Below are 72,089 nucleotides of genomic sequence, written 5' to 3' on the forward strand. Positions count from 1 at the left end.
TGCGGGTGGTCGGTCGTGGAATCGATCCCCTGCCGCGTCATACCAAAGACGTAAAAATGACACTAGTAGCGTCCTCGCTTGGCGCTCGGCATTAAGAGGATAGTGCTAGGACTGGTCAGGCCGGTGCCAGTATAATGTGACTGGGTTGGGTATCATGTCACGTGTCTACGGCGTGATATTCCAGTGAGACAGCACTATATAGATGGGCATTGTGCTCGTTGCAACAAGTATAAACCGTCGTTTATATGACAAATTGTTGAAAAAGACTTGACTTAAAACCCAAACACACACATTTAATAAGAAACACTATGAAAATATTATTGATTGTAATCGTTATGAGTTGGCATAACTGTTATGTCGAGTTGCTTGTGTGATAAACAGGGCAAATGAGGAATAACAAGCATTTCTATTGCGAATAGCGCTATTATAAAACTAGTACAAGAATCTCAAGATCAAGGTTATAGTTGACTTATGGTGTTTATAGTAAAGTTTGTTTATTAGAAAATACGTTAATCGGTTGAAGTGCAAAGGAAATCAAGCATACTTATCCATCAACCAGAATAAAACGATTCAGAGTTATAAATCCTTTTACAGAAAATCAAGGTGAGAAAACATTAATAAACAGGTGTTTTTTACGTCAGGCTTCTCTCCAGGTATCCATGGTTAAAAGTGTACATTCTGTTACAAGTAAATATTGTCACATTTTACTAAGCATAATAATCAAAATGTCTATGACTGAGTGCTGAAAAATGTCTCTGGTCTGCTTGATTCTACAGGTAAAATCGTAACACTAGCAGGTAATAATATGTATGTTAGGTACATATTAATGATCACCGGACCGCATGCATCACGCATAAATAGCTCGCTGTCAGGAAACATGGTTGCGAGAAAAGGCCATCATATGTCATGTTACTATTCGAATGTAGAAAAAATTTCACCAGGCATTTTACGAGAACTGTTTTCAAATTAATTGCAATATTCTAGTCCTTGAAAAAAAGATATTGATCATGGACTTTCGATAAGGTCCGTGATTACATCTTCAGCTTGATAAGGCAATCAATCTAAAGTCTAATCATGTCCAATATTCAGCACTTTTTCTTGTTGACACAGCACAGGATGACTTTAATAGAATAAAAGTGGCTAGGCACAAAAACGTGGTTTTATCCAAGTGCGTATAATCTTTAAAAATGTTAATGTAATTCATCAGCTGTTTTCACACAATTATCTATAAAAGTAGCAAATCGATATAATGTATGAAAGTCAAATGTAGTCTTATCGATTCTTGTAATCTCCATTATATCTTCAGAGAATGCAAACCATTCAGATGTTAAAACTAGAAATATCCGTTTCAACCATTTTTGAAACATCCGATGATTTTGCTATACGAAAGTAAATCGGTTAGCCTAAAATGTTGTCTGCTCGCATCAATTAACTTCTGACTTTACCAAGGCCAAGGTCAAATGTAAAATGCATTATGTTGCCACTGTCTTTTTTATTTCGTTTTCCATGATTGTAACTAGATTTCTTCTTAAAGGAACTACACAAAGTTGGAAACAGTGAAAGTCAATTGCAATGAGGATTTAAAGAAAATGACATGTTATGAATAAAGCATATCATATATATGCAAACACTGCGCTTACTTTTAATCAATTAATTCCTTCAAAACGTTCTATGCGATGAGGAAAAAAAACTGCAGTAAGCAGAACACAACCAAGCAAAGAGATAACCGGAGACTTCGTTTCATTGGACCTGTAGACTAAATATATAGTGGCAAAAACCCCATACGCATCATGGAACATTTACATTATAATAAAATCATGCTTATAGACTATGGTATTTATTTTGAAGACGGTATGTCAAACGATTTCTATTTCGAGCGGAAATAATTTTTAGTCTTGAGCTCACTGTAACTTTTGACATACTGGCAGCCGAAACAATAAAGATCATCTACTGGCCGAAGGCAATTTGAAACATGACTAAAGACCAAAGGGTTTAGTAGTTATTAAGTGAAACATTATCTTGAGTTTGAAACTAATTGTAACCTTGACCTGTGACCTACAAACATCGGAACTATAGGGTTCATCTTCTGACATTCTGGCAATCGTAGTTGTATAGAGTTTGACTATAGTAAATGTCGATCGAAGCAATTTCTAGTTATAATTCGGAAACCAAATGATCGTCAAACCTTCAAACAGACTGACAGTCCGACTGACCAAAAATGAGCAGAACAATATACCACAGGTCCATTAAAGTGTTAGCGAAAAAGCGATTTGCATACTTTTAACTGATTCTGCAATTAAATCTATCAGTTTAACATCGCTTTTAAAAAGTATTCTCATACGATACAAGACGCGATAATGTTTGTTTTCATGTATCTTAAAAGACTGAAATTGGAAACCAAGAGCCGGTGGCATTTTGAATTGTAAATAAAGACATGAACAAATAAACGACCGTGATTAAAACCTGCGATTCATGTATAAACTTGACATTGGTTTGTTTTGTTGTTCTGCATTACGTTCAAACGTCAATTTCAGAGCTTAAACATGTTTTTGTTTTCCAGCCGGTCACGCTTACGCATAAATATTTACCAAACATCAACGGTAAATCAAGGAATATGTTTCTGATAAAACCTAGAGCTTCATTAATCAATACATCAAAAAGATCTTTAGCTTTGACTGCTGTTATCACAGCGTATTCTGGCCTTACAAAAGAAAATAATGGATTATGGATTGGTGGAAGGAGTATGACAAATTTCAATAAATATGCTTCCGACAATAGGCTGTATATGTGATATAAAATTATGTAACCGTACAAATTATGTCCAATATAAAGCAATTCAAAAAGAGGATAAAATACACTGACTTACTAAAATACTTAACGATGCAAAGAATTTTATCAAGAAGTGTAAACCAGACATTTTACCATTTTTACGTGTAACAACAAAGTATATATATATATATATTGTCAGTGGTGTGAATATAAAGTACTTGCATGACACTTATGGTATACAGACACTGTGTACAACTTTATCACTTACCTCCTGATGACAACCCTTCATTGATGTGATTATTACATACTATATAGTTGATTATATGAATTGGCCTAGTTTTTTCTATCAATATAACCATGATATGGCCTGTAATGATAATAGTCAGCGCGTTACGAACAAGAAAGTAGCATTGTTGTTAGACATAAACAATCGGTTTCTGAAAAATATTAAAAAATGCAGACAATAATAACAAACTATGCATATTATTTAAACGACTCTTTAAACTTAATAAATCAAAGAAAATGAGGAAAACATAATACTTTTCCTATATCTACAGGTTTTACTGAAGTACTAACAGCAAAGAAATGAAGAAAGAAAACCACACAAATAATAGGTTTTACGCAAAACTAAAGGCTACATATTTAAGTAGTTAAAAGGATATTAAATTTTAGATATGTTATTCCTTGATATATTAATAAGCAAAGAGGCAGAAGAGCATACAAAAATAAACTTTATTAAGTATGCGGTACAAAAATTTATCTTTTATTCATATAAACATGTGAACTATCGTCAGATGACAGGAAATATAACTTCCAAATATATATAACCAGCTTCACTGCCTTCGTCATTAACACATACCGACAAGAATATTTTCATATTGTATTTAAAATCATAACGAATGTGTAAATCGTCAGAACTATAATACGTCTTTTCATAACGATATTCATTACGAATATGTAAATCGTCAGAACAATAATACGTCTTTTCTTCTGGAACGTTGTAAAATTGTTTGTACGAGGTAAACAAACATTATTATGTAGATGTGCTGTTATCAGTCCTATTTCAAAATGTATTTATCCTACTTTCTGATTCTTTTTGCGAACGTGTGTACTTTAATCCGTCATGTTTTCATCTGCACAATCATTTCTTACTTCCTTGCGAACTAAATTCAGTCCTTGTACGGCATCAACATTTATTTTATGCGTGCTCGTACGTTTAAAGCTTTAAGCAACTGTCTTCTGTTTTCTTGCCAGTCTGGTCATAAACCAGTTTAGTTTTACTCTGCCATTTTATGAGCGTAAGACGCAGTAAGTTAAATTATAGTTATATAATTATAGTTATATAATTTACTTAAATTCGAATAAGTGAACTGACCTTTCAAATTTCAACAGCGCCTTAACTTAACCATTACAACTGGCATCTTTGCAACGTGTGTGTATTCTATTGGGAAGTCTCGTCAGCAGTATAATACAGTCATGATATAAGAATATATTACAGAAGAAAGATGGAAATAGTCTAAAGGAACATACTAAAAATGAACAATTTGTGAGGCTAATCGATGATTGTATATGACCTGTTATTTTTATAGCCCTAAACAACTGCCGCGATTTCTTTGGCAAATTAAACTATTTTGCCGATACAAATCTGTTTCGGTTTTACTTAACATAAAGGAGCCAAAGTTATTCAGCTTACGAAGAACGGTTTATCTAATTTCCGGACCCTTGAAACCCAGTTCAGGGCTTAAATAAGTCATCTGGTTGCATCGTAGTTTAAACCTACATTTGTGAATAACATAGCGAGAAAAACGTTTAGTTTAAACGTAACATAACGTAAAGTTTAAATTAATTTATGAATATTTGTCTGGTGTCTTAACTCTTATAACTATTGATAAGAGCAGTTAGAGTAACAACAATCATTGCTGTAAGATAATAAGAAATATGAACATGTTTAAAAACATTAATGAAACACAAACCTTTCTTAACTTTACAATATAAGGCGATGGACGTCTCGGTTATAAATGCATCTGCATCGCAATGCTACGAGAAGGAAATTATACCAAAGCACTGTTTCAGAATATGCGTAATTAAGTCGTATAAAATCTAAGTAGCATAATTATTGTTTTAACTTGTCAAAATCAAACGGCTTCAGCACAATTAATCTAATTAAATATTCCTACGTATGTTGATGCAATAGATTTGTTTTTCAGCCAAAGTTTGGATAACTATGGTATCATTAAGAAGGAATAACAGGTACGAGCGTACAGCAATTTCAATACCAATGTTTATATCTTATTTCTCAATGTACGATATGACATATTTCAGGCACTTAAATATTCAAATATCTAATTGTTGTTTAACCCAAGATGACAAATAGTTTTAAGAAGAGTTGTTCGGTTGCTTACTTTGCTAACAGAAACAAAATAAACATTCATGAAAGTTTACATTTTTTAAAAAAGTGCGTCCGAACACAAAGTCAGTGTTGCGAACGTATAAAATACACATTTTGCAAGTCAATATCGTTATTACTTTGATTTGATTAATTGTGTTTAAGAATATTCAATTTGTTACTTCTTTAAAAGTTTGATATCAATCTGAATTTAAAGTTATTTTAGTATCATCTTTGTACAAAAATGTTTGGACATACATGCAGTGTAATCTACCAAGAGCTAACAAACACCTGGAAGGGCGGAAAAGACTTAATGTACAGAGACTGACGCTCTGTAAAGGTTAATGTACTAACTTAAAGAAACTTCCATAATTGGGAAACGAAATATATTGTTCTATATAACCATTTAATATATAACTCACATTTCTTTGCAACATTCATATTCCTATTAACCCCGTGATATATTCATTATAGTTAAATGTGTAGACGTTGTGGACAATATGCTTTTGATACATTGTAATTACATTTTGGTGGAATTTTTCCATAAGTTTCAAAGGCGTAGAAATGTCATAAAGAGTTTTTAATGAAAATACTAAAACCTTTGGCTTTCATTATTGATCCAGCAGATATACTTCTATCCTTTAGAATTAAAATCATTATTATAGAACTGTTTTCGTGTACAAACGGATATGTTCTACAAAAGGACAAAACTGAAATTGAAGAGTGTGTACGTATCATAACTTAGGATATATTACACCAGTCCAATTTGCTTGAATGTTGAAAGCGTAGAGAATTAAAATACAACGTCAGATTTCAAGTTTGTGAAATATTTTAACGCAATGCGCTGTGCTCATTTGAATGAGTGTTTGTTTAAACAAATCTCTGTCTCCTGAAGTCGCATGATCTGTTACATTGTGATTTAGTTCAACTTTACAGTCGTTAAACGTGTTACCTGAGTATTTTATTAATTTAGCGCCTCAATTTATTTTCTACATATTCAGTACAATGTAAGAACTAATGTTTAACTTCCAGTTATGATTGTAAAGTCATCCTATAAGTTCCATGCTGTAAAATTTTCCCGCAGCTTTACTGTTAAGTTAATTTTTTCTGGTTCTTTGGGACTATATCGGTCATTGTAACTTTTGTATAATAGAGTTCCGCTTAAGCCGGTGTTAAGGGTTCAGGGGATTGAACAGTTCATCCTATACGAATATATTAATAAAATACCAATTTTACAGCTGTAGAACGTCGTAATTTTGATATTACAGACGTAAAAGACCTGTAAGCAGGAAATGACCAGATATACAGTTGCAATTTACAGGTCGTCAACTTAGCGCAAAAAGTGAATAAGTCCTTCTTTAAGTCAATGGAGTTTTCCACTTTTTGCACTGAGGTGAAGAGGTGAAAAAATATTCAGCTAAAAAATACAGCTGCTGTAAAATTTTTACAGTCAATTGAAAATTACAGCTGTAAAATTGTCTTGTAAAGTTACAGCTGTAAACAATTTTGGAGGGAGACAAGATTATAACTGAACTTCAGAGAGACAACGCACTAATTACACGAACGTTTGTTAGAAAAGATAATAATCTACATGACATTGTGAAACGGGGTGATTCAATTAAATGCGCGGAGATAAGACAATTAACTGAAGGTTTATGAATGAAAAATTACAATTTGACTAAACACGTAAGAGAAACGATTTAATTTTCATTATCTTAAACTCATCGCATTATTCAACATGAGTATAATTCAGTTTCGTAATACATTCCTAATACAAAATAGAATTAAAATAGTTAGTAAATGGATATGTATCCTTTTGAATAGAAAACAAAACAAATTGAAGACATCTCCGTATTTATTCTCAAAGTGAATAATAATCTTAAAATTGAATGTCAGGTATTATTTAATACTGAAGCAAAAGATGGACAAGAGTTAAACATGCAAGAACTGAAAACGACAAATATTTCCTTTTATAGTGATAAAGACAAAAGCTTAAATAATAAACTTTCACATTTTGTATTATCAATAACACTCCAGTTGTTAGTTAAGAAAGCGAGTTACGGTGAATAGGTTTAGTTAGGAGAAATTCTTTTTGTAAGGAAGTACATCAACAGTATCTAGACAATATCAAACGTTATTTATACAGGATTGTAAAAACAGTGATATGCAACTGGATGATACCAGAATAAAATCTGTCATTTCTACATAGTCTCATCTAAAAAGGAACATTCATCTAAATTTGATCAGTGGCTTAAGATTTTTGCGATACTAAGACGGCTTATTCTTGTCTGATAAGTTTGTCATAAATGTTCCTAACGGCGCGATGGCAAATGGTCAAAATAAGACAAATTGTTCATTCGGTACATTTTTTCTGGATTTTGGTAGATGAAAAGTGGGAAAACAGTTGCCCAAATGGGAATGTTTTCATGTCTCTATCACAACCTATGAATTTTTGTTGGGTATAACATCACATCGACACAATCCGGCTTTGACGGTGGAGAAAGACCCAATGTGCCCCGCCGTGCATTATTTCATCACGGGCGGGTACCTGGGTAGAACCACTGACCTTCATGGCCTCCTCACATAAAGAATGCAACCACCCGAAAGAGGTTCAAACCCACATTGATTAGGGCAAGTGATTTGAAGTCAGTGTAAATTTCATTTAACTTACCTGTCGTGTAGATGCTGTAAACGTGGGCCAAGTTTTGATATTATTTTAGTCCTGTATGAGCATTAAGAAAACTCTTAACGGTTGTTGAATACCATTTCGCTTAGCCGGTAATTGTAGGGTAGTTATTGCATATTTCAACGGCCCAATGAACTACCTGGTATACTTTTCTTTACAAAGGATAATCTTACTGATTTGATAAACCTGCGCGACAGAAGTCGCAGTGTGTCGCACCGTATTAGAGTAAGTACTGTTTATCATTTTTGGTCCTTGAGTTCATTTGTTTGTTTATTGTTATCGTGTACTTGAGACCGGTTCTAGCCCGCCCGTTCAGCTTAATAGGGAGAGCGCAGGTGTACGGATCGCGTGGTTTTAAGTCCGATCCCCGGGCGAGGCGTATGTTCTCCGTGACGAATTGATGAAAGACATTGTGTCTGAAATCATTCGTCCTCCACCTCTGATTCATGTGGGGAAGTTTCTTGCAGAAAACAGAATCCAGGAACACTTGCTAGGTAAACTGCCAACCGTTACATAATTGAAATACTGTAAATACCGTTTAACTCTAAACAAACAAACAAACTGAGTCCGGTCCCGGTGGGCTTGAGATGTGTCATAGATTTCAAATACCTCCTCATGTACTGGGTCAGTAAAATGAATTCCGTACTTCTAAGATCTGATAAATGATCAAAATAGTTGTCTGTAAGATACAAACGAAAATGTCAGAAGCCTTCCGAAGTCATGGATGGCTATTCCCCTTGCTTTCTGTGCGAGCAATAGCAAATGCATAGGCAAGCTGAGAACTAGCTGTTGCAACATGTAAAACCACAGAGATTATTTCTAGGTTTGGATGGTTTTATATGAAGATATTCTACAAATTTTATGTGTGCTTGTTTCACATATCGTAAAGCATAAGGGTGAACAACTGAATATACTTTCTTGTAGATTAATGACATCGATCATTAATTAACGATCTTATCCATAACTGGATAAGTTATTGGAAAAGACAAAACAATGCCATAACAGCCTATATGCAACGAATTGACGTTATCCAAATCTGACTCATGCTCTCGTGACGCATGCTGGTCTTACTAGAAAAGTAAAATAAATTGGCTCAAACAGGTTCAATATACAATGTATCGATTTGCAAGGCTTCACGTGATATTGTAACTGAGCATGCGAAGTTATACAAAACAGATTTACTTTGTAACAACCCATGTTGTCATCAAAACGTAAGAAATACGATCATTCAATAGAAAGCAATAAGGTATATAAGTTGACTCAAAAACAAAAAAAGACAAAGATTGGAAGTGAAATTTTAAAAAATATCAGAATATCATATGAAACAGGGTAACCGTTTCAGAAATCCCATGTCAGGAGCCCGGGGGCAACCTGAAAATTCCGTCGGGCTACTTAAAATTTTCAGAGCGAGTCCGGTGGTCTACCGTAAAATTCCGTGTCTTGGAGTCCGGAAATCAATCATTTCATTGCAATACACAAATGGCATATACGCACGCGCCTTTCGGTCAAAAATAGAAACTCCGCCTACACGTCAATCATAACTTGAACCCGTTGAGCGTTTTGAAAGAGCGGTACTAATAGCTGGTTCTCTTTCACCGCTAAAATGCAATACACTGTGTAATCGGTAACCAGCAAGTGTGATTATTTCCTGTTTACATTAGATATTGAAAGTAAAATATTACTGATACGATTAACGGTAAATATAGCCACATTAAAGCCGGATAAATAGTCCTGTAAGCGTAATAAATCGTAAACAATATCCAGATTACGTTGTATGACTACATCTATTTGACAGTGAGCGAAACTCTGCAATTCGGATTAAAACAAGGTGAGTAATTTTTCTGTAGATCAAGTTTTTGTGTACATTTACAATCAGTCAGAAAACTTCTGTGAAATGGATAAGTTTGTTATAAAGTCACCTGCAACACCACAAAAACGAAAGGAACGCGATGAAAATGAATGTTCAACTCCAAAAAATCGAAATATAGTCACAAGGAATATGATAACAACCAGAGGATTAGAACATTTCAAGACAGTTGAAAAATTAGTTTTCCATGGGTTCAGCATGTTAGTGAAATGTTTTGTACAGTATGCAGGGCCACACCGGAACTTGCAGATAAGTCTTTCTTCGTTATACTCTGGCTGCTCTAACTTGAGGAAAGATCCGCTTAATAAACATAATTCTTTATCTGCACATATTAAATGTGCTGAAGTGGTGTTAGCAAATTAATGACAAACAAGATGTCACATTTAATCTCTGTACACTGTGTAGCTCATAAGTAGGAAATACAGTCATTCAATAGAATGCAATGAGGTATTGAAGTTGCCTAAAAAAGGACAAAGATTGGCAGTGATTTTTTTAAAAACATCAGAATATCGTATTAATTTTATTAAATAAGATCAAACAGCGTTGAAAAAAACTTTAATGTACAGTTTTAGAACTTTGCCACAGTTAATTTTGCTTATTACCGTATCCTTATCGTAGATTGTTGTGTTATGATAAGTCTTTAGAATACAATAAACCAGGAGCACGCAGATCTACAAATCGCGAGGTCGTGACTGATCTAATCCTCGGGGAGGCGTATGTTTTCCGTGACGATTTAATTATAGACATTTTCAAGAGTCATTTCGTCTTTCACCTCTACATCATGTGGAGAAATCAGCAGTTATCGGCGGAGAACAGATTGATATTGGTACAGTATTCTGAAACACTGGAAAATATAACTGACTACCGTTACACAACTGCAATACTGTTAAAAAGACACCCAAAAGAAATAAGCTACATGTATATCGCTTAAGCTATAGATGTAAAACATTGTTTTTAACCTAGTTTTCTAAAACAAACAAGATTGGCAAATGCCTTTAGTGTGGCGGATACGCTGCGCCAAACTTTGGTTTCTGTTAAATATATTGGGAGATACTTGAAGAAAACAGGTTAGAAACTGCTTGACAATCAAGAAAGATTGATTAGGTTAAATGTTCGCCATTATACAACTGAAATAATGTTGAAAAAAAATGTGCTAAACAAAAAAAAATGAGATCAGGTGGAATTTTAATTATACTGGACGGCGACCTGGCAGTATCAAGCTTGGGTTGCTACTAATTAACCGGAGTTATGTGAGCCTGATTGCAATTAAACATGGTAAAAATGTAACTTGCAGAGAGGTCATAGATAAAGATAGTACTGTTTCATGTTTGTGAACTGACAAGAAGTTTGAAAATACTGAGATTTTTTAAAAACATGTTTGAAAGCTGTGAGCAGAAGACGGTCCTTTTACGAAAACTCTATCTATAAAGCTATGTGTCTTTCTCAGAATTATTTTATAGACGAAAACAATTAAAACTGCAGGAGGGAAAATAAAAAGGAATTGGACATAATCAGTAGCAAAACAATAGCCGTATTATTTGTAATTTACTCGGTGCGCTTACACTTAGTCTCTCATCTCACCAAAGGTCAGTGACATTTGCCATTTCCTTAAGGATAAGTTTAGTTGTGTAATCCAGATAGGCATACAAGAGGGAGGCCAGAAGCACCTTTTTTCGGAAGCAAATGTTCTGTGTGAATTTGTTTGCTTGTTATTAACCTACGGCGAAAATGTAAACCCGGAAATCTACTCTTAAGTTCTCTGACCTAACCTATATTACAATTAAAGTACGGCTAAAGCATGATTTCAGGACTTAAGTAGCCATATTGCTCTTTATGTTTTTCTTTTAGTTTTGCTGATAGCATTTGGGACAAGAAGGAAAAATGGGTTAATTGAAGCTGATGAATAAAAATATCTCACAAATTTATCACTTCCGTTATAATGCACGAATTTTTCATGGCATACATTTTCATTTTACCGGGCGATTCAGATATAAGCCAAAAGGCATCTGGTAGTCAAACGAGTAGTTGTGATGTAATGGATAACTTGATAACATAGCTGATGATATTAATGCATTCATTTAAATCAGACAATCAGTCAATGACAAGCTGTTAAATAATTTGGCAGTTATTTTAAAGAAAGGGCATTACATGAAAGTCCTTTCATGTTGAATTTATTAAACGAGTTAACTAAAATCATAAAATGCGAATCTCTGCGGAGCATGCATTTTATCTGTTTATTCAATGAGTTTGGTAAATTCATTGCGAAAAGACACAGATGTAATATTCTTTTTATCACAAGTTAATTTTCCCTCTGAATCATCTTTTTGCTGTCTTTTCCTGTTATAGAACCGTGCCAATTGGACCAGTTTCTCCTATACCTAAAACGGCATCATTGTGAAAGCTTTATAATACTAGTATAATACCAAACCTATGTTATGGCATTATTTCACCCCAGGACGTCAAACATGTGATAAAATATTTTATGACATAATACATTATCCTGACTTCATATACATCAATCGTTGTAGGGATAATACACGATTTTTTGTGTATTAACGTCTGCAGAAGCCCGCGGGATTGTTTGTGACCGAGACCGAAGCACGTTAATACACAAAACAAACGTGTATTTTCGCTATTCTTGTATAAAAACAATACACGACGACTTTATGTATTGTTTTCATATGTGACGACTTGACGATTCCGGTACATTTTTTATTTACCATTCTTGTTGTCCTTGGAAATGGTAAACATGTTTTAAATATCCGTATCCAGGGCCCAGAAAGAAACAACACTAACAAAAGCGCATCCTGAAGGTTTTTAAACGATTTTTTTATCTCTCGTTATTACAAACATAAAAATACCAATAATTGTTCATATCACTTCACAATTTGGTGCACTCGAGCACAATCACAATTTCAAGAATAATAACTTTACATTCGAGTTGTATTGAGTACGGACACAGTTTGGAGTACGGATGAGTACAAACGTAGTGTCGAGCTTCCGAGCTCACGGTTGTCTACAAAATCTGAATCTACGCCGAGTTCTAAAAGGGGAGTAAACAAGGGAAGAAACGAGTACGAACATTGCTGGGGGGCAGCGCATTTGGCGTTAGTTACTGATACAGCAAAACATTCTATGGTTTAGATTGCATCTTTTATGCTTCAAGAAGAGGCTTTTATGAAAGAAACAAGACGCAGATACGAGATGTCATTCTGCGCAGAAATACATATACGTTCTTAGGAAAGCATTACAAAAATGAAAATCGGGTATTAACAACACCTTGTTTGCACACAATTTTTCTCCCGTTAATACATGGGCGGACCCAGTGAAAAAAGTAGTTTTTATGCAAGAATCAATTTTTAATAAATCGCATTTGTAATTTCACCAATGTTATCGTAACTATATCAGAAAGATGCAAGTATGTCGCAGACATTATTTAGAGATGTTCGTCACTAGCCGTAAGCATGTAGAGACTAGTTTGACATCGCGAAAGCTCGCTGTAAGACTAGTAATTGCAATATATTCGCTAGAAAAAAAGAGAATATTTTTGGTTCTTCACTTGAAAGACACTTGAATTCAGCCATTTTTTATGAAGGCGTAGCAGGTAAGTTATAAGCGGCTGTTCTGGCTCATGCGTAGAGGAAAAACTTTACATTCTACAAACATTTATACGAATGGTGTTGTTCCAGAATGATCACGACAAGATTTCGTTTTCCTTAATAGCAGATACAATTTAAATTCATTTCTCAAATATGGTTATCATTTGATTTTCCCATTGAACTGTATCTGTCAGGTTTGAATGAGCGAGGTGGGAAAGGGATATTGAAATTCTGATATCAATCGAAGTATACAACTGAAATAAAATTCCGCTCCAGCCAAGGCAAGGGGCCTGAGGGTTGTTGCACTTTTCATTACCTCTCATGAACAGAGTCTACTTTTGTGAGTCTTGGTTGCATTCGTTGCTTCCATTTTTTTAAAGATTTTATTATATATGCGGCTTAATATTGTGATCAGGAACAAAATGCTAATGCAATTAACAGTTCACTCACGGTTACTTCGACAAGTATTTTATGTGTTATTTCTAACGATAACGTCTTACATCATTTTTGAAGTTAATGCACATATTTCAATATCAATAGAAACTTCGGTGTGCTGCTTTGAAATGGCTTACTACGTCCGAGAAGACGTTACTTTACTGTGGCAAATTATGTAAAGTATTTGCCTCGTTAACGATACAGTTTTACGAAAAGCTGTCTGAGGCACTCCAATAGGCATAAATGCAGGCTGAATTGACCTTTACAAATAGGCATCAAGGGATACAACTAATATCATTTGGATGAGAAAGTATGATTATCTTCTTATTTTTAAAACCTTTCATTTACAGCATGAGGCGGTTTCCATTATTAGTGTTTAGCCATATGATTGCTTAGACAATCAGTTTTATCGTTGTGGGCTTTGATATAATGTGTGTCATTCACACATTTATATAAAAAAAAACTATCGAAGAATATAAAAGGAAATTTTGTTTTAGTGATCATCGTTATTTTCAGCCCTCGAATTGTGATTGCTTTGACTCTGTTAGAAAAAAAATTACTATACACGCTTGCACATTGTCTCATTATGATGAATGCTATGAGTAACGTATAGGCACCAGCCGGCTTCCTCATGTCACATATGCTACGAATCCAGGTAGAGAAGTAACAAATAGTACGTTTAATGACATTTCTCAATTATTCTGTTCAAATGAATAACACCCTGCATTCTCCTTCTGATTTACATTTTAAACTGCAAACTGTCGTACAGACTAGATATTCCAGTTTCTTAAAGTTTTCTTGTCAGACTATAATGGAAATAACATGTTGTGTAATCACCATAAATTCCTAAGTGCATACAGACAAGGGATACATTGTAGATTTAATGCCATGCTATGTAGGAAAAGACATCAAACTGCTGAGCATAATTATGTGCTAAAGCATAATCTTTTCTAAGAAACTTCCAGACATAAGGTTTGTGTTTATGTTAAATTGTTTGTGAAAATGAGACTGATTTACTGAAATTTGATTTAGCGAATTTACAAGTTCACTGCTGTTGAAAGATCTTAACACGTGTACATTACTTCAAAACTGCTAATCGTGTTTATTCCAGACAAATGTTAAATCATTCCTCGATGTTATGCACCTTAAGAAAAGACAATGTTTCCATTTTTAGCAAAGAAATACATCAATTCAAAACTTGTCCTCGGCGATTGGCTTTTAACAAAATACATAGATTTACTAAAATCTTGATAACACTTCAGCATTGACAAACATCAGGGTAATAGTTAATTTTGCTACATACATATATGTGTGGGTCTTAAAGTTATTCATTTTAATGTTTATTTTTTGTTCCTTCTCTTGAGAAGAATATCTGAATTCGGTAAGTCACACTTGACTGAGCCACTGATATCGAAAGCTGTTGTAATTACAAGCTGGCCGATTAAACTCCGTGACCTTAGAAATAACCTCTGACGTTAAACTGTTCTAACTTTCTCAATTGAGGCGACTCTCTGACTGAACGCATTCCATGGATTACATAATACTAAACCCGAGGATGATTGATTGATTCTTTTATTTCCTCCATTCTTGAAGAACATAACATATGTACATTCAGTCGACCAGATAGACATATATCAGCAAATTTAAATGTAAACAACCAAATATTATCGTTACCTTCAAATGCATGGATAATATGTGAAAACAAACCCCATTGCGACCCTCTAATTATGCGCAACAAATTCACACATCGAATCATAATGGATTGACAGGGTCAATGTCTTATTGCCGTATTTACTCTACTGAAAATGGTAACAGATTTAATTTGTTATTTGATTTAACAATTTATGTTCAATAACTAGCGTAAATACTTACCTGACATTTTTTGGCAGTATAAAACAGACATTGCAACCAAACTTTTACAAGATGATCATTTTATCTTTATATAGATGTGCCCTAGAAGGAACTTTTGCTATGCTTTAACTTGTTTACAATTTACACTTTCCAAAACAAAGAGTGAAACGTTTAAGAACTAGAAAATGCTTTTGTAAAAAAGCGCATGTCTCCCCCAATGCAAAGTCCTGCAAGAAGTCAAAAGAGGTCAGGAGCGAAAGTCAAAGAGACACTGATGGTTGGCTGCAATAGGGATCATCTACTTGGCATGTCCAGTCATCCCGCTAAATTTCAACACTTTTGGCCTAGTGGTTCTCAAGCCACTGTTGAAGCTCCTGTGACCTTGACCTTTGATCATGTGACCTCAAAATAAATAGGGGGCATCTACTCTGCATGTCCAATCAATCATCCTATTAAGTTTCAACATTGTAGATCAAGTGGTTCTCAAGTTATTTCCAAAAAATGATTTTACATGAACAGGCCACTGTGACCTTAACCTTTAACAGACTGAACCCAAAATCAATAGGGATCATCTACTCTGCATGTTCAATCATCCTATGAAGTTTCAACATTCTGGGTCAAGTGGTTCTCAAGTTATTTTTCGGAACTGGTTATCAATGTTCAGGCCCCTGTGACCTTGACCTTTAACAGAGTGACCCAAAATTATCCCGCAGGTGTTCCATGGGTTTCAGAACTAAGCTTTTAGCGGGCCAGTCATTATCAAATGCAATGTTATACGTCCTGGCGAAATTCAAAGTACCTCTAGCTTTATGGCGTGTGGCATTATTCTGTTGGAACAGAGTGACATTGGCATTATTTTGAAACAGTCGGATAGATTCTCATCTCGGTAGCACTTAAATTTCCGTCGATCATGACGAGAGGTGTGCGATAACAATGCGCTGTGCAATGCCTGCCTAGACCAAGACGGAACATCCAACCCCAAAACAATCTCGTTCAAGTACATAGCAGTCAGCCTAACGTTACTTTTTTCTACGATATACTCGAATTCTCAATTCGATGAGTGGAAAATCTCGACTAGACGGAAAAGAGAACGATATTCTGTTGTTGCCTTAACCAGCGATGGTGTGTTCGTGCCCAATTAATCGACACCACCGCGTCATAACACTGCCAATATAAGGACGGCTGGTTAAGGTCGTTGACTTCAAATCACTTGCCCCTCATCGATGTGGGTTGAGCCTCTTTCGGGGCGTTGTATTCTTTATGTGAGGAAGCCATCCAGCTGGCTTATGGAAGGTCGGTGGTTCTTCCTCCACCATTAAAGCTGGAAAGTCGCCATATGACCTATCATGTGTCGGTGCGACGTTAAATCCAACAAAAACAAAACAAAAAAAAAGAACAAAAACAAAAACGTCCACGTAGACAACCCATGCGCAGACGATTGCCTACGGTTTGGTTTCATATTCGATCGTTATCTGTACCAGAGGTGTAAGTAGCAGTGACAGTGGCAGCTTGGAAACGATTGCATAGGTGGGTGTTCATGGTATAGGGGTCTTACGCAGGCATCCTAACGTGCGGACGTCCACTACGTGGTAAAATCTTCCGTACATCCTTTTGCTTGAAAACTTGCCTAAGGTTTCTAATAACACGGCTAGAACTGCAAACAACCCTAGAAACCTCATTTCGTCGCCATACCAGCAGTATGCATGCCAATGGCACGTTCATGAAAATTGGTGGAATTCTAGGCATAACAGAAAGAAAGAAAATTGAATAAATTTTAATTATTTTCAACGCCTTTTTCTTATTGACAACAAAATCTATAAAACCAGACTGAAATATTTGATTTTATAAACACGGATTAAACTTGTCCATACATACACGAGGAAGTCGAGTGGAACGTTTACTTTTTGTGTAATGTGTACAATCCAGTTATAATATAATGTTATTAATCAAGCAATTTCATATTGGCCTTGTTATTTGTCCAAGGGTAGTCGTATTGGCCCGAGGCCTACGGCCTCGGGCCAATACGACTGCCCGAGGACAAATAACTAGGCCAATATGAAATCGCTTGATTAATGATAATATTATTATTCAACTTTCAACTGTTGGCGGTAACAGTATAAGAACTCTGTGAGTTACCTTATGACAGCTATGCACGTTCAGGTGAAAAATCGTGTCATTCTTTGACAAGTTGTTTACAGTTTAGACGTATTTTAGAAATCATGATCATTTTCGCCAGTAAAACAGAATGAGTTGTATGTAGGTACTTGAGAATAATTTTGAAAGATACTTTTAATGCGACAAAATCAAGAGTAACTAGAACATACCTTATTTTTTGCAATTCCTATTTATTTTTTTTAGCGAGTACCATACCATTTGAACTGTGATAAAAACTGCGTTAAAAGTCGTTTCCTTTTAGGCTGCAAGCAACGAGACACAAAATTATACACATATGTGTTGATCAAGATAATACAACCAATCAAGCACATATTATATAGTCCCATGCCTCGTTTAATTCTTATCCGAAATTGTTTGCAGTTTACAACTGACACTCTTGTTCGCCAATTTATTCATCCACTTTCCAGCACTTGAATCGCTATTTATCATTGCACAAATAGTCCACACTATCAAAATGTCTGTTAAAGATAAGTCTCATCTTTTTAATTAATCTGAGTTTCCATATTTTCTTATTATTTTCCTTGACAACTGCTAGAATTTCTGACAGGAAACACTTGCATTTTACACAATACCGAATAAGCGAAAGTACCGTTGTAATCTCCGAAGACGTACATCCCGCTCAGTCATACTTGGTTATTAAATGAACATGTTGGATGACTTTTTTTTATCAAAATGTGAAAAAAAATGTAATCTATAACTCTGATGTAAAACAAAATGGCGTCATTTAAAAATCAAACGGAAGTGGCTTCTCCGTATTGGCCCTCTCTTTTGAACCAATCAAAATGCTTGAATTCCGTATTGGCCCTGTTTTTTCGTATTGGCCCTGTTTTTCTCATATTGGCTCAGTTATGTTTTGTATTAGCTCTGTCTGTTTCATATGATGTTTGCAATTGATCTAATACAGTGTGTAATATTGTAAAGTTGAATAATAATTGGTTTTATTTGACACATTCGTTCGCTCGAATGTATGTAGGCCATGTGACATGGAGTTCCTTTTATAACATTTAAATATATGAGTAGAAATTGGAAGTTTCTTTTTCTTTAGTTCAGTATATTTCTTTATCTCTCTGGTCCAGGCATAAAGTGGTTGAACAATGATATAATGCTGATAGCGTAATAATTGCCTTTTTCACAACAGTCACTGCGGCGACTGCGTTTGAAAGATGAAAACTCCAAAATGTTTTGGTAATATTTCAGATTAAAATACTACAGAAACGGTTTCACAGACCCTTTGGAAACATTTGTATTGAAGCTGCAAAAGTATTCATGCATAGTATTGGTCCAATGCAAAACAAAAATGTCTTTTATTTTCAATACATGGACGACAGGGATCTAAACTGTGGAAAATCAATTTAAATTTTTACACTTACATTGTTCTGGTTGTTTTAGACAAAACATAGAATAACTATGCTTAACGATTTTTCTAACTCCACACCTGGTTCTTTGATTATATCTCTGCCAATTTTTGACGGATTTGAATGAAATATTTACACAATGTTAAATGATTATTTTATTTATTTTATTTAATAAAACATAACAACGATAATAGTATGAAGTAAACTCATTTAACTGTAAGGGTAACGATAAGGTACCCATTAGAACAAAAGTTACATAGTATGTAAATTCCATATCACAGCAGTACACTTTGAAATTATAAATTTGATGAAATTCAAATTATTAGATACTGAATGTTACCGGACTATTCAATATCATACACCGGGAAGAAACAAACTGACATTTCACGATTTTTTTTTGCTACGGTTGTAGACACATACACATTAACATGAACATTAAAATGCCCGATCTTTGGATGCATCTGGAACATATAATCCAAGATCTGTGTTATTTATATATTTAAAAATACATGTTATTCAGGTTGTATTTTTTCTGAACGAGGCGCGACTACCGACTGGGATTCGGTTGTCCTTGCCAGAAAAGAATGTCGAATATCCGTTAAAAGTGTATCATCGTTAAAAGATAAGTAAATTGACCTCTTAACATATCAAATTCGGGGACGTTGATGTTATTTAAAACGTTGAGTCCTATAAGCGCCGCGTGCCTAGTGTAATTTCGAGAACTCTCCCATACCGAAATAAATTGCTGGTATTGATATTGCTGCTTTATGGCGTTTTAAGAAAAAAAACTTTTGAGAAGAGTGACCGATTCTATGAAAAAGATCTTTATACTGAGAAAAGAAGGTAATTTTTGAAAAAAAATATAAATGTTCACGAGTTTGTAATTGCCTGTAGAATATAACAACCTTTAATTTTAGTAAATGAACGCAGTTGATTTTGTATGACGCAAATTACAGCACAAGTTACATGTGTACAGGTGTCTGCTGTCACTCTTCAAATGACACAAAGAACCTTTTGAATTATAAGCATTTTCGTATTTTTCACCAAGTCACTTTTACTGGGCCAAGGGAAACAAGCAAATTCGATGAATTTGTATCCCCCGCCGAAAGGGTTTGTGGTGAGGAATGGCAAAAAATATATCCGGCTAAGGATATTATTAAGAAGTTAAGGATGTTATTAAGAAGCAAATAATATCACTAGTCAAAATCAATTTAACAGAAAACGAATGTTTAAAGTGTACATAATAAATGTATGTTACGTTGATCCTGACTAAAGAAATTATTTTGAATGGAATATATTTACTGTAATAAGCTTAGTTTTTAGAATCAAATGGAGTTATTTGAAATGTGAGCTTGAAGTGTAACTAGAACGAAATATTGTCTTCGATTAGTTTGGCACCAAGTATTGCTGTTTAACATGTACATTTGAACTTAAAAGAACAGATGTCCTTAAGAGAGCACAATCAAGATGTCTTGAACATGGCTGGTGGAGGCGTGGGTGTGGTTACAACTTCACATGTTGAAGGTTTGAACATTTTTTTTAAAAAGGGAATGGAAAATGTTTTTTCGGTGTGTGTGTAGGGGGGGGGGGGGGGGTGAACGGGTGAGGTTACAAAACTTCACATGTTGATGATAGACACCGATGGAAAATTAAAAAAGAAAATAAATGTTTGGAGGGGGATGCATGATCGGGGTGGTGGGCATGACTGGGTTGAGGAGCGAGGTGGGGGAACGGTACAACTTTGCATGTTGATAAATATATATGAAAGGTTTGAAAAAAATCTTGGGGGCGGGGTTTGGAGGGGGCGGGGGTGTGACCAAGGCAAGAGGGTGACCAGGTGTGAGTACACAACTTCACATGTTTATAATAAATGTTCATGGAAAACAATGAAAGAAGTTTAATGAAATTTTACCAAATGGTAGGTTTGTAATGTACATATATGTGGATTTTTAAACAATTAAAGCAATAACTAATTAGCAATAACTCTAAAGTTATTAAAGAAATCCGGACGAACTTGTGTGTGCACATCCACATTATGGTGATCTAAATTCCGTTTAAGTTTCATAGTTCTAGGTCAAATATATCATAAGTTATGCAGCAAAATTGCCATATTTATAGTACCCTATATAGTTAACACTAGGAATTCTAAGGGCCATAACTCTGGTGTTACTTGAGCAATCTGACTTAAACTTGACGGGTCATATAGCGTTATAGTGGTGAACATGTATATGAAGTTTTATTTAAATATTCCCAACCACTTTCTAGATATGGCTCAGGACGGACGGACGGACAACGCCAAAACTATATCTTTCCGACTTCGTCGGGGGCTAATAATACTTTGAGCAAAGGTCATGTGCCAGCTGGTATTTATAAGCGGTTTGGTGATTCTAGCTAAATACCTTTTGAATTTTAAGCAGTTTCATTTTTTACCAAATCAAGGGGATAAACTCTGTTTCTACTGGGCCAATTGAGATAACACTATACATGAACAAAGGCCATTTGCTTATTACTAACTATGTGTATACAATGACTCTAGTCTAAATACGTTTTGAATTGTAAACATTTTCGATTTTGGACACGGACAACGCCGAAACAATATCCCTCCGCCTCCGGAACATATTTTATGTAAATATGCAATGCTTTGAAGATTGGAAAAACTCATCAATCTCAAAGCTGCACAAAATCCCAATCTAATCAAGACTGATCGAGAGCAGAGTGACTTTACGAGATCAAATGGTCGCAGAACTGTACTTATATCGTGTACAAATATCCCCTTGTTTCGTTAAATGTTAAAAGTTGCATTTTTATCAGTTTTATTTGTCTGTTGCTTTAAGTGGTTTTACATTCGTAGGACAAACTAGGATTTATTTTAGCTCGACTTTTGCAAGCACTTAAGTTTGTTTTTTTTCAGTCCGCCTCTCTTCCTTTGGTAAAATGATCGCAAAAGGTTTTGTTGCATTTTCAGATAAATCAGTCTGGATAGTTTAACTTTAAGAGCTAAATGCTAAATATGTATAAAGTCAAACAGTGTCATTGACTTTAGGGACTGTAGTCGACTATCATGTCTTTCATTTAGAAAAATGATATATAAGCAAGCACTCACATATTCAAGGTGCAATGTGAATTTACATTTGCAAAACAGAAATATGACACATACTTGTTCTGGGTTTTAGTACATTACAGATGTAGGTTTCACATTATAATAGCAGACGTGTCGCAATATATTTAGCAGCTATTCATTTCGTTTTTCTATACAGTAGTGGTTTTTTTATTGCACGTATAGCATAATTACGTTAATGTTGTAATTAATTAATGAAGTAATGCCTGTTTATTTTCCAAAATTGACATTTTTCCTGAGGTCGGTGCTCAGAATGAATTGCATTTTCTCCGAAAACAAAAACTGAAAATAATCAAATTTAGGCTTCATCAGAATTCCAACATATCAACAATTTACATCACTGAAGAAAATTATACATGTTTTATTTTCCGTACCCATCTAATGCCAATGTTATCATGAGAAGTCTAACTGAGATATTTTCAGACATGCACTTTATTTTCAACTTCTGAAAGAAAATATACAGGAAGTCTCGTATATAATTTCACGTATAATGTATTTTTCAATCCGTTTGAAACAGAAGATTTTTAGCTTAAGTCAGTGTCGGTACGTAACTATTTTCTATGAGGATTTGTAATTTATGGAACATAATAGACATTTAAAAGTAAACCCATAGTATAAAGCATCCCCAACCCTTTAAACAGCAGGTTATTTGTTTAATTGTTATTATAAGATTAATTAAAATTAAAGTTTTTCTTAGATAATGTAGATATGATTCATGAGGCTGCGTTTCAACAACAACAAAATCAACTGCAAAAATTGATGTCTGTGACAAGAAACTTTTAACAGAACTGCCGTACGGTAAAAAAACGGTTTCGTTGTTTTGGCGGGTATTTTAAAGGAAGACGATGTCATTTCCTTTAAACTAATAGTAATATTTTGTTTTTACTAGAGAACGTCTTCACTGCATTAAAAAAGTTTCGTTAACTGCAATTCTGCAAAGTAAATGAAATTTTGAATTCCTTAGTCAAAAAGCAAATTAGTTACACTTGTGAACACAAGGTGCGTGCCAAAAACGTTGAATAGCATGTTTCGGTACAATATTTGGTATGGATTTTGTGTGGCCTTCTGACAGATTGTGCATTTTGATATGCTTTTCAAGTATTTAAACACATATAGCTTCTGAAACAGACAAAATTTTGGGAAAAACATCCGGGTCTGTACATACTTTACCCAGATAAATACATAGTCATAGAAGAGTATCTTTCACTGGTTTCACTTTCTAAAGTAGGAACAAATAATTTTTTGCAGCAATCGTTGCCTTTCTGAACAAAAACTGAGGCATATATAGTAAACCATTAGTTAATTAGGTACTGTGTTATCCTTTTCTTTTCACAAAATTAGTCACATAGAATTCAAATTTTTAGGTGCCATCTCTAAATGATTTGCACCTTTAATAGCGCTCATTACTTCACTTCTTGCAATATTTGTCATATTCACAGAAATATGGTATCTTTTCTGTTGATTAATTCTATTTCAAAGATTTCAGAGGATGCAATGTTAACATTAAATATGATGCATAGAATCGTATATATTTGGCATCCAAACCCGCTACACTATTTCGTTTCTATCCAGTTTATTTTCAGCAACCAATAACGTAACTTCTAGCTGACAGAGCTAAATAAGTTCATAATATTTATACGGACAGGCGAAATGTATCATTTACGTAAGCAGAATTCATTAATTCTTGTCCAGATTGTCGCGTTACTTACAAACAATAGAATACATTCTTATAATTTGTGTAACATTTATCTTAGATTGCACAGTGTGTCAATCAATCAATCAATATAACATCTACAGGACTTCACTAATTTTAGGATCATTTTCGTGAAAAATACAACATATTTTTCGATGTTTCTATGTTATTAATCAAACTAGATTCTGCTTTTCTTAGTCTCGCCTTTTGTCTCTGTGACTGAAATATTACTTTATCCATAAGTAATTTTTTAAAGTGTCTTTCTTGCACAAAGAAAATATACCAATGTCTTTACACATGCAAAGTGAAACATATATTTTACAACCCTAAAACTTTAGGAACCCTGGAAAAAAAAACTTTATGTTTTAACTTACGTTGTTGTAAACGATGCATTAAACTTTCACAAAAGAATGACTTTAGCTTAAAACATAATAGTAGAGTTATAATGTATAAACAACAACTAGTGACGGATTGTTTTGCTGATAATAAGTGGTAAAACAAATAAACGCAACAATTTAGGACTCTTAAGTAGAATTTTGGAAAGCATGCATAACGTTTGAACAAAATCCATCGGAAAGGTACAGTTAAACGAAATTGCATTTCGATGCAATAAAATATCTATCAATATGCCAAAGTTTGAAAAACAAAAAAGAAGTAGTTCAGGTATGAAACATCTTTATGTTAATGCTCGTACTGAAGTTGGTGATAAAATAAACATTTACACATAAATAACAGCCAAAAAATAATGCCAGTATTAAACACTATATAAATACCTCGTACCAAATACTCAACAGCAATGAAACATATAAAAAAATCAAGCCACTCTAAACAGGTATATATATATAGGTTAGTTTTATTTTCTATGAGTACTGCAGCGATAGTTGTGTGCAATTTTAGATTCGCTCGCAATACAAAGAATGCATATACATATTGTATCTCCGTGCGTAGCTACATAATCGTTTACAATTCTCAATAATAAACATTTGCTTTTAGATTAAGTGCTATGGAAACTGACTTGTAATATTCTGTACCTGCTAAACTACTCCCAATAATTTGAAAATCCATATGGAACAATTTCAGAAGTAGATGTTCTTAATACCTCAATACATTTACAACATAGTTCCATGATATTTATGGATTATGTTTTAACAATAACAATTTACTGGAAAGTTTGCACATTATATGTCATTTTAAGAAAATATGATTTTATTGTAGACAATGTAAGAAATTCACCCCCCACCCTCCACCCAATAATTTGTGATGTATTATGGCAAACGTACTGTTGTTGTTTACTTGTAATGAACTCACTGCATAGTGTATAGGAGACATTGGGTAACCACGTGAAAACGAGTGCATAAAACGTTTTTAAAGGGAATTCCTATAGTTTTTTTATGTGCATCTTTCTGCAAAGCCGACACTTTCTATAGAAAACTGAAGTGAAGACAACATTTGTTGAAACATGTGACAGACACTCCTAAATATGAGGAATCTTGAATGAAATAACACTTTTTGATAAGTTTTATCAGTAATCAAATGTTGATACTGGTTTATATTGTATTGACAAGTATCATGCCTGACAAGTATCTTGCCAATTTTTGTGGTTGTGTTTTTCACATCGCTTTTTAGTACAAAGACAGTGTTGTTCATATCATGTAAGACAATTGACTTAGTACTGATAAGACAATATCACCTTTCAGATTATCTAGTATTCAATTATTGAAATAATTAAGAATTTTTAAAACTTTGTTTTTAACTTCTAGCAGATATACATGTAATCAATTTGGTCAGATTCGCGCCATTTTTCGTCCGAATATTTTGGTTGGTATTTATAAAAAAGCAGAAAATTATGAAAATGTTGAAAAATCGCTGGCAGTTTCAGCAACTTTGGGTGTGTTCGAAACAATGTTTCACAAAAACAAGCCTGGTGACCCATTGTTTTTATTTGTTTATTGTTCTCAGCACAAATTTTCCTATCATGTATGTGAATTTGAAAAAAAAAATCTATGAAAGGAACTCTCTTTAATAATATCAATCAACACAACTTCCTTTATGTGTTACTTAATAGAGGACTCTGTTTAAGTAATGCAGTCAATACTACACTTTGTTGACAGGTTAGAATCATGGAGTTAGAATCACACTTCAACCGGGGATAGAGGATAAAGGGGTGTTGCATATTTCACTATCTCCATATCTCTCAATATCTCAGTCAAACTGAGAATTCTCATTTTGTTGCTTTGTTGCGCTTCCTAAGAATCAATTTCATAGATTTTATTAGCATTTATACAACATTTATTAGCATTATATTGCATTAATTATATAATATATGATAAGCGCTAGGATTTTGCTCATGGTAGAATAATCTCTAAACAAGGAAGTAAAACTGCAGGAAATAAATTTACAATAATTCATCGTAGAAACGAATGTTTGTACGTACAATAATAAAACTCTATTTAACGGCCTTCGTGGCCGAATGGTTCAAGCTTCACTCAATTCTTCAAGTGAGGAAGCCATCCATCTGGTTTACGGTGGTTCTACCCAGGTGCTCGCACGTGATGAAATAATGCACAAATCCAGGGGTCTTCCTTCACCATCAAAGCTGGAAAGTCACCATATGACCTATAATTGTGTCTTTGAGACTTTAAGCCAAACATAAACACAATCTGACTTAAGTACTTGATCTTCTAAACGAAGATCTGAGAACGACTTATTCACATTCGTCTTCTGTATATTTTGGATTTCCAATATTGCTATTTTTATTTAACCAATCAGACGATTTGTTCGAATGTCAGTGAGTAACAAAAATGTGCAGTCATTCCAAGGCTCGAACCCGCGACCCCTCGCTTACAAAGCAAGTAGCCTACCGACTGAACTAACCCGCTATCTGACACATTACGACATAAGAATTGTAAATATCAAAAGTAAAAGCTACGGGTAGATTTGCAAACTGTTGTAAGTTAAGCTCTGATTGGCTAGCGAAAAGGTTGTCAGAACGAGGCCATGAATAGGTTGTTCTCAGATCCTATGCGTAGCGTAATACGAGGTGTACTTTAGTCAGATTGAACATAAACACAAAAAGCTATAATATGTGAAAAATATGTAAAGTACATCTTGTATTTAAAGACACTAACAGTACAGTTTCCAGGCCTGAACTAGTATAGTGGATGACATGATCGTTTCTGCCGCTTCAGGAACAAAAATTTGTTAGATAATTATACTTCATTTTTTTCATCTCCTGATTAAATCTAAACTATTTTATATCACAATAATGAATATCTTAAGCAAATCTGATGAAAAATTGACCAGCTGTCAGCATTTCTATATCTGGACATTTCTGTAAATTTCGAAAACCCTATCAGAGCAATATTTAAATTAAAAAACAAAAACACATACAAGAATAAATATCCAACAGGAAAAAGCACGTTCGAAGAATGCAGCCTCGGACTCCAAAATCATAACTCACAGGACATCATTAATGGACGGACACATGACCAACAAGTACACACAGGGCAGATAGACAAAGCAAACCATACGGGCAACGAGACAGACAAAGTAACGCAGTGGTGTATCCACTGGAAAGGTCAGTAGTAAATCACACATGTGGAGCCTAAACCGGTCTAAATTGCGCAACGTTTCTCACCTTCAACCCCCACTGCGTTCAAAAGTCACAGGACAGTGTAAATAAGTTAAGTTATCCTCGTCCGGTGAACTTCTAACCAACGCATTTGCAACAAAGGCATAATGTAAACCACGCAAATGCTCTCGTAAGTTTAAATAAAATGAAAACTTTAAGACCCGTAGTCGCATGTACTCACTGCCTTTGCACAACATGGAACATGCAACAAAACACTACTACGGGCTCGACGAAAACAAAGCTCAAGTCACCCTAAGTTTTAAGAACTTCCGGTCATGTTATGTTCCCTCTTTTTTGACGTCCCGTAAAAAAAGCGTAGCCTTCAACAGTAAAGAGATAAATCACCAAGCATTCGGTATTGTCTCAAAACACTCTTGTAAAAACCTCATTTAACTGAACGTTTTATTCCTTTACCAAATACAGTTGGTAAATTTCAATGACCCATGACACTATAAAAATATCTCAATAAAAATCATGTTTTATATACATTCTCGCAAGTGTCTTTAAATTATTATCAAACTAATCCTATTTACGTGATTTATAATACCATTAGAACATGTCAAAGCCGTTTACGTGTAATATATTTATTTTGTTTATGGAAATTTTAAACAAGCAAAATATATAAGGGTACGTATCCCATAAGATGATGAGCGGGATACGAGTATATGCCCATCCAAACATTTACTCTACTTAAATTAAATTCGTTCAGCCCCCTTGTCATAAATTAATGCCTGCTTTTGAATTCTAATACTTTTCTAATTCAAGACTTTGGAAAAGAATGGTATACTCTCTGTAGCCTTTACCAAAACCTATGTTATGCTGCAAGAATTGAGTTAAGGTTAATCGTTTATTCAAACAGATATAGCTCCATTTCTTTTAATATTTGTTGAAAGTGTTGATCCATACGCTATGTGAACAATTGACTTAACTCGTGATATGCCTCCATGAAAAATATGTTACAAAGTTATAAGCTAAAATGAAACAAATGAAGGCATTCCGGTACCACGTACATTAATTTATTTCGGAACTCCACAAGAACTATTTCATTTCTTTTCAACTTTTGTGTATGATGATTGAATAACCATTAGCTCATCATTGTATTTAAATACAAAATGCAAGAATCCGGACACTCTAACTGATTTGATATTCCTTCATTATGGGTGGTTGCATTCTGGCAATTAGGCTTTTCTTGTTAGACATCTGTCCTTACCTTTTGAAATACACAATCTTGCTCAGCATTTCTCTTCAAACATGCAAGCCATCTCAGTTTGAGACACAAATTACAGCTTGAAAGGACAATGGTTAGTTTAGAGATTACAATGGGAATAATTTTCAGATCAACATATACCATTTTTTTGAGGAATGACGTGACCCGAAATGGTAACTGAAACGTTCTACAATATAATAATTCATGATTAAAGCAAATGACTAATATCATGTCTGATGTTAATGAAAATAATTTATACAAAATTAAAAATGCCCTTAGAAACCTAACATAGAAGTATTGCATGTAAATATGCAAATTTAAACGACGTCTGTGCAATGCATTTTATTGTGCTTGCTTAAATTGACAGCTTTAACATGATGATACAATACAACGGGGAATTGTTATGAGATGATCTACTTAACTATTGAATGTTTTATTATCATATTCAATTTAACTCGATAATGCAACTTCAAACAACTGCAATTCTGTTCAGTCAAGTTATATAATTTAGTGCAAATGCATGTTGCAAAACAGATCCAATAAGAGAATAAATGTATTGTTACTGGTCTTAAGGGAGGAAATACAGTCGATAGCAAATTAGATATGGATCCGTCACTGCATTAAACTATTTGCATTGCTTGCGTATAAAATAAACTAAAGCAAATGCAAAGCGGAATGGACTGACTGCACTATGTGAAATTAAAAACAGATTAATGTTGTTTTTTTTTTATTTTAATATTTAATACCGTAAAAGACTGCCCACGTGACAAAATTTGTCACTACTGCAGTAAAAAGGGCCACCTTCAAATTAATTGCCCAAGAGATATGTATGGCGACTATACGGATAAAATTCTAGAAGGCCAGGCAGCGACGCAGAACGATGAAAACACATCACTACTGCACATATCCTAATAGATGAACTTTCAAACCGTTTTTTTTTCCAATTGAGGATCTTGATACATGTGATACAATCGACTTGTCATCAGCAACCAAAACTGATCAACAGCAGCCGATTTCGGTGCCTTCCAAGGATACAACGTCGTCCGCATCAACAACTTCAGTTTTGAAATATTTCAAAGCAGGGAACCAATACACCGGAAGCATGCGATAAACGAACTATGCATATAATCTTGGGTGTCTCAAGGTCTTTAAAAGTGCACGTTAAAAATGACAAACTTATTTCATTTTCAGCAAATGCACTAGTCTATATGATGTTGATTCATTGATAGCAAAAAAAAACTCAAACAAGATGAAAAGGTTGCATCAGTTGTACTACGTCTTAAAACAATTGACATGCGACCAAATCTGTGACTGAACACGCAAATTGTGCATTGAAAACAATTGTAAACAAATGGCCAAACACTCCAGTTGCGTTCTCAAGCATCTTACCGGGACTAGGAAGGGTATACTTGCAAAAACCTTGAATTCTGATGCAGAATTGTAAATAAAACACTCTTGGAATACTGCAAATCCACTTCTGGGTGTCATTTCTTGGACAACGAACAGTTATTTTTTGAAGGGCAAAACATTAAAAAATCTCTGTACGATGATCGAGATCCACCCGGCGTGCAAATGTCCGAAGGGACTGGGGAGCTTTATTTCAACTTTCAAGCATTCTTCTTTGAGGGGAAGTCTGACGAATTAAATTACCAAACACCGCGCATGAGAAAAGCGTTAGGGAAACTGACTCCTCATCTCCCCCGTCGGCTACAGGTCCAAATGCAAAATACGGCAGAAACGACCAAGAAACACATTTATGAATTATAGTACTGTTCTATATTAATGTGAATGGCTTAAAAAATGAAAAGAAACTGGATTTAATATTTAACTGGTTAATGATGTAATTCTTTTATAAGAAACACATTGTGGAAATGAATTTGTAGCTAAACAATAGGAACATCAGTGTGGATGTAAATCATACTGGAATAATGGTAGTAACTATTCAAAGTTGTATCGGTTTTAATAAAAGATAAACTGGAACTGGATTGATTTATGTTAACAAAAATTTAGATTTGGTCAAAATTAAAGAAACTGGATTAACATGCTTCATAAATTTCAAAAGTGACTATGCAGTGTAATGGTTTTATGTCAAGTTTTTTCATTATCACATGTTCTATATAGCAAGGTTGTCCATGTGCACCTTTTTATACATCTACAGGCAGAACCTATAACCTGCAAAATACGAAATAATAACCGAAAAGTAGGCATTTAAATTCCGGTACTTCACGATGTCCCTTACGAAGCAGAAATAAATCAGTTTGTGGATGATACGCAACTGTTCGCAAAGACACGAAAACTCTTTGTCCCATATTTTCAACGATCTGAAACTATACGAACGCGCGTTGGGGGCAAAATCAAACAAACAAAAAACTACAGACTCATTTACGAGGGTCCTGTAAATATTCCTGTCACTAATGGGATTCCTTTAGTTTTATCCCAGGTATTTTTAAAACGCTTCATTGCACTTGAATTGTGTGCCCAATAGCTAACGATATCCGTTTTCATGCAAATTGCTTTTCAAATGACCGAGGTATCTTAAATTGAAAAACGCTGATCAATTTACTTCAAGTTGTCACATTGTAAAACAGACTAAAAGACTAAAATTCGTAGCTATATTAAATGCCGCATTAGGCTTGATATAGATTCAAAGCAGATATTTGATGAATTATGTGGTATGTATGGACCTCAGGCCATTTCAGTGTGCACAATTTTTAGGTGGGTTAAAGCTTTTAAAGAAGGGAAATTATCTGTCGAAGATGATACCCGTTCTGGTTGGCCTGAAACCTTTGTTACCAAGGCAAACAGCGCTCCTGTAAAAGCTGCGGTCGAACCGGATGCGCGATTGTCCGTGAAAAATATAGCCAATTGTACTGGTATATCAGAAGGCAGTGTGCAAACAATTCTGAAAAAGCGTTTGCACCTAAGAAAGGGTTGCGCTATGTGAGTTTGCTCACTCAGGAGCAAAAGAAACAAGGCCTTAAATATACCCGTGAACTTTTGAAAACATACAAAAGGCTGTGATAGTCTGGTTATATCTAATTTGCTAACAAGTAACGAAACCTAGGAGCACATGTTTAAGCCACAGAGAATGGCTGATAATAAGCAATTACAACGAAAAGATCAAAAGCGCCCTGTATTGCCAAGAGAACCATAAGTTCGAGAAAGATGTTGTACGCAATTGTCTTCAATTCTAGTAGGCCAGTCGTTCAAGATGTTGTACGCAATTGTCTTCAATTCTAGTGGGCCAGTCGTTCAAGTGCCTTGTCCATCTGGTCATACAGTCACTGGACGATTCTGCAAGAACTCTGGACTGAAGAAAGTTAAAAAGTTTAGAAATAAAAGCAAAGGATGGTCAGGAGTCAATGTTCTATATGACAACACCTCTTCCCATAAGGACGAGGTTGTTAAGTCTTTTATTGGCTTCTTAAAAGGTGGTAGTTGTAAACCATCCGCCTTACTCACTGACCTGAGTCCCCGTGACCTTTTGTTATTTCCAAGGCTTACGAAACTGCTTTCTGGAAAGAAATATAAGTCCAGATGTTCTCTTGGCAGCGCCATTTATCAGTGTCTCAAACAGATACCAAAAGAAGACTATTTATCTGCTTTTCGCGATTTGGTAAAAAGGTTAAAAAACTTGTTTCGGTAAAGGGAGAATACTTTAAAGGTTTGCAATAAAAATATTTTTTATAAAATATAGCACTTAAGAAATCCGAACTTAATGACAGAACTTTTTGCAGGACCCTTGTATAGGTAGATTAAAAGACAATACTCAATATTATAAAGAAATAAATTGGACTAAGTACTTTGTCGGCATTAATTATGACTACGGCATTGAATGTGAGGACATCTGGAGAAAAAAATCAATAAATTTAAATCATGCCTAAAAGTTTGGAAATCGAAAGATCTAACATTTAACATTTAACCGAAAATCATTGATCATCAAAACTACTTTTGGACTAGAATGTTCGAACTAGAAACATGGGGTATACCAGAAAGAAACGCAAAAGAAATAGAACAACCGATTCCAAATTTTCTCTGGGATAATACAATGCCCTTAGTTGCATAAAATACACTTAAGCTTGAAAAATAGTCCGATGGTCTTAATTTGTTTAGTATATCAGACCTAAGCATGGCTTTAAATATAAAAATGGTACACAAGAATTTGCACACCGATGTTCAAATGTGGAATGTAATAAGAACGTTAGTGATGTCTGCACGAGATAAAGAATATGACAAAAGATAATATATTATACAAATGTATATTCAAATGCTTTGAACCGCTAAAATCTTAATTTGTAAATTATTTGGAAATCACAAAATTTTATCCCACAGTAAGCCACTGTATTTGAAGTCTTTCTTGAAAAGTAATATTATTACTATTCAATATGTCTTGGATTGTTCAACTGGAAATTTCATTTCAGAAAAGGAGCTTCTTCGAAAATTAAAGAATTCTACTAACTCACTAATTGGATTGCAGAGTTCATGAAACTTAAAATCAGCATATCAAAAGAATTAACAGTTATGTTAAAGTTCGGTTCTTAAATATAGGATAATGATAAAAAAACTGAATTATTTTTTTTTCATAAAGAAATTTAACAGTCTGAACGCGTAATAAAAACGTAATTCAGCCAAGTAAATTGCAAACGCGCGAGATTTTAAATGTATACATGTATGTACGACATAATCAACCAAAAAACTTCATTAAAAAAAAAAAGCATTCTGATAAATTGGAAAAGTACTTGGTCAAATTTGTACAGCTGTTATTCCACTAGAAAAGCTAAGCAGTTCCAGTGGAAATTTTTACATAATCTTATTTTCACAGAAAACAAACTAAGTTTGATGCGTCTCTCAAACGGTATTTGTAACATGTGTACATTAATACAGTTATTCTAGAAGTGCAAAAAAGTCAAACAGATCTGGAGATATATTCAAACAATATTAACTATTTTCTTCTAAAGACATTGTTTCTCGGCTTACTTCAAATAATGCTAATTTAATCAACTCGTTTATATTCGAAACCAAATCGCACATTTGGAAATTCCGGAATTTATATAAATTTAGATTTAAATCAAAATGCCCTTCACTTAAAAATTTAAAACGCTCAATAACCAACACAGAAAGACAGAAAATACAGCAACAAAACCAGATTAACGAAAATCAACAAGCGGTTTATCATATAGAAAATACAAAATTTTGTGTTGAAAGTTAAATATAAATATTTAAATAAACACACACAAAAAAGTAACAGTAGCATTGCCTTGTGTAGCTTGTTCATTTTCTATCATTTCGACTTCGAACAGTTTTCTCGTCGTTTACCATCTTGCTTGTTGGTTCGTTTATTTTTCGGAGATACGTAAGAGATTAGAAAAAAGCGACATTGATTTCGAACTTATACGTCAAAAAGGAATATGATGCAATTCAGATTAGTATGAAGTTATATTACATGAATGTATTCCACTAAAATTTGTATTACGTTATCTGTAACATTATGCAAACACAGTAATCACTTTTCATTGAAAAATGTTAAATGTTATTTTTGTCTATATTTTATGTTATGATAAACAGTAAAGGAAAAAAAGTCAGCAATTGAAGATAAAATCTTAATACAAGATATTGAAATTGAAGCTTTAAAGTTCAGAACTGTAGTCACGGATTTTTGTCAAGGCAAGGGACGTAACTAAGTAAGGATTCTGATTCAAAAAAGTAATCTTCGTGTTTCAACCTTGTCACTTTTTGCTATTCTCGCTATGACTGCTGCATGTTTTAAATAATCTGCTTTTCAATATGCGTACTTTTGTGAATGTTTGTATTATATGGATTCTATTTATTTTATAAGATCATATTTCATTTGATAAACAGTGTAAGGCTGGTAGGCGGATGCTCCCCCGACACCTCGATTTAGGGCATGGCGAAGATGTTTCAATCTTACTGTATTCCAGGAAAAAGTAAATATAACTACGATGTATACAAAACACTTAAATTTCTTAGATTTAACAACGCTCCTGGAAATAAACTTCTGGAATGTTTTCGTTCCTACAAAAATGACAACGGAAGCAAAAATCTCCTTAACACTATATAATTAATGTGTCCATAAAGATTATGAATTTTATAAACAACACTCTTTTGTATGACTATGAAACATTTATGTGCTACAAGTAAGTGAATGTTGTTTTAAGAACTGCATAACATTATTTTGACGAATATATCAAATTTAGAGCCATCAAACAATTGAACCAAACTTGTTATGAAAGAGACTTTATGTTGAGCCTCTCTCCAGATACGCAGGCAGATATTATAACGGCATTTAATAATACATCACGCTATCTAGATGATATTCTTAATATGGATAATCCGTTTTTTGGTCATTTGGTGGGTACTATTTATCCTAGGGAGCTTCAGTTAATTAAAACTAACAATTCGGATAGTGATGCTTCATTTTTAGATTTACATCTTTCTATTTATGACAATTTTATACATACCAAAATTTATGACAAGAGGGATGATTTTAATTTTAGTATTGTAAATTTTCCCCATTTGGATGGGGATGTACCTCAGGCTACATCTTATGGGGTATATATTTCTCAATTAATTCGGTTTGCCAGAGCGTGTAGTCATGTCAAGCATTTCAATGAACGTAATCAATATATTACAGGTAAACTTCTTCAGCAAGGCTACCATTATTACAAATTGCGTAAATATTTTGCTAAATTTTATTATCGTAATTCTGATTTAGTTTTAAAATTCAATAGTAATTTAAAGACACTTCTGCGAGAAGGTATTTCTAAACCCGTTTTTTATGGGGATGTGGTTTACAAACTTCGTAAGATCTTGGGTCACGGTAATTTTCCAAATGTATTTGGAAAGATTATCAAACGTTTTATTAAAAAGGTTACGACCCAACTGTTTTGAGACATACCGCATGTTTAGTGTTCAACCCGTTTACAGTTGGACACTACGCTTCCCTCTTTGATTGCGTCTGACGGAAGAGGGGGAGGACTCTATGATAAGCAGTTTTTAAATCCTACCAGGACTGAACTGTTTTGATATTTGTCTTCTGGCCTGTTTCGTCGGGCCCTTAAGAGTGTTTCTCTTGTTGCTCTGTCTTCTGAAAAGGCATTGAGTACATACGTTTTTGGTTCTTAAGGTTTGTTTTTTATATATTTATACACGAGCATTTTTGTGTTTTACATGCCATGCCTTTTTGTTTCCATTACGTGTGTAAGAGATTCACCTGGAGGGGATTACTTTTATTTACACTGTCCCATGTCTTTGGAACATGGTGGGGGTAAGAGTGAGGTTAGGTGCACCATAAACCGGTTTAAGCTCCCCAGTGGTGTTTTTGCCACTGACCGTTCCAAGGCGGTGCCCCACTGTGTTCCTTTGTTCGTTTCGTCTTATGTGTTGGCTTTGTGTGCGTGTGTGTTGTTCGTTTTGTCCTTATGTGTTGGCTTTGGGTGTGTGTGTGGTGCACGCGTCTGCGTGCTGGGGGTTTCGTTTTGAGGAGGCTACGTTTTTGGTGCGTGGCATTCCCTGTTTGATATTTTTCTTTGTTTTTTTTGTTTGCATTTTGGATCAATGTGTTCTGTTGTCTATGTTGGCGCCTTTCGAAACTGATTCCTATTGGTCATGTGACTGTTTCATGATCTGCCCTTGATTCCATTCTGCACCATAGACGTTGACCCAATTCAATTTCAGGGAGAAACAAACCGCATCAGGTTTTTAAACGCTGAACGTCGAAATTAACACTGCACCATGTAAACTTTATTTCATCCAAAACGTATCTGCACCATGACTTACTTTCTATCTATTAGATAAGTGAAAGAGGTGTACGAAACTCTACTGAATAAAGGTTCATCTGTTATCTGGTATACACCGCCCGCACAAAAAAACGGTAACGAGAAATGGCGAATAAAGTCAGTGTATAAATTACAATCAGAAATCTTTAGGTTTCAAATCCAGTGTACATTATATTTTATAATAATCATTAAGACATCACATGCAGCAAGAAATCAAAAGCGCACGGAGCTGACTCATTTGTTCCCTAGTTGTCAAGTTCAACCACATTCAATAAAAAAGAGCTACGCCACTTAAAATGAACAGATTCAGTGTTATAATATTATATTTCTTCTGTTTTTAAAACCCAATGTGGAGAAACCACATGCTAAGTATTAATATACCCTTTCTGTAGCTCTTACTTTATAGATTATTTCGTAAATAGTGCAGTATACATTGATAAAGTTTAAAGGCGTATGCTAGAATTCCCTGTATATGAGATGGGCGAAAATTTTCCCAATAACAGAATTTCTTTAAAAGAAATTCTGTTATTGGGAAAATTTTCGCACCAAATTCTAGCATACGTCCTTTAAGATGGAAAATATGACACTAATGTTATAATTTCTTTTTCAAACTCAACCAACTATTCCATAGTAGGACAGTGAAATTTTGAATTATTCACAACAGTCTTAACGGATACTACGACAATTAGTATAGTGGCATAGCAATATAACTATCCAGTTCAATATATGGTATAAATTATATTTTCTATCTTGAGTTGCAATATTGCAGACATACTGCTGCCACCTTATATCTTTTAAATGTTGGTTTATACGACATTCAGTAATCTAAAAGATGATGAACTGCAGACAGATGCCAATATAACTTGCCATTTCTAGACAACTTCATCAAAGAACAATCATTTATCTACAGTAGGATCACTGACTTTAAGACGTTTTTAATCCCTAGAACGCGTGCATAAACAGCTCATGTCGAACTAGTTCGTGATGAATATGCATACACAACATCAAAGCAAATTATCAAAAAAAAAAAAAAAAAAAAAAAAAAAAAAAAATCAACGAATTTAGATGCTTATTCCTTAGGGTTACCGAAATGTCAGAATATCAGGAATATAAATGATGCTAAATATATTTTGGCGTGTATCTTCACTGGTTATTATAATGCTCATGTCGGTCTAGTTTTGGAACTATACAGGTTGTAAAGCTTGCAGGAAAGTGTTGTTACACACTGTTACATTCTCTGACTTTCCAGTCCAAGCAATGTCAGATAGAAAGAGACCTCAGCAAATATATATTGTTTTGTCATTTAGATTTAACTTTTCACATTTCTATATGTGTTTGATAAGGTTACGTTTAATCTGATTGTTGTCAAACGTTAATTCAGAAAGAAACACGGTTATCTTAAGATGATTAACCAGAAGTAGCATGAAGAGTCATTTCCCCAAGTAAGAATCATGAAAACGGAAGGTAGAAATAACAATTGCATTCACAACCAAAAATAAAGACTGCATAATAATTACATATTTTCTCTTACGTCTCCAACGCAGATATGCGATCGAACTTGTTGCATCAAAAGAGAAACACACTCCGGAAAAGGATGGAGAACGCTAAAGGTGATTCCAAGTATCTGAACTGACTAGTACCAAAACCCAAGTAATAATTCATTGACCGAAACATTTGCTGACTTTTTCATGGAAATAAAACTCAAAAATACGTCAGTCCCTAAGCGAATACCAAAACTTTGAACCGTACGTAAGGGAGGTACAAAATTTAGACAAATTTACTGATTTGGCTCACTGACAAGATGAAGTGAAACATATCGTTAGTGAATGAATACCACATCTTCAGAGTTGGATGTTTTGCCAACACGTATTCTGAAATTAAATGTAGACTTACTCCTCTCTCTCTAGGATCGCTAAATTGTCGAATCTCTCATTAAAACGGGGTGCTTTTTCATGTGAAATACAAACAAGCTGTTGTTAGACCTTTGCTAAACAAGAGGGTCTTGAGTTCTGCTCAACCCGGGGCTAGAGGGCGTGGACGGTAGCATGCATTTTAACTACCGTCCATAAACAGGCTCAATCAAACCGAGCCTGCAACATTTTCGTTTTTGTTGTGTTGAGCGACCTGTGGAGTTTCCACTTTTTCTATTGAACTAGAGCTTTCCAACTGTCGTCCTGTGAGTAACTTATCATTTCTGTCAAAACCTATTGAGAAAGCAGTTCTTTACAGATTAAACAAACATGCAAATCAAAACAGTTTTTCACCTAAGAGTCAGTCTCCATATAAGAAATATCTCACCTGTGAATCTGTGCTGGTTTCGTTGGTTATTAATGGTCTAAGTGGTATGGAGAAACAGGAAGTAACGGGTAATACTGGTTTCAGGTTGTCTGTCTGTCCGTAGACACAATCTTGTGTGCTCCAACTCTCCTCATCCCCTTGACACAATTTAATGAAACTTCACACAAGTGATCAGTAACAACAGTAGTTGTGTATGGTGCATGTTAGGTTCTTTCAGAAAATAAATTTGCAAAGTTACGAGACTTTGTTTTTGTTACTTTACTATATACATTGAGTCTATATATGCAATCTTGTGCGTACCTTATCTCCTGAACCCATGCACACAATTGAATGAAACTTATAACAAGTCATCAGCAGTAATCCTAGTTGTGCAAGGTGCATGTTAGGTTCTTTTAGAAAAACATTCTGCACAGTTATGGACTTTGTTTTTTTTTCTGTTAATGTGCTATAGACATACAGTCTGCATATGCAGTCTTGTGCGCGCATAATCTCCCGAACCCTTGCACACAATTTAATGAAACTTGACAAAAGTGATCAGTACCAACCCTACTTGTGCATGGTGCATGTTATGTTCTTTTAGATAAATATTCTGCAGAGCTATGGGACTTTATATTTTCACCATGCTGTATACATGTAGTCTGCTTATGCAATCTTGCACGCACCTAATCTACCGAACCATTGCACACAATTTATCGAAACTTCACACAAGTGATCAGCACCAACAGTACTTGTGCATGGTACATGTTAAGTTCTTTCAAATAGAATTACGCAGAGGTATAGGATTTTGTTTGTTATGTTACTATACTATATACATAGAGTCTATATACATACAGTCCACATAATTATGCAACCCTTTGTGCGTAAAATTGCAATGTACTGTGAGTGCGTGCGGGGAGGGGGGAATGGGGGTATATTCATCACCTTCTTTTAGCTCTAGTTTCTTATTTACTTAAGTGCAGCATTTGACACTGTCGACCACGACATTCTGCTAGTTGTCCTGTAAGCACAGTATGGTCTCTTCGATGGTTCAATGGGTAGACTCCTACTTAAGGCCTCGTACTTGTAAGGTTAATATCAACAATGCATATTCATCATACCGCCAGCTTGAATGTAGTGTGTTTCAAGGCAGTTAAACATTGCCTTGGTCCGTGGCTGCATTTCACATATGCTGGAATTCTTTTTGCTGTCATTCCCAAATCCATATCAGATAATCGCAAGCGGTCGGAGACCTCGAACTGTGCGCAGTTACAATCAATGAGTGGGTGAATATAAACAAACTGAAAATGAACACATCAAAAACTGAATTTATTATGTTTGGTGCATACATCAATTGAACAAGTGTTTTAAAATTTCGATTAACATTTCCGGTGATGATATCAAACGTGAAAGCACAGTAAGATATATTGGTGCATTTCTTGATAAAACCTTGAACTTTGAAAGTTCATGTAAATCGCAGAGCACATACGTATTTAACATAACTGCTTACAGAGTATGTCCTAGTAGACAAGGTTTGATCATCAGAAAATTCTGAATGTCGTTTTGTTGTTCCATACAACAAGTGCAAAACATTTATTGGAAGAAGTTCCTGTACAATTGTTCCAAAACTGTGGAATGAACTGCCGTTAGCATTAAGCAAAAGTGAATCACTTGTTATATTCAAACAAACTCTTAAGTCACTGTATTTTAGAGACTTTATGGAATTGTTTTAAATTTGTTGACAATTATTTTAGATGTGATAACAGCAGGTGTTAGTTTTTAAATTTCATCATTTATATCTTCAAGGCTTGTGAGATTGAATGTACAACGTCATTGAATGTATATATTTAGACGTTTAATCAAATTAATTAGTTCAGTTTTAGTATCATTTTCTGTAGAACATATTTACGCGGTGAAATGTCAGTTTTATGCACATGTGTTGCACTTTTCTGTTGACACTACCCTACTAACTGAATATTAAAATACCAGAACGCGTAAGCTGATTATCAGACGCATGCTGTATTCATCTAACCACAAATATAATATGATAAATAATGTTACGCATGCTGCAACTAACAGCATCACTATAACGTCAGTCAAACCGAGCACTATTACGGTCAACTCTCATTCCAAAAAATAAATGTCAGCTGTTATTTTGCAATAGATTGTTCTGAAGAATATGAATGCCATCTAAAATGAACTTAACACACTCAAACTGTTACTTTTTGATGTGATATCAGCAGAAAATGGCAACAAACATGTTATCGATCGAAAACCATGAAATAAATCCCAGTTGATTAAATATCAGTAATTCCACCGTCACTGTATCGTTTAACGGTTTTTGTGATTAAAATATAAAATGTTGTTCGTCAAGATATTTGTGATAAAAGGTTTAACAGTCTCGCAAGAATTGATCCTGGTGACACTTTTAAGAGGACATTTTCATACCTTTATATGTTTATTTGTCTACTGAAATATTGCGATTTAGTGATGTTGACAAAAGTAATGACTTGTTCTTGAATGTAATGGAAATTTCATTGTGATTCTAATTAATTGACATTTAAAGTGTACGGATTTGCGTCATTGAGATAAAAACTTGCGTAAAATGCTTGTGTATGCCATGAAGACAAGTCCGATATTGAGATCGGTTTTACGTAAAACTTCTCTAAAAAAGAATTTAATAGGGAAGAACAAATGTCTACATTTTGATTTCTATCTATAAGCGCGGTTAAACAGTGAACTGTCATTTACAGTTAAATACGACTATATCTTTTGCCGTTGTAATAAAACCATGAAGCCTTTTGGGGCACATTTGGGTCAGCATCCTTGGACAAAAACCTACACAATAGATCAATGTACTCAAAAGGCTAACATAAAAACACCAGCAAAGTTGATTATTAATCATTTATGCATAGTCAGAATTTCAACCTTGATATCCCTGTGTGACGGTAAGAAAATTTAGATAAACTACTGGTGTTTTAGATGCATAAATCTTCCAAAAGTTAGCTTTAAACTTTTAACAATTTTGTCAGCGATATTTTGTTTACGGTACAGCGCGTTCTATGTTCATCTGCATTTCTCGGGATGCGACTTCAAAGTAAAAAATCAAAGCCTTGAGACGTCTGGTGGTTGCGTGTTTTTGTTTAAATGCCAATCTATATATATACATGAATTGAGAGACAAATACAAATGTGTCTCATATCTAAAAAATCTCTGTCTGACCTAGCTTATAATGTAACCTTGGGCTGGAAAACTTTATCATTGATAGATCTTATATAATCTAAATGGCCAGTATGTGTGTATTGAATGGATACAGGTTGAATCAGAACTACTTGATCATTGATAATTCATCCGCATTGAATGGGACCATTTTGTGTAGCACATAAACATACTTTGGATGTGATTTAGAATAAAATAAAGATGCTATATGATTGTCAGAAATACACTTGTAACTTTGGTGGTGGGCCAAAAACGCACAAGTAATGTCTTGTAATTGATGGTTATTGCGCGTATTGTTACTGACAGTACTGAACGAATATTCAATTTATTTGTTGGGTTTAACGTCGCACCGACACACTTTTAGGTCATATGGCGACTTTCCAGCTTTAATGGTGGAGGAAGACCCCAGGTGCCCCTCCGTGCACTATTTCATCACGAGCGGGCACCTGGGTAGAACCACGAACGAATATTCAAAAGCTTTATTTACTCCATAACTGCCATACGCATAAATTGTTTTTTCTATGAATAGTTACTCTTGTGTATAGTAAGTGAATGCCTATCAATACACGAGATCTTTAAAATCCAATTTACTTACAAATTAAATGAACATTTGCTATTAAAATGATCCAATCTCTCCTCTCTCAACTGATCTACAATTGCGTTTCTGTTAATGCACCATAGGGCTCATTATTTCACTTGAAACATGCAAGCTGTTCAATTTCAGACACAAATTAGATGACGACTGTAAAATAGGTGACAATGGGAATGAAATACGTGTACAAAACTTCAGCGTGACTAGAGAACTAAAGAACATCCTTAGACATAGTACACAAAAGTTGCTCATAACACGCACAGTCAAAGAAGATCCGATATATGCTCTACTAGATGAATGACCGTTGAGAAAGCAAGTATATGATTCATGTTGACATTATACCCAGAGACGTTGTTTGTGTCAGCCGTGAAGTATGTCGCCTTGCGTTACTGGTAATTACAGCGGGAAGAAATTGTGTAGGCGGTCTTGTAGCTCAATCGGTAGAGCATTGGAACGGTTTTCGATGTCGGAGTTCGAACTCCAATTAGGCCGCACATTTTTCTCACCCGATGACATCTTACGCCCAACGTAGGATCGTTACATTATTACACTAGTTAGCTTCACGCGCCTGTAGTTGCTTGATTAATAAAGTACCCACTGAAATTTGAGGACGAATTAAAATTGGAGAAATATGGCATATAGGTAGGACTTATTATTAAAACGGGCAAATTTAACGGTTTGAGTCTCAGTCCGGCTGCACATTTTTTCTCATCCAGCCAGTCACTTTACCCATTAAAAATCGAAAAGCTATGTTTGTCGAGAATATAATTTTGAGGCTTTTTAGGTGATGGCGTCCTTATCATGCTTTCAAAAACTCAAGTTTCCTAATCATATTTTCAACACTGAAGGCTAATTGGAAATTCGATTCAGTTGCAGAAGACATATTCTTCTGTCTACAAGCATGTTCTTAAAGGACCAATATCAAGATATCTTAGCAAGCTTACATTCGTTTTAGCAAACAAACGGGTAATGGATGCAGAAGAACAATATCCTAAGTTTTCATTCTAATCATAATGGTAATAATATGATAAAATGACGATTAATTTATGTTGTTACAGGTTGACTATAAGCAACAAAGCGGGATTTTTCTTTTTTCTTTAAAGAGCAGATACACATCGATTACTGGTTATTTGTGTGATAATACCACATTGCGAACCATATACCTGATAGTTTAACCGAAGTTCTGAAAAGCATTTAGTTATAAAATGGCATCGTTGTAAAACTGCCTTCACTAACCAACATGTATTTTTATCAGTCAACAAAAATAAATTATTTCAATTGTACTTTTAAACATTATATTGAATTTGATTTAAGAACCGATAGTTTCATTTTATTTGTGCAGTTCTGTGTAAATGTTCACGTCCCGTATGCAGTAATCGAATATCTGTTAATGAGACTATTACAATTCCATTTACGTACAATTCAAATGTGAAATATGTATTGAAAGGATCCAGTCTAGATGAACTGCATTGATATCGTTTTGCTATTGACACACAATGGTGCTCATTACGTCTCTTTTAAAATTCAACCTGTGTCAATTTCAGATGCAAATTACAACTTGTAGAAGCAATATAACGAAACGACAATTGTTGGCATGAGAAACATGAGTTAAGAATGTCCCTACAGGACAAAAAATCTAGGCACATAAGTGAACATAAATGTTGTTGACTATCGCAAATAAACATTCAAAAGTTCAAATAAAGACGGAAGTTTTCTTTGATCACATCGATTTTTAAGTAACTGTAGTAAGACATAGTGTAAATATTACGATTTGATATTTTGATTTTAATTCAAATCCTATTTGAAATGAAAATACATGATTAAATAGACAAAACGATAGACTTCCCTTCGACTTATTGTTAGTAATGACAAGGCTCTCTTTCCATTCAAAAGATTAAAAAGTCAATAATCCAGTAATTACTGCTTATCGTGTCACAATATAAGGCCACTAGACAAGCCATGAGCAGCTGCATTTCACTGGTCACATGTGATATATAAATGTTTGCAATTCGAGCACGAGCGTCTTTTTAGCAGTCTTATCAAACACATGGGGTTTTTATGGTGGCTGATTTCTTCATTTTCGCGTTTCCTCCCCGCGACCACGCCGAACGAAAACACGAGAATAAACAAGTTAATATGGCGGGGGTACGGGGCAAACACTCGCTATTTAGCGGGGGATGTGGATCGAAAACACGATATTTAGCGGGGTCGCGGGTCAAAAAGTCTACATTTAGTAACTCTAATGGCGTGGGCGCGGTACGAAAACACGACGTTTGAAGAGTGTTAATTATCGTGTTTTCGCCCCGCGCCCTTGTCAGTTTAGTTACTAAATCTCGACTTTTCGCCCCGCGACCCCGACAATAAGCGAGTTTCGCCCCGCGCCTCCGCCATTGTAATGCCTTTATTTCGCCTTTTTGCCCCGCGACCTGTCTAATTAGCGGATTGTCATCCCGCGACCCCGCCATTAAAATAGTGTCTATTCAGCAATTCTGTATAAACGTTATGTAGGTTTGATGCAATAGAGAGCTGCCTAAACCAAGGATATCGGCCAGTAAGCTTGGAAAGTAACATGGAAGGAGCTAAATATATGCGTCGTTGGCAGACCTCATACTTACCCGAACGATTTTAGCCCTAACATTAAGAACAAAGGTACATGTATCAATATAATAAAAGTAATAAATGATTAGAAGACAGAACATTAACACAGAAAACAAGGTAAATTGAAAATAAAATTCAATCTACGACCTTAAAACATTCAGTAACAAGATTGGCGTCCGCTTTTGAAAATACGAATCTTACTCAAAATAAATGTAAAATAATTCAACAAGGAATTTTTTAACTTTCCTGGCAGTCGTGGTCATTCCACGATGTGAATCGGCAGAAAATAAGCTGGAAAAAATGAGTTATTGGCTAAATTATGTGTTTATGTGAAAGGGAAGTGTGAATACAAAACGGTAAGATTTCATTTAAATAAAAGACACACGGTCTAGGAACTGCCAGGAAATTGCGTTATTATGTCGTAAAAACCAGCTGCGAGAAGTCATAAGTCTTGTCCATAATCTTCATTAATTAAATTAATGGCCCCAGTAAATTACTTGGAGTTTAGTTTTTACAAGTGAAGTTATGTTTTCTGCTTGATATCTCTTGATTATGTCATCACAACGTTGCACTTTTGCAAAACCTACAGATCTTAGAGCGAATGCGTGTCATATTACGTCAGAAAATTAAACTGTGGGAAATTAATTCTTGAGTTCATTTTTTATAAAATCTCTGTACATGAGTGTTTAAGTATTACATGTCATACACGTTTTATTTAGTACGTAACATGTTTCTTTTATCAGCTTTTATAATTTGTTTGTTTGTTTGTTTTGGGTTTAACGCCGTTTTTCAACAGTATTTCAGTCATATAACGGCGGGCAGTTAACCTAACCAGTGTTCCTGGATTATGAACCAGTACATACCCATGATACCTGTTCTCTGCAAGTAACTACTTTTATAATTTGGTTATAATGAAAATGATATTATATTGAATATTGCGTTTGTTTTCAAGTTTCAAGTCATCGTGTTACAATGTATTTAACACACTATCTAACTATTGATTAGTTTTCAAATTTTCAATTAAACAGTTAAATTGTATCATTATTTTTTTCATATAATAGTAATTTTATGATATGATAGTAATATTACATTATTATACGTTACTTTTTACTTTAATATTGCACTTACAGTGGTTCTGTTGCTGTCTTTCTGGACTATATATATAAATTTCAAATAGTGCGCCAAACGTAACGTCATACTTTGACGTTATAATGTCATGATAACTGACGTCATGACGTCATACATATGTTTGTATACATTGTATGTTTGCCTGAAGAAGTATTTTAATACGAAATTCATTGCAAACTTGAGTTGTCTTGTTTCTTTAACCATACTAATGTATTATATTGTTATCCATTGTTTTTCAAAATGATGCTCATGAGTAGCACCTTTGCAAAATCTATTTGCACTGTTAAAACAAACAATGATAAAGTTTAATAGGTCAAACATCATTTGCATTATATATAGAAAAAACCTACGGATGATATGTACATCAACACTGACACGTTTCTTGGTTGCATTCTCTGCTTCCAAAGGATCTTTTTACAGATTTTATTAAATATTAAAGCAGCAATCTTTAAGCTGTAAAAAGTATCCCCGTACTTGGATTCAGTGTTGTTATATTTTCTGGTCCTTTGGGCTCATGGAGTCCATTCAACATAATTATGTGTAATAGAGTTCCGCTTAAGCCGGTGCTAGAAGGGCGTGAGAGTTGTTGCACAATTCCATTACCTCTCATGAACAGACTCAATCAAACCGAGTCTGCTATTATTCTTCTTGGTTGCATTTTTTGCTTCCAAAGGATCTTTTTACAGAATTTATTATTGCCTGTATCTTATCAATATAAATAAATACCATGATCAGTACCCGCCTATGGTATATGTTGGTATATGTTGTCAATTATGTATTCGAATACACAGCACAGCATTTGACCTGCGCAAAAGAAAACGGAAACGGCCGATCGGGGAAAATATTTCTATATTATAGGGCGTACCTCTTGTAAATATCTTTGTTAAATAATGTTGTATTTTTTCACTCATTACGAAAATAAAGATTGAATATCGGCTTTTCGGAAAAAAATGGATATTGTTGTTTTTGCCTCTATTTCTTATGCATATCACTGTATGAAGAAAAAACGCCTCGCGTAAAATAATTTATTTTTATACCAATTGAAACTGAAAACAACTAGAATATTCTCGTTTTGTTTATAACGGGAACAAATGTGCTGTCAGCCCTGAATGCAGGGAAACAGCTTAAAGTACTATCTATCATGAAATAAGAATAAACATCACGACTAAATCGACAGTTCGTTCAAAGAAAACACCAAAAAAATAATGAAATGCCAATTTCAAGGTCAACTCATGTTGACATAACAGACATTGACATTTCCAGAGAAAATAAAAGGATTGTAGACCGCATAGAATAGGAAATAAAACCTGAAATATTTTTCATGCACTTATCTGAATTAATATGTGTGATGTAACAGTATCTGATTTTTAGCAAATCATATCAAATACTTCAACTATTGTTACATTGTTTCAGTTAGAATTACGACCGCCAAAAAATAGTTACAGTAATTCTCCCCATTTGTTTAGGAGGTAAGTGAACTACTATTCTTTATCTCTATGTTCAGAAAGAGTCCGCTATGTCCTTATATTTAGATTAATAAACGCAAATTACTTCCACTCTTATCCTTTTGAGTGGTATTTGTATGGACGCAAATCCGAAAATAACGCAGTTGTTAATGGGTTGAATGTCTTCCCCGAATAAGTGTTACAAGCGTCGATATTTCAAACAACATAGAAATGACCATTAAAGATAAGGATGTGAACATATAATGCCCAGAAGTATTTGACACATCGAAAGTATGCCGTGACCTTATATAGAACTTTATTCGTTTCGTACTTGCTGTGTGTTCATAAAATAAGTCGAATAATCGCATTTTTACATTAAGAAGTTATAAGAAGCAATGATTATTGTATTACTGTTAAATATTTCGCAGTATTTATGGAAACACACATGTAGACCAGACATAATAGTAGATGTAAACGCAATATATTTTTGTATAATTTAAAACCCACACATATACAAAAAATCTAAGTTAAACTTAAATTCTAACACGATCCGCAGCAATTGCTATATAAACATATAGCGAAATCGCCTATACATGAATCTACGATAAAATATGGTTGGCTGTTACATTTCACCCCCTATGATTGTAACATAAGAAATTCTACTTCAGTTCCATTACATACGAATTATTTCAGGACCAAACGGTTGAAAACAGCATTTCAAAAACATAAATATAATAAAAAGTCATACTGACTTATGTGTAGGTCCGTAAAACACGTTCTGATCTCTACGAGCGAATTCAATTAGCCTAATTATGATTCAGCGGTGACGTCATAAATGTATGACATAAAGCATGACGTCATTATGATGTGACGTCATATAAAAGTTAAGCTCGTCACTCGTAAAACAAGGTCAATTCGCCTAATTTGATGATTCTGTTCATAATTAGTTTGCGAGCTGTTAGATTACTAATTTATGAATACTTCTCAAAATTCTGATAAAAAAGAAACAAATATCTATACGTTCCATTGGCTATGCAACACTTTCTAACCATAGGGGGTAAATTGTAACAGCATATGGCCAGAATGACGTATAACGCTGAAAATGTAGTACTGTAAAATATGAATTATTTGCGTTGTTAGAATCGAAATAATAAATATGTTCCAATAATTTTATCAATTATTCTAACACTATCCGCAGCAGTTGCTATATAAACATATAGCGAAATCGCCTATACATGAATCTACGATAAAATATGGTTGGCTGTTACATTTCACCCCCCTCTGATTGTAACATAAGGGATTCTACTTCAGTTCCATTACATGCAAATTATTTCAGGGCCAAACGGTTGAAAACAGCATTTCAAAAACATAAATATAATAAAAAGTCATACTGACTTATGTGTAGGTCCGTAAAACACGTTCTGATCTCTATGAGCGAATTCAGTTAGCTCAATTATGATTCAGCGGTGACGTCATAAATGTATGACATAAAGTATGACGTCATAATGATGTGACGTCATATAAAAGTTAAGCTCGTCACTCGTAACACAGGGTCAACTCGCCTAATTTGATGATTCAGTTCATAATTAGTTTGCGAGCTGTTAGATTACTAATTTATGAATACTTCTCAAAATTCTAATAAAAAAGAAACAAATATCTATACGTTCCATTGGCTATGCAACACTTTCTAACCATAGGGGGTAAACTGTAACAGCATATAACCCGAATGACGTATTACGCTGAAAATGTAGTACTGTAAAATGCGAATTATTTGCGTTGTTAGAATTGAAATAATAAATATGTTCCAATAATTTTATCAGTTAATAAAACATGGGCAGTCGTTTGGATGCGAATAATTAAATCACTCGTGCTACGCACTCGTGATTTAATTATTACGCATCCAAACTCCTGCCCATATTTTATTAACTGATAAAATATAGGAACAGATTTATTATTTCTTAATTTACAATATTATAATGTGTATACATATCATAAACTAAGATATTTTATTTTCCGATTTTACAGGATACAGTTATCTGCTAGCATGTGGGATTAAATTTACTTGAATTTAAATGAAGGGAAGTAGGAGTGGCAGTTGCACATTAACTGATGATCAACGTCATTATTGAAGTTCTCTGAGCGCAACCTTATTAAGCTATTGTTGCTCACGCAAGCTCTCCTACAAACAAGCCTTTCACTTAGTTCATTATGTCAAAGGATATTAAAAAATATACCAAATGAACTGTCAAGCTGAACTGATAACCTATTTTGTTATATGTTTTTGATATTTACAAAGATGGAATTTTTCAAAGCAGTATGCTATTGTCTTGGGAAAACTTTTTTACATGTATAATAAATCATAGACTAAAAAATATTTGCTGATAGTTCAAACTTGATACATGAAACGCAAGCAGGTTTTCGTAAGAAATATTCAACCGTTGATAACATATTTATCCTTAAAGATCTAACTGATATTGTACAGTCAAACAGTAAAAAAAAAACTGTTTTGTTGTTTTCAAACAAGCTTTTTGATTCTGTGTGGAGAGTTGGACTCTGGCAAAAATTGAGACAAGAGAACATAAATGGGAAATGTTTTGATGCTATACAAAGTCTTTATAATAATATCAAGTCAAGAGTAATAACCTCTGATGGATGTGCACCTTTTTTGATTGCCTTGTCGATTTGCGTCAAGGGAAAAATTCGTCACCTTTTCATTTTCAATTTTCTTGAATAATCTTGAAAGTTTTTCAGACAATAGTGATGTAAATGGAGTTTCTAAAGATATAGATATTGAAGAAGCACATGTTTATTTGAAACTTTTTATTCTACTTTACGCTGATGATACAGTAACTTTCGGTAAAAGTGAAGAGGATCTTCAAAATACTAAATTCAAAGAGTACTGTGACCATTGGAAGTTAAACATAAATGTAAACAAAACTAAAGTCATTGTTTTCAGTAAAGGCCGTCAAAAACGTATCAGATCATTCACAATTGAAGAAAATGTTTTGGAAATTGTAAATGAATACAAATATCTGGGTATATATTTTAATAAGAGTGGTTTGTTTTATAAATCAAAAATAAATATTGCCAAACAAGCAAATAAAGCAATGTTTGCATTACTAAGAGAGATCAAGTCGTTGGCTCTACCATTTGATCTATAAATCGAACTATTTGAAAAAACAATTAAACCAATTTTATTATACGGAAGTGAAATTTTGGAATTTGGAAATGTTGATGTTTTAGAGAAAGTCCAGCTTAAGTTCTATAAATATATCTTTAACACGAAAAAGTCTACTCCGTCATACATGGTGTATGGAGAAACAGGTTTTCTACCACTCAAAATTCATATTAAAAGTAGAGTTATAGCTTACTGGGCCAGACTTATTGACAATATAAATAATGAGGACACAACAAGACTTTCATCAAAAGTATACTATTGTTTTAAGAGAATTACAATCCAAAAATATAGTGAAGTCACCATGGTTAGAAAATGTAAAACAATATCTATTTGAGACTGGTTTCTCTGGAATCTGGTATATACAAAGTTTTAACAGTAGTAAATGGCTTATAAAAGCAATGTACCAAAAGCTAAGAGAGAGATATATATATACAAAACTGGAGATCTGAAATCAATAATACGTCAGATTCAAATATCTACAAGAAATCATCGCCTTCCGATTGAACTGAGGCGATGGCAAAATATACCGGCACATGACCGAAACTGTATTTATTGTAGAGATATAGGAGATGAATTTCACTATATTCTTGTTTGTCCAACATTTGAAACCGAGAGGAGAAAGTATATATAATTATATAATTACTGCATTAATAGACCAAGTATGTTTTGAAATTAAATTTATCAATTTGTTAACATCAAACTTGAAAAACTAAGTATTTTTGTGACAAGACTATGCAACACTTCAAATAAGACTTAATTATTTTTTCTTCCAATTGAACTTGGAAAACCTTTTTTGTTCAAGCCAGTCTAAAGTTATTGACATGTTATTTATCACTGTAAAATGTTGTAAATACTTAAGATAATACGTTGATATGTTTAGAATACATTTGTTTGAATTTATATGCACTTTATATGTTATCTTGTAAATGTAATATAGCCGTTTTCCATTATTCTTTTTGTATATAAGTATATGTTATCATACTGCTGATGTTTCCCGCTATTGTGGGACTTATGCACATCTTGAAAAATCTTATTTTACTATAGTATCTTATATTGAACAAACAACTACATTGTATTTCATCATCGTCATTTGACATGTTTACATTTGGTTTGTATACTGTTGAAACGATATACTCTTTTCGTTTTTTGTTTTGTTGTTTTTGTTTTGCAGAGTTTAACATCCAGCTTTTGATGGAGAAGGAAGAAGACCTATGACCCTTTCGTGCTTTATCTATACCTCCCTTTAGCCGGTTGTATGCCTTCCTCAAAAGACGATTTCAAGGCCGAAAGTGACGCTCTAACCCACATTGGTGAGGGGCAAGTTCTTTGAAGCCAGCAAATTTAATCACCCGAACATACTCTTTTCGTATACAATGATAATTGTATTACCTAAACGAATATTTATTTATTTTTTTTTTTTTTGAAAATTCATTCAAAATGCAAGTTTGAAACATTATTATTATCTCCCTTTAACTTGGTTGAGCAATTTAAATGGATCGAAAATAAATGAATTAAGAAGTTATATGTAGTTTTAAAACATGCCTTTTGGTCAGACGTAGGTAATATCTCAATATCTATCTAATGCTAAATGTAAAAATAGAAATGATTTTGAAATTCAAATAGATATTCTTTGCTTGTATTATTTGCTTTCAAAGGATCTTCGTATAGATTTGTTATGTTAAAATGGGGTCTGTACAATTGACTTCTGACAAATCGTTTGATACTAGATCATTTTAAGTTTTCTTTCAAGTATAGCAATTACGCATTTACAAATTTTAATTAAAAAAAGGCTGTAATTTATATTCTGTGTATGCATAAATAAAATTAAACCTTCAGTCTGCATCATTGATAATATTGAGTCATTCATTCAGAATGCTTATTCCAAGGTCGTTCTATCTACATTGTGAAACTGCAAGTAGTTCTTGTTAGTTATTTCAGCTACAAGACTTGTTTAAGCTCCCCAGTGGTGGTTTTGCCGCTGACCTTTCCAAGGCGGTGCCCCACTGTGCTCCTTTGTTTGCTTTGTTTGTTTGTTTTGTCCTTGTGTGTTTGCTTTTTGTGTGTGGTGTGCGTGTGTTGATCGTGTGCGCGTTTGGGGAGGCTGCGTGTTTAGAACGTAGCTTTCCCTGTTGGATATTCTTCCTTGTTTTTACATTCATGTCATGCATATAATTTGTATATTCCAGGAAAACAAAATGAAAATTATGAATTGAAACAACATTCACCGTTACAGACTAGTTTGTTATTTGTAACAGGATACTGTTTTGTGTCTATCCACTTGTCCTCTGACACTCCAATGTAAACAAAATTTGATGCAGTCTAGAATGAAAGACGGATTGCTTCACTTTTATTGACTATGAAAACATTTCAAGTTTCTTTGAATGCAACACATACAATGATCATTACAGGTCACGCAAACTGCACCTAGAAGTCTTGCCATAATGTCAATCAAATCGAATGCTATTAAGAAGAAAACTTCACTTTAGCATTCAGATGTCAAGAGTCAGTTGTTTCAGTGGTTCAAAATGTTATACAATATAATTAACATGCATATTCTAAAGAATCCGAGTCGCATGGAAAATTAAAAAAATCATCTGGGAAAAGTCCTGAAAAAGTAAAAAAAGATGTTCATGTAAGGAAATAGAACGGGCAACAACACTCAAAGTTATTCTTGCGCATGTTGGGGTTCAAAAAGTTGTTGTTGTTCTTTTTGTGTATTTGTTTTACTTTGTCTATTTTGTCTATATGCATGCACTCCTAAAGAGTTTTGAGGCTGTGGTCTTGGACCGTGACTATTCTTTTCGCGTCTTTTCCTTGTTTCATGCTACCTAATTTAATAACTGATAAGATACATGTATATATCACATGCAATTTTGATTAACGATGCATATTTTATAAGAATGAGACACCTTTTTCCATAAAGCAACTGTGATGTTTGTATTGATGTGTAAAATATATGTAAAGTACGCAGACACAAAGCGCTTGTACATACAGTAAAACAAAAAAGTCTGAAAATTCAATATTAGCCTTCAAAGAGTAAAAGCTGTCTTGAGTGAAATTTTGTTCTTGAAAGACGAACTTGATTTTTGAAGTTGATTCAAATATAGAAAACACATCGAAATAATATAAAAACTTCAATTCACACATCTTTCCTGTGCGGTAATGCTTGTATTAGCATTTCGGATAGCAAATCTCGAAAATCTGTGAAGTTATTTATTGCCCGATGCTGTTCATTATGAAAAACAAAGAAATTCGGCAACTATATCTGATTTTTACTTTAGCAAAAGAACGTTTTATCTTAATCGAATAAGTATACTGCATAAGCGTTAAGACTAAGATCATTCATGAGTTGAATACGGTGTTGAAAATGGAACTTACAGCAATTTACTAGAAATGATAGAAAATACTGAACTTGGAACGAATAAACATTCGTAAAATTATTCATTCAGATAAAAGGATGATTTATGTAGAAAACGCTGAGAATTCCATTAAATACAGGACACACTATGGAAGGATTTTCAGGAAATTGAATAATTATGTCGTAAAACTCAACTGTATGAAGCCAAATTTCTTGCCGAGAACCATAATATTTGATGGCTCTATTTAATACCTAATATTTTAGGTCATTGTTAATTCAGGTCGACATGCTTAGCATGTTTGTCTTTGTAAGTTTCTTTTCTTTGATTTTTATGTTTGGTTTTCTGCATTAGAATAATGTCCTAATTTAATACCAGTATATCAGTAGAATACGAGTCACCTGATAAATTGTCTCACCAGGTCGTGAACGAAGAAAGCTGCTCTTAAAATCGAAATAATTATCCGATTTTTACTATTAAAACTACACTTTTCGGTCCCATGTCTCTTTTTTTAATTCATTCTACTAATAAACTGATAATGTGGCAGCTGAGTCCAATATGTCCAGGGATGTTCAAAGATAATCCGTTATAAAATCATACTGGGGCTATATTGCAAAGTAATTACTAGTTACCTGTATTGGACAATAAACAGTTTCGATTGTATTAGGTCAACTGCAACATTGTCAAAGTTTATTGATAAATACAATCTATTTTATATTGTTATTTCCCGACTTCAATCAAGCTTTTGTTAAAAGTGTTATATTGTCGTAGGGTAAGAAAAATGTGCAGCCAGACCAGAAATCGAACCCGGTACGGTATTCTGATTCTCTACCGACTGAGTTACTCGGCCGCCTACACATTTTGATATTCAAGTCCTATACCGTGACACATTTCCCCACCATTTTGAAACTTCGTCCTGGGATTCTCTAATTTCAGCAGGTACTTTATACATAAGCAATTACATGCGTCGGAGACTGAGCTTTATAATGCTTTATGTATTGTAGTAGTCATACTTGCCTTGTACACCTACCTTGAGTTAGTTGATCTTCTTACTCTCCCGGTATGTCTTAGGTAGATTGCAATTGAGGTCTCTGACATAAATGCATGTCATTTTAGAATACCGCAATGTACTTGTACATCTAATTACCTTAGTAGTGATAGATCCTGTACTCTTTTTCTGTTTTCAATTATTATATAATTATACTTGTACACTTAAAATCACTGTTTTCAGCCCTGGGAGTTAAATGTTGAGGACGACATTTCATAAAACAGGCGGAGTATGTCATAGGGCATAACGGTGTTGTTCTAAATTTTACTGTTTTACATCATCTTTGATAAGATATAAAACCATACTAAAAGTCTTCTATTAATTAAATTGAGTACACCCTTTTAAGACTAAGTGTAACAATTACACCCAAGTACGTTTGGTTTTAAATACAACTAACAAAGCAGAACTTATTCACATATCCAGATATGTTAAAGAAGCACTTACTATTAGAAATGCACTTTTAAATGTTGAAGTCTAAATTTTCATGTTCATTCTCATCAGATTATCATTATATTTGTTTGATTATATTTATTTTGTATCTATTGTTTGTAACTTGTCCTTTATTTCATGTTTATTTTCACGTTGACAGAATATATGTGAATTATGTGAATTAGACGATGTACTACGTACAAATCTGAATAAAATATATGTTCTGTTCTGTTCTATGTTTTTTTTAAATAAATTCCTACATCTTTACCATCCTATAACCCTATACTTGATATAAAATTAATTGCCGTTATCCTTGTATACCCCTGTCCCCGACCTAAATTGTATTAAACTTTAAACAATGTCTTTGTATTGCAATAATCGAGAGTGCTTTCTTGATATGAATGCATACTTACAGAATTTTACTTTGTCCTAATGAATGATAAATATTATCTAATACTACTTTGTTTTCAGTAAAGTGTGTGTACTGGGAGACGGGTAAGTGGTTCCAGGAATGCATCATCTCTACCATAAAAATATAAATTCTTGATAGAAGGGTCGAGCTAGCCCTCGGGCACGACAAAGACCACCTTTCGTCAATATCTAGGTTACATTTAATTGAAAACAAGTTAAGGAAACAATTATTCATTTTTTCTTAAACAAGCCTCTCGAAAAATGTACCAAGGAGTATCATAATATTAAGGATATACTATAGATTCTGAGTTCGTGATCAAAGACGCGTATAGAAACAAAGATCTCTGTATTATCAAAGTTTGGTTGAAATCTGCGTTAATTGTGTCCAACATGACTTATTGATTGATGCACTCTCATTATGATCATTACTTCTCTTCATGCGAAGACGGTAAATGATTCTTAATTAAACAGAATATTTACTTCAGCTACATCGTTTCTAAGTTGTCAACTCTGAAGATTTGACCATCGTTGTGCATATTCAATACTTGATACCTTAGAATTTGTTGCAAACAGAAGTTACGTGCTATATAGGAAATGTGAGATGATACTATAAACAGCATTTAATTATGGATTACAAGGGGAGATATATTTTTAACAACATGTGTAAATAGAGTCTGGCAAATGTGGACATTATATTGGACGAAATTTTATATAATATAAAAGCGTGTGAAGTATAAATATCCCAAATGACAAGATGGCAATGCATTTGTTTCCATTTCAGGTACACCAATTTATGTTTATCTTTGATTTTGTCGGACGAATAAGGTTTGTGGACTCAGACAAATATTGAAGTTTAGGGAAGTAAGCTGAGTTGATACCAATGTTCGTTTCTTTGGACGTTCGCACTTGATATTGGAATTTGTTCTTGGTTCCATACTTTGATTTCATTTTTACGCTTTATTTTGTGCTTTTCAAAAAAAAGCATGTAAATAGACTTAACGATGTTAGTTGCAATATGACATCATTTTACCGTCTTCTTAATATATGTTTCAATCACCAGAAGTAGAAGCATGTACCTGCTTCTCAAAATCAGCTATAGTTGTTTTATGTACAGTCGTTTTACACAAAATCTCAACCATAGGCAGGAATTTCTTTTGCACAACACGTCTGATGGATGTGGTAGATGGTATATTCTTCTGTAGAGACCACGATATATCGACAATTTTAACTGTTATATTAAAATCGATGTCCAATTAACAACTATTATTAACACATGTTTTATGCATGCCCAATGAAAATCAAGTTAGTAAGAAAACCATTTGCCAAGGAATGATCACATCAACTGAAACTTCCAATAAGACTTTTTGCATGTGAGACCTTATTTTACATGTAACATGTTAATACAAAACGTACATATCGCGAGATTTTAATTTCTTGCAGTATGAATACTTGTTGAAGTCACTAATCAGTATCACTATTTCAACTCAGAATTTGCCAACATATTTCACTCAGTGCTTGTAGTTGTAACTGTATATCTTATAGCAACGACAGGTTGAAATAAGAACACTGTGTATCTTAGAGCGGCGAAGAACTTGTTACGAGTACAAGTTAATATCATTCAAATAAAACATGGAATGAACAAGAAGAAATTCTGGTATCTGTTAATCAATAACCAAGTAATTAAAAAAACAGATTAGATCAGAAAGACTTAGCAAAATGTGAACTGGCACTAAGCGACTATAGAAAATTGCACAATGAGTTCTTCAGCCTTTATATATCGGCCTATTTTTCAGATGGTGGAGGTACTATTTGAACTGCATTGAATAATGAACATAGTTTCATCTATTTAGAGGTATTTGTTTATGTTGCGTTTACTTGTATTTCAGTCACGCAGTGGTGGGCAGTTAACCCAGTCAGAGTCCAATAATTCTTTATCAATACTATCCTGTTCTCTGCAAGTAACTGCCAATTTCTCCTCATGAATCAGAGTCAGAGGAGGAGGATCAAATCACTTAAGACAAAATGTTTAACAAAGCGTCATAGAGCATCTACGCCTCGCATGTCGCCCTCCAACGTACGACCTCGTGATCAGTAGACTTGTACTCTCCCGACAAAGCTAAGCGGGCGGATTGTTGCATTTAATTTGTATACATTAATGTTTAGAAAATAACTGGAAAAGCGTATCATGCTATCTCAATTAGATCAAGCAATATTTTCAGTACAATTAGCTGAGTACGTTTGCTACACAAAGTACTTTTAAAGAGAATCTGCTATTGATGACTTCCGTTTTTCAATAATGTCATGATAAAGACTACCATGATAAGTAAGCAATCCATTAGTATTTCTTATTATTTAACATTCTTTTAAAACGTTGTTACAGTAGATTTAATTATTAATACTTGTGTACTGAAAAGTTCAACTTCAAACAATCGGTAAAACTAAGTCTGATAAAACAATCCATGAAAACAACTAATTGAAAGCAACCATACAGCGCTAAGTCCTAGTGACATCAAGCGAAAACTGACATTTCTGAGAGAAGATAAAATGACATAAATCCCTGTCAGATAAAACATAGTCAAGGCAACTTACTGTCATAAATAACTAATCTAGAGTTAAAGTCTGTTGAGTGTAGGAGTTTAAGTTTATAGCATCACGGAGTCTTATCATCAGCAATGATGGTCGCAGTATATCTTTTGATAAACATGATAACTTTCACAAATGATTGAATAATATCATACGAACTCACGTACGCACGCACACACAAAGATATATTTATATACATGTATGAGCCATGGTCTATAATTATATGTCTTCAAATAAAAGGGAACTTTGAATAAAACATTGTAAATTCATTATTATAATACATTCAAGTCCTAGTGTCGGTGGAATATAGTGTAAGTTGCACAGAACTTAAAGGGAATTCCGATAGTTTTTTATGCGCATCTTTCTGCGCAGCCGACACATTCTATGGAAAACTGAACTGAAGTCAAAATTTGTTGAAACATGTTACAGACAGTCTTAAATATGACGAATCTTGAATGAAATAACATTTTTGATAAGTTTTATCAGTCATCAAATGTTGATACTGGTTTATGTTGTATTGACAAGTATCATGCCTGACAGGTATCTTGCTATTTTTGTGGTTGTGTTTTCACATCGCATTTTAGTACAAAGACAGTGTTGTTCATATAATGTAAGATAATTGACTTAGTACTGATAAGACATTATCACCTTTCAGATTATTTAGTATTCAATTATAGAAAGAATTAAGAATTTTTTAAACTTTTTTTAACTTCTAGCAGACATACATGTAATCAGTTTGGCCGGTTTCACGCCATTTTCCGTCCGAACAGGTGTTTTGCTAGCGGTCTTAACATAAAAATTAGCCTGGTGACCCATACATTTTTAGCCATTTTTATGCTCACAATACAATTATCTATACATAAGAAAAACAAGAAAAAATTCTATGAAAGAGTTTTTTCAAAATTTAAAAAAACATTCTTCACTATGGGCATTTTTCAATGAAAAAAGTTCACAAAAGTAAATATGAAACAATATTTTTTTTTCATTTGTACCCATTATTGTAAGGATAGAGTATTACAAATATGACTATGATATCAAATAAGTAAATAATAAAATCTGTAAAAAGAAAAAAATCTTATTGTGCTGTCTTGATGTATATTTTGGTTGGTATTTACAAAAAAGCAGAAAATTATGAAAATGTTGAGAAATCGCTAGCAGTTTCAGCAACAGTGGGTGTGTTCAAAACAGTTTTTCACAAAAACAAGTCTGGTGACCTATTTTTTTTATTTATTCATTGTTTTCAGCACAAATTTTCCTATCATATATGTGAATTAAAAAATTTTCTATGAAAGGAAAAAAACTATAGGAATTCTCTTTAAATATATAAAAGCGCTGGTAAAGAGCGAACGACTTGAGATACTTAATGTTGGAATTGTTCAGCGGGTTTATTGTTTACGTTTTCATCACAGCGTTTTCCTAACGTTATACCAGCAAATGTAAGAGTTAAGTCACTCCGTTTTAGACAATAGTTCTAATGACGAAACCCGTTTCTAAAAACCTCCGAGCATACAAATGCTAAAACATTGCTAGTTATAACATTTAATATACTTTTCATTGCGTAGAGTATTGTTATACTATGTGCTGTTGTATCTATGTTAACGATCAGGAACATGGCGTTAATTTGAATATTGTGTTTGGTCTGGAATAATCTGTAAATACATCTTATGACATTGTTATCATTGTGTTTGAAAATTTCTCGTACTTAGACTGCACATTTCGAAATGATATTCTAAACCAATAGCAGTCTGATTTAATTGATGAATCAGTGATACAATGCGGGTTTTCAGAAAACATCTTTTACATGTGCGTCTAACAAGCTTAGAAAAAAACATTCTTTTCATTATGTAAAAGAATTTTGTTCAGACTATAGACTAACATGCGTATTGAAAATATCAGCCTTTTTATTGCCAAAGCTCGAGTGTAAGCCAATATCCTTAGTATCGCATGAGAGCCTTTAAAATCTCATTTAAGAAAGTATTCATGCAAATGAGGATAGGATAAACGAATGCATAGAATATGTCCGTCTGAATACAACTAGCATTACTTCTATATTGACAAATGCTCAATAGAGATCATTACTTCTCTTCAAGCATGCACAAGAGTCAATTTCTGAAACAAATTGTAGCGTCTCTGAAGCGTTGTATAAGAGGCCACAAAAGATTCATATATAACTAAGAAATATGCAAGGATTAAATCGTCCCAGATGGTTTATCATATTTATGATAAAATTTATGTAAATGTTATAAATGTTATACATATTAAATGCAGAATATAAAATGCTACCTGAGGTCACACTATCTATGCCTTTTTTTTTCTTTTTCAGTTTACGTTGCGTTTGTTTTATTTCCTTATTTTTGGCAGGAATCGATCACATTTATCTAGCTATGATAGTTATAAAATGACATCACTGTTGCTACCCGTTTGGTTATAAATGCAAACTTTTGAGCATACGAGATAAAAAGAGAGAAACTGAGTTTACTGTAATCTTAAAAGAAGATGTTATAAGTGGTTATACGTGCGTCAGAGAGGGATTCTGCATCACTGGTAACTTGTTCTCAGAAAGTAAAGATAAACTTATGAAAATGTTTTTAAATTTATTTTCATGAACATTTACGCATACAAAGCCATACATTTTTTCGCACGTTATACTTCATCTTGGAACTTGGTCAGGTAAAAAAAAAAATTTCCGTAACTATTCTTGACCGTTAAATTTTAATAAATCTTGCAAATATGAAATATTGTGACTAACATAAATTCGGTGAAAAGATGATTTGTTTTGTGAATATGTCAAGTTTGATTTAATCACGCTTCTAAAATTTTGAATTTCTAATCATATAATAATCGGTTAGTGATATGAATAGAAGATACACATTTTAACTTGAAATAACCGGTACAAATCAGTATTGTTCAGTTTTATAACGGTAATTTTAAGATCGGTTTGTTTGATATGTCCTAATGTATACGGTGTCTTGTGTGTTTTAGCAGTGGTAAAATATACCTTATCTGTGTTACTGTATTCATTGTCAGTATTGCCTGAAAGTTACTGACTACTTACTCACTGGAATGTGCAAAATAAACTGTAAAATAACCGTACTACTGAGCATCCGAAAATAAAAAATTAAGATGCAGAGAGAAAAAACCCATTAATTTAATGAAACATCACCTGTTGGTTTAAAGATCGAAGAAGTATAAAAACTGACAATAATCAAGGATTTGCTTTTGCTATACTAGAAAGTCTGGTTTGTGAAACAAACAAAGGCAATGTGAGTCTTCTAATGAATATCACCTAAAACCTTGAGACTATCACAGTTAGAAAGAAAGCAGCACCAAACAAGAAATAAGGATAAATACTACAATTATATCGCCAGTTCGATTCGACAAACCATCAAAAGACTAATTAAATGTCAACATTCAGCATTGACTTTTATTGACACAGCGCAGACTGACATTCCCAAGAGAAGATAAGAGGATTGTAAATCACACAATAGACATAATTCAGATATAAAATGAATGCTAAGGTACACAAAACAAGCAAAAGCAATGCGATTTCGTGCAAATTAAGACAAAATACATATTTAAAGCGTATAATCAACGTTTGCGAGTAAAGAAAATGCATATAATTAACATACAAACATAGTCTACTTCAGTCTGTTGAACTATTGAGTGTTGAAATATAAGGTCAGATCGGGCACAGCCAATGATCGAAACGCATGCTGTAGATGATGCCCCAAAGTGTTCGTCAAAACGAAATGAGTGTTTCAGCAAACGAAATTAGAATTTTAATTTCATGACAGTGACTTATCATCCACGACATCCATACCCAGAAATCTTAGCCAATTTGCTGGCTTATTGGCGAAATTGTCTCCCTTGAAAACAGCTTACTGAGTGTATCGATTAGCCGTTTTCGGTCAATTTACGCATATTGAAATATAGAGGGGGAAAATATTTAACACCTCAAATGACATCAGAAGCATTATCTGACAATATTTATTAAGTTATTGAAGTCATCTGCAATATTTGCACTTTCTGACAATATATATTTTTACAAAACAAAATATGATCTTCTTGCTTCCTTAAGCGTTTGAAATAAGTAACTAGTTTTGATAATTTCTGTAGAAACTAACAGATTTTAAGCTTTACAAGGTCTTTTTAAATGATATATTCTCATATCTATACTCATCTCACAACATTTATTGAAGTAAACTAGAAGTAAAGTAGGAAAGTTAATTTTTCTTTCAATTGATTTATTTTTAAGTTAGTTTTATATGTTCTTGCTTCCCTAAACGTTTGAATATCACTGACTTTACTGATTTTGAAATTTTTGTCCGTCTTAGTACACGTGTACTGGTGACACCGGATCAACATATAATAGGTCAGGTACCGCTATAGGTGTTTGAATTAGATAGACATGTGTGTCGATCAAATTCCGTGTTTAATGTCATTACTTTGTCAGATTAAATAAAAAATAATGTTATTTTAAATTACATGTTTGGATAAAAATATTTCTATTTTTAATTCACTTACTAATTTTCACTTCTAAAATTATTTATTGCATTAAAACATAACATAACATAAAGTTGATTAACATATAGAAATACATGTTCATAGTTAAACTTAAATATTGTACACGTAAATATAACACAAAGATAATCATTTTATTCAAAACTTTATATTAAAAGTATTTAACAACTGAAATGGTAGGAGCACACAATAGTCAGTCCAAAAAGCTACCCACTTGGTCAGATGGCATTTTTAAGAGACACAAATTTAAACAAGAGTGCCAGATTGTCACAATATACGCCCGTCACAGCAAATTTCTTTACTCTAGCACCTGTATTTGCAAATGGAATTTTAATTTTGTGGTTGTTTAGTAATCATTGTAAGTCATTTGTTTTTCTAAGTCCACAAAAAACTCCTTACCAGGTAGAGATACCTTAAAATACACCTAAAATTTGAAAGTAACATCTATGTTGTACCACAGAAAAGTGGTCTTGTTTTTTCCCTATGGTCAATTATAAAAAAGTTACAATATAAGTTATTTATAGTAACAACTAAGGGAAGATAATCTTACAAAAAAAAAAAAAAAAAAAAAATCCATAAAAAAATTGTAAGTCCACACAAAAATCTTTACCAGGTAGACACCTCATAATTGAATGTAGCATGCATGTTGTACTACAGAAAAGTGGTCTCGATTTTTCCCTACGACTAGTAATGAAAAAGTTACAATATAAGCTATTTATAGTAATAACAAAGGGAAGTAATTCTAAAGAAAGGAACTGCGCATGACACTTCATCTCATGATGGTGTATAATTGTGCCAAGTTACATCAAAATCTCTCCATGCATGAAGAAGAAATGCTTCGGACAAAGTCATTCTTGTATCTGACCTTTGGCCTCTAAGTGTGACCTTGACCTTTGACCTAGGGACCTGGTTCTTGCACATGACACTCCGCCTCGTGGTGGTGAACATTTGTGCAAAGTTATATCAAAATCCCTCTATGCATGAAAAAGAAATGCTCCGGACAAGGTTTTCATTCTTGTATCCTTTGGCCTCTAAGTGTGACCTTGACCTTTGACCTAGGGACCTGGTTCTTGCGCATGACCCTCTGCCTCGTGGTGGTGAACATTTGTGCAAAGTTATATCAAAATCCCTCTATGCATGAAAAAGAAATGCTCCGGACAAGGTTTTCATTCTTGTATCATTTGACCTCTAAATGTGACCTTGACCTTAGACCTAGGGACCTGGTTCTTGCGCATGACATTCCGCCTCGTGGTGGTGAACATTTGTGCCAAGTTATATCAAAATCCCTCCATGCATGAAGAAGAAATGCTCCGGACAAAGTCATTCTTGAATTTGACCTTTGACCTCTAAGTGTGACCTTGACCTTAGACCTAGGGACCTGGTTTTAGCGCATGACACTCCGTCTCATGATGGTGAACAACTGTGCCAAGTTTCATCAAAATCCCTTCATGCATGTAGAAGATATGCTCCGGGCAAAGTCTGTGGACGCCGCCTGCCCGCCCGCCCGCCCGCCAGGGGCGTTCCCATAATACGTCCCGTTTTTCAAACGGGCGTATAAAAATGACATTGTCTCAAATATTCATGGTAAAATAGAAAGTCAGGTTGCACCAGTTGAGGTATGCTTGTCAAACGTTTTTATGGTTAATTGAATCATAAAAAGGCATTTTGCTGAAAGATGTTAATCTGCATTAAAGCAATGCAACCGGATTATCAAGAATAACATGCACATTACCAATTTCAAATGCATATATAAACAGTTTGTGCGCTCAGCAAGTTGTTTGAGAAGATTCTCCCACATAGGTACAAATGCCATAAGCGGCTATCACCATTTCCACATGACGTACTTGCTATGATTATTCGCCTCTCTTCGTCATGGAAACAGGTTTGAAAATTGTATTGAATAAGGATCACAGGTGATTGCAATGCCTTTGCTTGTTCGTTTTAGGTTTTCTCAGCAGTCATGGTGGTCGATTACTGACATGTGTAATCGATTATTAATTGATTACATGGAAATATTTGGTGTAATCGATTATAAATCAATTACTTTCATTTTGGTCTGTAATCGAATACTTTCGATTACTTTGAGTAAAGTAATCATGATTACAAAATGATTACTTTCGATTACTCGAATTTATTCAACTGTGAAACTTATAAACATGACAGTATACATGTAAATTGCAATGCAGTACAATCATATATGTAAAATAGAGCATAAATGTTATTATGTACATTGTATAAAAATGTATAAAAAAGCAAAGTTTCTGGATCACGCTGTGCACTTAAGACTGTTGCAGTCTATTATTTTAGTTGTTTGAGCTACACTTTATCGTTATTAATTTTGCTGCAAATCTAGATTTGGGTTTTTTCGGCTTTGCACCGCCTGAAGATGATTCTTTTGATTTACCTTCCTTTTTGAGGACCGGTTCGGTGAGGGATTTCTCTAATTCACGCGCCGCCTCCTCTCGTTCCTCGACCTGTTTCCGTAACATTTCTAGTTCTTTCTTCTCTTGGAGTTGTTTCTGTTTCTTATCCAACTGCTAACTTGGCTAGAAGCGAACATTTTTTCATCACCACTTTCACCGGAAGTGTGAGTTTTACCGGTGTAGATGTTTCTTTCGGCTCTGAACGTTTATCTGCTACGGCGGCTCCGGCGGGAGTTGTCTCTTCAGCAGTTTTACTTATCGCCTTCTCTTTTACTCCGGTAACCGGGCTTAACCCTGATGCCATCTTCTTATAATCTATCTTCTTCCTGGAAGATCTTTCACTTTTCTTCATGAACAAATTCTAGAAATTTTCGCCTGGATTCACCGTTTTAAACGTTACACAACGGAATTCCCCACTGGGAAACTCTCACTCAAGAAATTAAAAAATTAGTCCATCATCAAAAGTTACTGCTGATTTAAATTTTCTAAAATGATCCGCCAAATTCAACAAAGAATTTCTAAAACGATGTGTATAGTATCGTGTCAAACAAAAACTGTAAAGTAGTTCCATCAAAACAGCTGATTTAAACTATCGGCGGATGAATACAAAGTTATTCATGTGTAAATTTTAATATTTATTTGACCTTCATTATAAATAGTATTAAAGGGGAGGAAATCTTGTTTACCAAATTATTTATCCAATCTGTCTATCCGAATAGAAAAGAATAGAACAGAACCAAAAACCATAAAATATCTTATCGCTGTTATATTAAATTGTTATAAAATGCTTGAAATATTTCAGAGCTTTCTCCACATTCAGAAACTGATGTATGTACTACCAAACTCTTAACATTAGGTTAACACAAAATTGACTGAGAACTTATCTTGTTATACTTTTATATCTTTATACTGTAATTGGGATCTAGGTATCTATGCCTTCATACAGTATGTTTGAATATTTGGGTTAAAATTAGAAGTGAACCATCTCTTGTAACTCAAATTTATGGCATCGCCCACAGTGGCGGCCATTTGACTCAAAATTTTACATGTAAATTTTCATAAAATAAAACATGACAAAGTGGTAACAGTAAAGTCAGTAATTTTGTCATAATTATGTTTTAAATATCTATGTGAACATATGCAAGTAAAAGGATGTGCATTTCACTACCCGTATTATGCCTTTATTTGATATTTTTCTCTTGCCAAAATGACAAAATTTTGCAATTTTATGTGCAGTCAAACTCAATATATATTCAATACATTTAAAAGATAATTACAGCCAATTGTAAAGCAGACTGTGAAGAATAAAGTCTAAAGAAATTATTTTGAAACTTTACCTGATTACTGAATTATACACAAAAATCCCAACACCATCAATTCACCAATTTGTGTTATCTGTTCACACATAATTTACATGTATATAAACAGGTGATATTATAGGATTATATATAGGTTTACCTGGCTACCTGTGGTCAATAATGCATGTACAAACAACATTTTAAATTAAAACATGGGGTTGTCTTTTTGTGTCTTATGCAATAACCAGGAACAATTTTGACAAAAATCCATAAGAGTTTGCAGTATACATATTGTACTTTGAAATGAACTAAATTTTGTATTTGTAATATTTTTAATATTGGAGTTTGATTGCACGTAAGATTTCAATATTTTGGGGTAAACTTTCGGTCTAAACGAGACTCAAACATTTTACAAGCGGCATATGTACTATAAATCACCATATGCTTCTTATGTTGATGATAATTTGACCGGCTCTTATGGCTTTAGTGCTATTTTCAAGAGAAAAATACTTGGCCTGAAAATATGAACTGATACTGATTTGTGACTGTGGTGATGCCTTATGAGTGGCAACATATGTATTTTATATATTTTTATGTACTATCTATTTGTATTGTGTTGATGAGATGTAAATAAACTTAATAAATAATCTCTCATAATACTTCCTGGAAAGAGAAGATTAATTGCTATGTCCTAGGGCTTGACAAGCTTATAACCTGTTACATGTACTTTTATTGTTCAGATTCTGAAAAGAAGTGTTTGACATTATTGGTGGCTCAATAACCTAGGTGTGAACGTATTCTTTGTGAACAATGAAACAATATATAGTGTTTTCAGAAAACAAAATCCATCTCATTTTATTCATTTTACATAAAACAATGTACCATAGATAGCTAATGATGATCTTAATATCAAAAACTAGTTTTGGGTATGTTTTTGTTTCAAGACAATAATGAGAACAATGATATTGTATTTTTTGTGTAAATTTTTGGGGTTAGTTATATAAAATACATAGATGTAATCGAATGTAATCGAAAATGTAATCGCTGATTACACCAAATTTTGTGTATGTAATCGATTAAATTACAATTACAAGTAATCGAAATGGACTTTGATTACTGATAACAGTAGATTATTTGAGAAAATGTATTTGATTACAATCAATTACGATTACTGATTACGATTACACCATGTCACTCTGTTTCTCAGGGGATTTATTTTATTGTTGAAGTCAAACCGACACAATTTTATGTTATTGTACGTAAGTATTGACCTTGCACTCATTAATCCTCGCCAATATTTTCAGGTGTTTTTGTAATCGCACCCCTTCCAGAAACTTCTGGCTACGCCTATAAATTATCCCCAATCTAGCATCACTACCACATTGTCATACATACAAGATTAAAGTCAAATAACGCGTTTGACAATAGCCTCGGGTAAGGTATAAACTGTTAAAAAGTTTCATTCCATGTTGTTAAAATACGCTTAATTAGTAAAGACGTCAAGATTATTTAGATACCATAAGAGAGATTAACAAAAATTGATACTCGCGTTAAAATGGTATAAAGGGAAACAACCAAATTTAAACAATTTGGCTTAATAATCAAGGGACAATACTCTTCAAAACACGGTCTCATTTCTGGACATGATTTCTTGTACTTGTTGAATTCAACTTATGTTATGTGCCTATCTGCACAAAATAACGAACTTTTTCGGAAACATAAATTGAAACGCAAAAGGTTAAAATAATAGCCGTAACTGTTATCCGTATCAGTTTTTAAAACTGTGCCACGACGTATCAGGATTAGTTGTCCGCTGTCAGTTTGACTGATGTATTCAGAACACTTTGAACTACATAGAAATTGTCGTCTTTCATTGTTACAGTAGTAATGTAGTCCGACTTTCTGGGAAACTGTGCCAATTATTTCCTATTAGCATGACGTTGTTCAAATTATAACTGAATTATTCTCAATTATTACAGACAATTACAGCATTATTTCCATCAGTAGTTAGTGCGAGTAACTGCTGTGTTGTGTTCGAATAATAGCAGATGTAAATAAGATGTTCAAATACTCGTTTATGCATTTCGAAGAAAATGAGTGGAGCTTAAGATAACAAAAAATATAGTGCATAGTCACTGGTAGCAATAGGGACATCCTTTGAAACTTGAGCTACACACTGCAAAGCGAGCTCTTACCATTGTGAGGGTTGTTACCATTTCGCATTACAATTACAATATATATTTGAGCCGTGCCATGGGAAAACCAACATAGTGGGTATGCGACCAGCAAGGATCCAGACCAGCCTGCGCATCCGCGCAGTCTGGTCAGGATCCATGCTGTTCGCTAACAGTTTCTCTAATTCCAATAGGCTTTGAAAGCGAACAGCATGGAGCCTGACCAGACTGCGCGGATGCGCAGGCTGGTCTGGATCCTTGCTGGTCGCATACCCACTATGTTGGTTTTCCCATGGCACGGCTCATTTAAATCTCCGCCCAGTTGATTTATTATGTTGACTAAATTAGTTTGATTTAGGGTGATTCAGGACAGTTTAGGATAACAAAACAGGCTTAGACATCTATGAAAGCACATTACAGAAGCAGAACCTGTACATTTTGAATTGTATTTTAATTGTCGGATAATTTTGGAGAAACATGACAAGAAGGTCAAATAAGGTAATTGAAATAACCCAGTAAATGCTTTGTGTATTCGTGACTACATAATAAGATACATATACGGGGCCTCACCAGGCAAAACACTCTTTGCAAAAAGAATACATCACAATTGAATTCTCATCGAAGAATAAAAAAAATCAAAGGAAGTTGATCATTATTGCCCCTATGTGACGCTTCTAGTTATTTGGAAAAAAATATTACGACCGTCATTAGGCACTTAAGGACTATTGTTGAGGTAGTTGATAAAATCTATTAAAAGTTCATTGGGAGCAAATAACAGGCACAAGCACAATACAAAATTGTAATAGCAAACTCGAGTTTTAATGAAAGATGCCATTATACTGTTGTAATGTAAAAATGGAATTTAATGTATATATGGTTTAATGGTATCATTAATGTCCTCAATGATTAAATATCCGGGTCATATTATATTCCTGAGGAATTTCACTTCTATTCACAACCTGGAATTTTAATATTATTTATATAATCCAGTAACAAATCAATCCAGTAAAATAAATAAAAATGATATTTAAATGCTGAACGAACAACTCCTTGAATTTAAAGAACAAATTACAGTAACTTGCAGTTAAACTCTCTATTTTCTGTCAAAATGTTTGAATTTTTAAAACTCGGCAAGAGATGATGTTTTGATTTTTAGTGGCACACATTTCACGTTTCCGCCAATTTTGGTGCAAAAGTAAGCCGATTACCAGACGATTTTCAAATTTCCAGAAAACAATAACTATAATGATTATTACAGGTCACGCATGCTAAAACTCGCCATAATGAATGTCAAGAGTTAAGTATCTGTTACAGTGCTTCAAAATATTCTACGCTATGCATATACCTGTATAACTAAACAAATCAAACCGCATGGAAGAGAAATAAAACAATCTCGCACTGGCGTTTCTAGCCTTAACATAACACCAGGAAAAATCTTTAAAGTGGAACAAAACATAGTAGAGCCAACAATCGAATAAGCTTCCCGCATTTAAAACAAACAAGGATAAGTTATTGAAAACCAGGTCACGAGTTATTCCGAAACAAAATGTTGGTCCCTAATGACACTAATATCTTCAATAACGCGCAGTGAAAGTCCGGTTTCTACGACAACCATTTAAAATTAAATCATCATATCAAATAAAACTTCTTGCTTAGTTTAGTTCACGTGTAAAATGTTAAATAAAATGTTAGTACATGCTGCCAGATTTTAATTTCTTGCTAGATCTCAGGAGTGAGAAAGAGATGTGATTCGCCTATGCGACCAGTGCCGACCAAGATCAGCCTTCACATCCATCTGTGCAGTCTGGTCATGTCTGCACATTTCGCTGTTGAGTCAGTAATTTTTCAATGAAACACCCCTTTGAATAATAAGTGTTACTGCCCAAATTGAATGATGGACCAGTCCATTTTAGAAATTTAGCAGGGTAAAGGTTAATCAAGAAAAAATCACTGATGAGATATGTTATTTCGAAACCTACTCTATATCAATTATTAATTTATATACACAAAGCCACATCTTTAAGTCATTAAAAGGGTTTACTAACAGTAAGCTTTAGTCAATTTCAAATTATTGTTTCCGTTGAATATGCAGACCTGTTTAGTTTTAATGAATATTGTCATTTAAATAAAATCACACACTACGCTTTCATTTATTTGAAGTTGTAAGTCTCTTCCAATATTAAAGGTTAGAAAATTAATCAAGATGTGTATTTTAGATTTTAAATTCGAACAGTCTGACTAAACAAAGCATCAAGAGACTATTTAAAGCCAACATTCCGCGCTAACTCCTATTGACATAGTAAAGACTGACACATCAAAGGGAAGATGAATGAGAGGATTGAAAATCGCATAACAGAAAAATCAAATAACTACAGAAAACACTACAGTTAGGTCGGTGTCCTATTTTGCATAGATTATAAATGTTTTTATGCAGTAATGCACGATGTTTCATATAATTTAAGATACAAGACAAATTTAAAGCGTACACTCAAGCCATTCACCAATGTACTAAATAATTTTCCTGATGTTAGAGGGAAGACAAATATATTCCTTCGTATTTAAGTGTGTAACATCATAGAATCTTACATTTCAGTATTGATAGCAACATCAACTATCAAATTTAGGTCAGCAAACAATGACGTTTGCATAGCATCTTTGAAGAAACAAAGTATTGATTAATACAAATGCACTGTTAGATTTTTTTCTGGTCTTACATCTACATCAATGTTTTAAAGTAGTTCTAATAACAAATTATACAATAGAAAGCATTATGTCTTTTTTTTTTGAAAGAAAAGGGTGACTTACTGAATTCTATAATATTCCTGGCGGTAATGATAATTTCTT

The sequence above is a fragment of the Mercenaria mercenaria genome, chromosome 9, assembly GCF_021730395.1.
Source record: "Mercenaria mercenaria strain notata chromosome 9, MADL_Memer_1, whole genome shotgun sequence".
NCBI classification, from domain to species: domain Eukaryota; kingdom Metazoa; phylum Mollusca; class Bivalvia; order Venerida; family Veneridae; genus Mercenaria; species Mercenaria mercenaria.